Here is a 60,948-nt window from a genome sequence, read left to right on the forward strand (position 1 = left end):
CCTTCCTCTGACTCCACTTCCCTCTCAGCTTATGCTCCTGTTCCTCCAATCAGCTATCTGATTCCAGGGTCTCACTGTTCTCAAGGTCCACACTTCTCTGGAGGGCCATGCTATGGAAAGCGCAGCAGACCACCACATTGACCGAGACCCTTGCAGGAGTGTATTGGAGGGTGCCATCCTACTGGTCCAGGCAGCAGAATCGTATCTTCAGAAGCCCAATGGCCTGCTCAATGATGGTCCTAGTGAGCAGGTTGCATTGGTTGGATCACCTCAGTGCCTCTGTCTTGGGCTCTCGAGAAAGGGGTGAGTAGCCATCTCTTCAAGGAATATCCCTTGTCCCCTAGGATCCATCCATGCACTTTGAGGGTTAGAGTGAAGATCTGTGGCAGCCTGGACTGCCAGAGGATGAAGAAGTCATGGCAGCTGCCAGGAAAGTGAGCGCATGCATGGAGGAAGCTCTTGTTGTGGTCAGAGCAGCTGAACGCTGAGGGAGTGGAAGCCCTTCATGTTGATGAAGCTGACTGAATCAGTCGGTGCCTTGATGGCCACATGGGTACAATCGATGAAGCCCTGCACCTGGGGAATCCAGCGATGGCAGCAAAACCCAACGCCCTCTGTCCCTGTGAGGCCATGTTAGTCGTGAAATGAATGTATTGTCCAGCTCTGGCAACCAGATGCAGTGGTGTGCAACCATATGCAAGATGCCACCAAGGTCCGCAGCTGATCCTTGAAAGGAGCCAATAGCGAAGAATTTCAAGCCACAGTGACTTTGACAGCTACTGGCAGGACATGACGAGAAGTGCTACAAGATGCAAGGCTTTTGGTGACAACCGCTCAGATGTGACCATCTACCCAGAGAGTAACAGTCTCCTCCATGTCCTTCCTGCCCCTCATTCCTCTCCCCTGCTTTCCTGATATCCGGGGCTCTGCCCTTCCTGTGGAAGGTGTTGCTCCTCAGCGCCACTGGACCAAAAACCTGCCCCCATTACCAACTGCTGCCTTCCTTATGGTCAGCTGGCTGCCCAATTACCCTTGGCAGCCTTGCCCTCTACTCCTCTGCCCCTTTGATGCCAGGATGGTGACGACACCATTGCATTGCCTGAGTGCATGCTGCCCACTCTCCCCAGCACCTGTGAGATTTCCCCCCCCCCCCGCCCCCCTCACCCTCACCCTCACCCCTGGCCCCGAGCAGTTCAAACTTTTATGTGCCCTGGGGAGGTCACTGAGGCGGCCATAGTCTGTGCATGCCCGTGATACATTCAACAACCTCCCCCTCCCCCTGTTAACAAGCTCTTAATGAGCTCTCCAAGCACTTCAATTGGCCTTAGCGGGGGATATGATGGTATGAAGATCCCACCCACCCCCAACCCTGGTGAACATAGCCAGCGCCAGGAATGGCATCAGGACCCTGGCACGATTTCAGTACAGTAGTTCCTGGCCCTTTCCATCTTCATTCCCATCCCCAGTGGGACCCAAAAGTTAAGCCCTCTGAGTGAAGGTAGCTCTCCTTATCTCAGTCCTAAATGGCTGACCCCTTATTCTGGGACTATGTCCCCTAGTCCTAGACACCCTAGCCAGGGGGAAACAGCCTCTCAGTCTCTACCCTGTCAAGCCCCCTGAGAATTTTATGCATTTCTCATTCTTGTCACCACTCGAGCAGGGTTGTCCAACATTCAGCCCCCAGGCCAGGATCCGGCCCATCAAAGGTTTCCATCTAGCCCTCGGCTGTAAACAGTACCCAGGGCTGTTCCTCATCCTTACCAGGGCTCCGTGACTGGAAATGAGAAATTCTGCATTGTCAGACTGGCTTTTAAAAAAGATTGCAAGTCAGTTTCACAGCTTACAGATCCTGACATCGGGAACAGCAATTTCTGAACTTCAGACAGATTCAGGTTTTTTAAAAGCCCGCCGGAAAACCCCAATTCTGTCCGAATGTAACCGCATGCGAGGAACTGTCAGCTGTGAAACTGACATGAGATTTCAAAAAAAAACTGATCAATCATCTGCTGATGCCAGAGAGAGAGAGAGGGAAAGAGGGATAGAGAGAGAGAGCGAAAAGGAGATGGGGTGGGGGACAGAGAGAGAGAGAGAGAGAGAGGGAGAGAGAGGGACAGAGAGAGAGGGAGAGAAAGCGATCAACATCTATCTGGATTACTCCGCATTACTGCAACAAGTATGCAGGCAAACATTGACTACTTGTGCAAGCAAAAAAATGCTAGGTAATTCAATCAATCAGTGTCCAATATAGTGACCAGAAAGTAAATCAATAAATTAGTCCTCTCATTTAAAGCTTCTTCAAAAAAATGCAACTTTGTTCTTGTTTTGATTAACGGTTAGATAAATTTTAATGCTTTTATCTTTCTGAAACTGTCTCACCGGCCCCCAATGTAAGATAAAAATTGTAATGTGGCCCTCCCCCCAGGCGAAAAGTTTAGACAACCTTGCGTTAGAGAGAATAGGGCCATTCTATTCAATCTCTCTGCATAAGACAGCCTTCTCATTCCAGGAATCAATCTAGTGAACTTTTGTTGCAAGTATATCCTTCCTTGGGTAAGGTGACCAAAACTACGCAGTACTCCAGGTGTTTTTTTTTATTCATTCATGGGATGTGAGTGTCGCTGGCCAGGCCAGCATTTATTGCCCATCCCTAATTGCCCTTGAGAAGGTGGTGGTGAGCTGCCTTCTTGAACCGCTGCAGTTCATGTGGGATAGGGACACCCACAGTGCTGTTAGGAAGGGAGTTCCAGAATTTTGACCCAGCAACAGTGAAGGAACGGCGCTATAGTTCCAAGTCAGGATGGTGTGTGGCTTGGAGGGGAACTTGCAGGTGGTGATGGTCCCAACCATTTTCTGCCCTTGTCCTTCTAGGTGTAGAGGTCACGGGTTTGGAAGATGCTGTCTAAAGAGCCTTGGTGCATTGCTGCAGTGCATCTTGTAGATGGTACACACTGCTGCCATTGTGTGTCGGTGGTGGAGGGAGTGAATGTTTGTAGATGGGGTGCCAATCAAGCGGGCTGCTTTGTCCTGGATGGTGTCGAGCTTCTTGAGTGTTGTTGGAGCTGCACCCATCCAGGCAAGTGGAGAGTATTCCATCACACTCCTGACTTGTGCCTTGTAGATGGTGGACAGGCTTTGGGGAGACAGGAGGTGAGTTACTCTCTGCAGACTTCCCAGCCTCTGACCTGCTCTGGTAGCCACAGTATTTATATGGCTACTCCAGTTCAGTTTACGGTGGATGATAACCCCCAGGATGTTGATCGTGGTCTCACCAAAGCGCTAGAGAATTGCAGCAAGACTTGTATACTGCAGCCCCCTTATAATAAAAGCTAACATACCATTTGCCATCCTCATTCCTTGCTGTACGTACCTGCATGTTTAACTTTCTGCAATTCATGTCCATGGACACCCAAATTGTTCTGAGTACCAACATTTACTAGTCTCTCAGCTTTTTCAAAAAGCATTTCTGCTTTTCCATTCTTCCTGCTCAAGTGGATAATGTCACACTTCCCCACATTATACTCCATCTGCCAACTTCTTGCCCAATTATTTAATTGATCCCCATCCTTTTTTGCAAATTCCCCATGTCCTCCCTGAAGATTACATTTCCACCTAGTTTTGCATTATCAGTAACCTGGACACATTGCACTTGGTCCTAGCATATAGATTGGAAATGGCTGAGGCCCAAGCACTGATCCTTGTGGCAGGCCACTAGTTACACCCCTCCATTCCAAAAATAACCCATTTATTCCTACTCTGTGTTTTCTAACCAATCCTCAATCCATGCCAATATATTGGATCTGCTTTTGCAATAGTAATGACGGTGAAACTGTCAAGTATCCACTGTCATTACTCCTTTAAAATTGACAGCAACTTCTGAATCCACACATGTGCAGCTAAAGATGGAAATCTGAAAATTATTCACAGTGATTCTACACTTATCAGAGGGTGTACTATTGTGGAATCTCACCAACGCAGAAAGTGCAAATAGACAGCTCACTCAAAACTGGAGAAAATGACCTCTGCCAGACCATGAGACCTAATTAAAACACTGCACTAACAGGAACGGATTCAATCACACACCTTGCAAAGTCCCATTGTGACAGGTGCCTAGTTCCGAATGGAAGGATGACAAATGTGTGAAAAAGGATAGGAAAAGACAAATTGGTCCATCCAGCTCATCCAATCCAGACCTGAGGCAATCTACAAATAACCTCAATTACCTGCCCCTCCTCACCCTCCCACCACTCCACCACTGTCACTCAATCTCTTGGGGCAGTTACTCCTGAAATACGTCACTGATATTGTGTTGGTATTATATTGGTTTTTGGACAGGTGTTGCCATGTATTTGAGAACTAAATTAGAGGGCACTGCAGGGCATTGCTGGGTTTTAACATCACTGCACGATAAAGGCGTTTGCTTTGAATATATAAAAGATGTGAAATATGATCATGCAGAGACTTATTCTCGCCAGTAAGTGGCTGTGTAATTACACAGAACATGGAATAAGGTATATTTCCTCTTTAATCTACTTTTAATCCATTTAATGGGTAACCTAAATATTGTTTTATAAATAGAGACATTTCATGAATCCAACTCTGAGATGTTTCAGCTTCAGAATGATTCAGGACGTAGGTGTGTCCAATTGCATTTGACTAGTAAATTTTATAAAAATGAGTGATAGACACTGCCATTGGGCATGTAATTTGAACACTCGTATTCACAGGGCATCAGAATGTGACTTTAACCTTTTCATGTGTTAGTAAAATGGTAAGACAGAAAAAGTAGATTATACGAGTATTTCTTAATCACTGAGTACATAACTTCTTTGATTGCTGACGATGTTAAGTAAATATACAGGGATGTGGTTTGCATTTCCCATGTATTTGCGCTCAACAACATCTGCAGTGAGGGTACAAATCACATACACAGCCTGAGAGATCACGGAATTTTGAGTGTGAGTGAGTGAGTTGTGCGGCTAAATCTAAAATAAAAACAAGAAATGCTGGAAATAGCAGGTCTGGAGGCATCTGTGGAGAGAGAAGCAGAGTTGACGTTTCAGGTCAGTGACCCTTCTTCAGATCTGACAAATATAAGAAATGTAAAAGATTTTAAGCAAGTAAAGCAGGGGGTGGGGCAAAAGATAACAAAAGAGAAGGTATTGATAGGACAAGGTCACAGAGAATAACTGACCAGAAGGTCATGGAACAAAGGCAAACGGTGTGCTGAAAGACGAAGAGTTAGTACAGAAAGGGTATGAATAGACCGTAAAGCACAAAGCACTCCAAGCATCTCCTCGATTCTTTATGTCCATATACCAATCTTCACTCCGCCCCGCCCTGCAACCCCACTCCTGAATATAACTCCACCCACAAAACTGTTCCTCATCCCCATGGAACAATGAAACTTTCCTGCAATATGCACTGCTTCTAAAGCCATCAGATTTTAAGCATTTTTTAGGTGTTCCCAAAGATTTTTTGAGCATTTTTAAAAGCAAGCATCTTCTCACTGAGACACGCAATTTATTTTCAGCTTCTTTGAATGTATGTTTATGGCATAAGTATATAAAAATTGAAAAACTTCACCAGTGGCAGGTTCCTAAAGATGATGTGCACGAATGGTGGTCGAATGAGTTGAAACTTATAGTGCTCATATTTAAAGAATGTGTCGTGGGTTCAGTGATTTCCTTTGTTTAGTTTAGAGATACAGCACTGAAACAGGCCCTTCGGACCACCGAGTCTGTACCGACCATCAACCACCCATTTATACTAATCCTACACTAATCCCATTTCCCTACCACCTACCTATACTAGGGGCAATTTATAAAGGCCAATTTACCCACCAACCTGCAAGTCTTTTGGCTGTGGGAGGAAACCGGAGCACCCGGAGAAAACCCACACAGACACAGGGAGAACTTGCAAACTCCACACAGGCAGTATCCAGAATTGAACCTGGGTCTCTGGAGCCGTGAGGCTGTGGTGCTAACCACTGCGCCACTGTGCCCTTTCCTTTGGGACGCAGTTGTTTCCGCTTGTTAACACACATTTTACATTGGAATGAGATTTGCAGGAAATCCTATTGTGACTTAATTTCGGCATAATGCGTGAGGACTGTGAAATACATTTCCCTGTGTCTGTCTATGTCTGTCTGTCTATGTCTGTGTGTATGTGTCTGTGTGTGTCTGAGTGTGTTGGGACAACGCTCTAATGTAACCTCTGGCCTTGAGCAATGCCATGAGAGATCCACAGAAACCACCAAGAGCCCTGCATAAATTGTGCTGCTTTCTTTTTATGTGCATATTTTATTTTCTATTTTTCACCCCCCACCCCCACCCCGCCCCCCACTCCCAAACTGCTTTATTGGGCTGGATATTGTGCTGGAGGCAGGGCTGCCAGCGCTGGGCCAAAAAGGCGGGGGGATCTTCACCTCTGCCTTTTTGTATCCCCCTGGAGCAATCCTCCGGTCTTTTTAAATCAGAGTTTCAGAAGCCGGGATCCCAATCCCTTTTAAAGATTCCACCTCCAAGAGCTCAGCAGTATCGGCAGCACCATTGGGAGCAGAGTCGTGCAGTCCACTTGGAGGGGTTCCCAGGGGGTAAAGTTGTTCCTGGTGGGGGTCCTCTGTGGGCCACAAATTGCCCAGGAAGGAGGGACCCCACACCCTAACCCACAGGGAAGGCGCCTCATTTTACAAGGCATCCTCCCCGCATAGCAGAGGCCCTTTCCCTCCTGGACACTGGTGAGATCCCAGTGGTGGTGGGAGGAGGCCCTTAATTGGCTATAAATAGACCACGTAAGGACCTCAATTGGCCTCTGGGCGGGAAGGCCATCATCCACCTAATCACGCCCAGGGAGGATCGCTGGGTGATGGGCGACAGGGAAGCAACGAGCCCTCCGCCTATCACCCGTCATGATACTCTGTGTCTCCCACTGCATCCAACCCCACCTCAGGGGGGGGTCACAAAATCCTGCCCATCATATTCACCTATGCAAATTTAATGTGATGTTATTTTCCTGTAAATTAGCTGCAGGAAAAATGCACCCTAATGACCTCCTCAAATCAAGCAGCTGCTTCCAGGAACGGCTCCGTAGTGATGTTCTAATCTCCTGCAGTTGATGTATTGCAGGACAGATCCCACAGTCCAGCAACTTACACTGGAATTATCCATTGGAACTTTTATATCTGCCTGCTGACCATTGTCTCCTGTACTCTCTGTAAACCCTGTTGGCCATGTCTTAACTCGCACCAATTTCCATTTATCGCCCCTGCTCTTCTACAAAATAATGCCATGGGATCTTTTATATCCACCCAACCAGGCAGATGGGACCTCGATTTAACATCTCAGCCAAAAGGCAGCACCTCTGACAGTGCAGCACTCACCATATACTGCACTGGAATGTCAGTTTTGACTTTTGTGTCCAAGCCCTGCAAACCTGGAATCGCATGATTCAGAGGCAAGAATGCCACCCACTGAGCCACGACTGACACACAGAATCACCAGCAGCCCTTTAAGTACCTCAGGACATTGCGGACGATGGGGAAATAACCTTTGGGAATCAATACCACAATACTAAATGCTCTGTAGCTGTTGCAAAATCAGATCCAATATCAGCTCAACTTCCAAGGGTGGGAACGTTTCAGTTAATGAGCCCATCTCGCAACAGGTCAGCCTGTTCCTGAGGCAGCCAGGGCACAGCTAAACTGCCTTCACGCGGCTTCCTATAATGTTCTGAACCTTCTTAGATTTGACTATTCCAATGCTCTCTTAACTGTCACTGAGTCCCGTTCACCCAACACCCCTGTGCTCGTTGGCCTATATTGGCTTTCTGTTCAGCAATGCCTCAAACTGGCGGCAAAATTGGGTTAGTATTGAAATCAGGTGCTAGAAAAGCAGGGATAATTGACATTATCACCTAACATCTAAAATTAGAAGGAGAAGATGATAGTGGCCGGAATTTTACAATGGGCGGACGGGAGCCGGCCTCCGATGTAAATGTCGGTGACGACCCCGCTTCCGCCCAGCCTGGGGATCCATCCCGTATTTTACGGGAACGGTGGCCACTGCTGGGATTGCAGCCCAGCCAACCTGATGGAACCGAGAGAGTGGGTAAGTTTGGGTTGCCTCACCGGGGGATCGGTCATGCCCTGGTGAGGCTAGGGTAGTTGTTTGGGGGGAGGGGGGGGCGGGCGTCTTGGATCCCGGGGGTGGGTTGGAAGGCGGGGGCAGCCCTCAATCGGGCACCCAGTGCCTGACTGCCATGTGGCAATTAAGTGGCCACTTAAGGGTCTTGATTGGCCTTGGGCGGGCGGGTCGTTTCCCACCCCCTGCCCCCCGCCAGACCCTCGCAAACTTGTTTGGAAGTGGAATCAGGGCAGGTAGGCCTCCCGAAGCCTGCCGCTCAATTTTATGCCTCCCCCACGCCACCTGCTGGGGTGGCATAAAATTCCAGCCAGTAAGTCAGAGAGTGATGCAGTGGAATTGGCTAGAATTCAGTTAAAAATGATAAACCTTGAAGAGGAAAATGAAATAGCAATAAGAAAACTTGAAGCTGAAAAAGAATTAAGAATACTTGAACTCGAAAAAGAGGAAAGTGAGAAAGAGAAGGAATTTAGATTAAGAGAGATGGAACTAAGACAAAGGGGTGGCCTTCACTCCAGGGAAAATGCTGGTCAGGAAGAATCTGAATTCAGCCCAGGGCTCAGCGAAAAGCTGTTTAAATTTATACAAGCTCTTCCTAAATTTGAGGAAAGGGACATAGAGGCATTTTTCATATCTTTTGAAAAAATAGCCAAACAAATGAAATGGCCAAAGGAAAGCTGGACACTGCTTATGCAAAGCAGGTTGATTGGCAGAGCTCATGATGTTTATGCCAAGTTTCCTGAAGAGGCTTCCGCAGATTATGAGATGGCAAAAAAGGCTATTCTTGCTGTGTATGAGTTAGTCCCTGAAGCTTACCGTCAGAAGTTATGGAATTTACGGAGATTGGCTGGGCAGACTTATGTAGAATTTGAGAGGGTAAAGCAAATTAATTTTGACCATTGGTTACGGGCATTAAAGATGGAAACCACCTTTGAAAACCTTAGAGAATTGATTCTCTTGGATGAGTTTAAAAATTCAATTCCTTCAGTAATGAGAACTCATGTCGGTAATCTGAAAGTTTTAAAAGCTAGGCAAGCAGTGGAAATTGCTAATGATTTTGAGCTTGTGAATAAGCCAAACCCTTTTGTCTGTCACCCTCCATAAACCCAAGAAGGATAGAAAGTGGGAGAGTGAAAGGAAGGCAAGTAGCCGGGGACAAGGAGGAACAGCTGGGAATGCCCCAGGATCCCCTCCTCAGGCCAGAAAGGAAGGTGCTGAGGGTAAAAGTGAGATCCGCAAGCCAAAGTGTTATCATTGCCACCAGCTGGGGCATCTTCATTCAGAATGCTAGAAATTGTGAGGTAAACCCAGGGGACTCGTTGGTGTACACAAGGCTAATGCAGAGAAAAGAGCTCTGACTGAGAGCACAGCAGACCAGGCTGTAGATTTAACGGCAGCTGTAAAACCAGATACAAGAACTAAAGTGAGTGTAAAGGTTAAGAATAGAATACCCAAAAGTTATAATGAATTCTTGTTAAAGGTAAAAGTAACTCCATATCCTTTAAGTGAGGCAGGAAAACCTATCATTTTACTCAGGGATACAGGAGGAACCCAAACACTTTTGCTGGGGAAAGGTATAACGTTTCCACCAAACAGCGCCCTGAATGCTAAAGATTTAGTTAATGGAATTGCCAGGGTGTATATACCCGTGCCTTCATATAAAGTACACCGAGAGTGTGACTTAATATCTGGGATGGTAACTGTAGGAGTTGTCCATAGTTTGCCAGTAGAGGGAATTGATCTACTCCTAGGAAATGATTTGGCGGATCAAAAGTATTTGTTTCTCCTATAGTTATGAGGAATCAAGTGAAGTTAAAGAAATGGAACAATTGCAGGAACAACTTCCAGAAATATTTCCTGCGTGTGTAGTAAGCCGAGCAATGGCTAAACAGGTTCCATTGTCGGAGGTAAAAGTGGCACCACAAACAGATAGCCGAGTATCTGAAACCTTATTTGAGGATTTCGATAATCCAAATGAGATGTTTAACAGATCTTCTACAATTGCAGCACAGCAAGCTGATGTAGAGTTATACAGAATAGTACAGTCAGCTCTGACAGAAGCTGAGGCGATAGGAGTTCTGGAAGGCTATTATATGGAAAATTGGGTTTTAAGGAGGAAATGGAGACCGCCTCATAGACCTGCAGACAGTTGTTGCACAGATAGTGGTACCACCTAAATATTGCCGAGAATTATTAAGGTTAGCACATGACATTCTTTTTGCAGGATATAGGGGGATTTTGAAGACTAAGTCACATATAAATCAACATTATTACTGGCCAGGCCTTACAAAGGATGTGAAGCAGTTTCGTAGGGCTCAGGAAAACCTTAAAGTATCCCAAGCCACTATGAAAAAATGGGCAGACAAGAATGCAAAGACCCACAATTTTCAACCAGGGGATGAAGTATTGGTGTTGTTACCGTTACAAGGGGAACCATTAAATGCACGGTTCAGTGGCCCATATAACGTGATCAAAAGAGTGGGTAAAGTAGATTACTTGATTGATACCCCTGATCGCCGGAAGAAGAATCAGTTATGTCATATCAATATGTTAAAGCAATATTATTGCAGGGAGGAGGATAAGCCAGTACAGGTATGTCAGGTAAAGGGGACTGTTGAGAAGGAAAAAGATAGTGAGGATGAGACAGAAAGAGGCCTAGACAATTCTCAGACTGAACCTCCAACTATCTGGTTAGTGAAAACAGAATGGCTAGCAAAATTGGACAACATGCTTTTGTACTTGGATGCAAAACAATGTGAAGACCTAACCAGGCTTTTCACAACATTTAAAAGAGTCTGTAGGAATAATAGGATGTACAACCTTAGCCACACATGACGTGGATATCAGGGAATCTGTTCCTTTGAAGCAACATCCTTACCGTTTAAGTCCGGACAAACAGGCCCAAGTAAAAGCAGAAATCCAATACATGCTGGAAAACAACTTAATTGAACCTAGTCAAAGCAGCTGGAGTTCACCAATAGTCTTTCTGCCTAAACCTGACGGGTCAACTCAACTTTGCATAGACTACAGAAAAGTCAATGCAGTAACGAAGGCAGACTCCTACTCAATTCCTCGTTTAGAAGACTGTATTGACAGAGTGAGCAGTGCTAGGTTTCTTACAAAGATCAACTTGTTAAAGGGATATGGCGAGTTCCTTTGACTCCTCAAGATAAAGAGATATCAGCTTTTGGCACACCAGATGGTCTTTATCAGTGCCAGGTGATGCCATTTGGGCTAAAAGAAATGCCCCAGTCACTGATCAAAGGTTAAAGAATCAGGTGGTAGCCAGTGTTCCCAACTGTGTAGTGTATCTGGATGATGTACTAATATACAGTAACATTTGGCAAGCACATTGAAACCAGCTAAAAGCTCTGTTTAAAAAACTGCAAGCAGTGGACTTAGTGGTAAATCTGGCAAAAAGCGAATTTGGAAAAGCAAGAGTGACTTACCTCGGATACATAGTGGGGCAAGAACAGGTATTGCCAAGAACAACAAAAGTACAAACCTTAGTGGAGTTCCCTATTCCTTAAACTTATCATGAAATCATGAGGCATTTAGGGACATGTGTTTCTACAGGAAATTTGTATGGAATTTTAGTGCTGTAGCTGCTCCATTAACCGATTTGTTACAAAAAAAGTAAACAAAAGTAGTATGGTCAGATGAATGTCAGGCAGCTTTGGAAAGCTAAAGGCAATCTTAACTAATGTTGGCTGCTCCAAATTTTGCTAAACCCTTCAAGATAGTGATTAATGCTAGCGACCTGAGGGTTGGTGCAATCCTATTGCAGGATGACGAATCAGGCACAGAAAAACCAGTAGGGTACTTTTCAAGAAACTAAATCACCACCAAAAGAAAGTATTCCACTGTGGAAAAAGAAACATTAGGACTTTTGCTGGTTCTCAAACATTTTGAAGTATATGTCCACCAGGACTATAAAGAAACACTAATATGCACTGACCATAACCCACTAACATTTATGGAAAAATTTAAAAGTCAAAATGCTAGAATATTTAGATGGAGTTTATTATTATAGCCTTATCATTTGAAGATTGTACATATTTCGGGGACAAACAATATTATCGCCAATGCTTTGTGATGAATTTAACCTTGTTAAGTTACATGAATAACAATGGTACAAAGAAAAGTTCTGTTAATTATCAGTAGAATGAATGGGGGGCATGAGTGTGAAAATATGTTTAGAGTGGTTTTTTCAGTTTCTGTTTTGCATTGTAGTGAAACAGATTCAAGAATGGCCTTTCATTTCACCAAGGGCAGAGGTCTCATGGGAGTTTCTTTCTCCTCTGTTTAAAAACTAAAGGGGACTGTGTACCTTTAAGGCCGAGAGAAGCTTTTATAGTCTCTGGGCACATTGTGTACAAGCAGCAAGCCTGTTTCCTAGGCAACAGCAGGAGAGGTGAGGCCACTTGCTGTATTGTTTCAGTTGACTATGGGTAAAGAGTGGCTAGAACTTGTTTGATCTGGAGATCAGTGAAATGTGCTCTCAGGGAGGAAGGATTTTTGACTCTCTCAGCAGAAAATCGACATTGGTCTATTACCTGTGTTTCGCCTAAAGAGGAAAAGACCCCTGGAAAGAATCAATCTTTGGAAAGGAACAATCTTTGCATTGTTGGGAGGTAGCAAATTCCTTTTTACTTCCAATCTCTAAGAAGTCTCTGCCTCAGGGGTGACATTTGGTTGCCTTTTTGGGTTTCTGGGAGGTCTGGTATTCTCAGTAAAGTTTCTACTGATAGACTACCAATTGAAAAATCCAAATAGACCTGTTGCTATCCTCCTTGGTGAAAGAACTGTGTGACACCTGCTGCTGCTGAAGTACTTTGAACACCTATCCGTTAAAGACTGTCAAATTCACCTGGAGACTTCAAGTGGCATCTGATTATTCGACACTGGGACACCTCACCAAACTGGGAACGTATTTCACCAAGATTTACAACCCAGCTATTTATTTATTCATAAGAAACAGCACTAATTTTAAACATCATTTTGAAACAGGTTAACGATTGGTTTTGAATGTATGTGTGTGTGCATAGGGGTTAAGAGGAATAAGAAGTTATAAAGTCTTTTAGACATAGATTTATCTCAATAGTGTTTAAGATTTAGTTTATCAATAAATAGTTAATTTGCTGTTGTTTAAAGATACCTGGTTTGGTGTATTTTATTCTGGGGCTTAATAAAGTGCTAATATGACTAATTTCTGGTAGGTGGGAAAACTTTAATAATATGCTGTGACCTGTGGAGTAACAATAATCACACTCCCCTCCTTCAAATTTTCTACTGTACTCTTGATTGCGAACAAGTCACATCAGTTTTATTTAAGTTTCCTTCACTTTCTAAACAGATCAGTTAGCAATGATATTGCAGAGAAAACAATTTGTAATCTTCAATTTATATCCATAATCTGTTAAATATCCATAAGCTATGTGAATAATTTTGTAGAGAGTAAATACATACATATATAGACTGTGGTAAGGGGAAAAGATGATTGGGTGCTGTAATGCAATGCTGTCGAATAGGATTTAGATGCTTACCAAACTTGTGGCGATCAGGTCACCATATTCGCCACATGATAGAAAATATATTGCAATATTCATAAAACATATATGCAATCTTTTGAAAATACATTTGAGATTTTAAACAGTCAGCAATCAAGACTGATACACTCACTGCCAGAGAAGCTCCAAAAGGGTTTTGCAATCCAACTGTTCTGCAAAGCAAGTCTGCTGTAAACACGCTCAAAGGGTGGTGACAATCTGTTAACTGAAGTGTTTTGTGCTTGACAATGTGCTCTAGTTTATTTCAAATAAACCAATTTCTTCAAGAGTAAACTGTCTCCATTTTATCAGAGCTGATATATTAGGAGATTCGAATGGGGAGGGGGGGCGGGGGTGGTGTGGAAACAGAATTGACAAATCTCTCCGCATTGGCTTCTGCGTTCTGACTCTTGCCTTGTTTGCACTCTGTCGCCTGCCATTTCTGAACACAGCATCCAGACATTTAATAAACCTTAAGCTCATGGTCAACCTCCTGTAATCTCTCCTTTTGCACCAATAACGCCCTATTCCTTTCAATCGCTTGATTCAACAGATCCAATAAGATGAAGGCTGAACACATTTGGATCTTGCTGCCCTGCCCCCAGCTTGCCAAAAATTGCACATTTTGACCTTTATTGACAGCCATGCAACACTGTCTATCACTCACGTACCTCAACTGTTTTGTGAAAACCACCAAGTAACAGCTAAACAAAACCAAGTTCTTCAGTTAGCACCCCCTGTGTCACTAGATACCCCAAGAAAATTTTGAGTGCATTCAGACTACTGTTCCTCCGAAGGCCAGCCCTGCTTTCACAGTGCTTCCCAGACCGGTCCCACGGAAATAAATGTATAGTCACTAGAGGCACCCAGAGAACAGGAACAGAGAAGGTAACAAACGGCGGAATATTTTTCTTGTGTCATTGAGCAAGTGGCCCTTAAGCTTCCTGGTCACGACAAATTCAAAAACTGAACTATATTCTGATAAATATCATCGCAGTCTGACTGATATGTGACTCATGGTTGATTCTTCCTTGCTCAATTAGGAACAGACAACAAATTGCAGCCTAGTGAGTGACACCCATACTCATACCCACCGCTACAACTTTAACACAACTCAGTATTGTGTGACTCTAAAAATGAACGGCAACAATTCATCACGTCTGTGGCTGATTCACAACATGACAAATGGCGTGCGTGTTGGACAGCAATGCAGTCGTGCATTAGCCCTCAGTCTTTCATCTCTGGAGCCTGAACTCAAATCCATTGCAGAATAATGGGATCACAAGTTTTTCTATGGGTTGTTGTAAGGAAAAAAGTAACAAAGAAAAGTATCCCCCATTTAAGTGTATTGCCAAAATTATGTCATTCTCCCCTCTTTGAGTTGTTTGAAGAACCCTTGAATCTAGGTCTCTGGCTCGGTGGTTTCAAAGAGCTCAATGGGGGTCATTTTCCATTTGGACACCAGGGCAGAAACCTATCGGAGACGGTTTTCCAAACTTTATAAACCCACCCGACTTTCATTCTATTAATCTCAACGGAGCAAAAATCAGGTGGGTTCTAGGTATGCAGCAGCAGAGGAGGCAAGAGGTAGTCCCCTTCCAGAGGAAGACTTTAGCTCCTTGATGTCTGCCACACACAGCAAAGCTCTCAGTGTAAGTTCTTTTGAGGTTACAGCTCATCAGTAAAGTGGACAGCGATCCCAACTGCCAGTACCACCAGCCCTGCTAGAATGGCTAGCCCACGCCGAATGATCAGCTGGGTAGGTGACAAGATGTCACCCACGAGACTCGCTATCAGTACGCTACGGTCCAGCTGATCTGGCTCTTCCTGGCTCTGTGATGATACCAAGGTGCCATCTTCTGTAAGATCTGCAACACAAGAGGTTTACAAGAAACAATTACTTGTAATATTAGGTCTATTGTTAACACAGATTTCACCAGATCAATATTGTAGTTTACTTTAGACTAGTTGGTCATGATCTGTTCAAATTTGATTGAGGTGATCTTGTTCCCAACCAACCTATATCCCTTTGCCAATACCACTAAAAAAATGATTATTTGGTAATTTATTGCATTTTCCATGGCATGACCTTTCTTTGTGCAAACTGTCTGCTGTGCTTGTTCACACATCAATGACGGAAGTTCAAAACTAATTCAACTTATAAGAATTCATTCTCGGGATGTAGGCATCACTGGCAAAGCCAGGATTCATTGCATATCTCTCGTTGCCATTGAGAAGTTGTGGTAAGCCGCCTTCTTGAACTGCTGCAGTCCTTGGGATGTAAGTACACTAACACTGCTGTTAGGAGGGGAGTTCCAGGATTTTGACGCAGTGACAATGAATGAATGGTGATATGTCCAAATGAGAATGGTGTGTGACTTGGAGGTGATGGTGTTGGTGCTGCCCTTGTGTTTCTAGGTGGCAGAGGTCACGGGTTTGAGAGATGCTGCTGAAGAAGTCTTGGCGAGTTGCTGCTGTGTATCCTATAGCTAGTGCAAAGTGCAGCCACAGTGTGACGTTGGTGGAGGGGGTTATATGTTTACACCAGTTTCAGCCATGTAGCAAGGGAAAAGTTTTATTTTATCAGTCCCAGGACAAGTGACATCAACAAAGTGGAGGAAGAGGGGGAGATGGATCCGGCCATTAAGATCACTGTGAGCATTCATGTGGGTGAATAATGGAAATGATACACACAAGGATAAAGTAACAACTTTGACCTGTGCGCTCCTGAAGTCTTTGGCTAGCTTCATATCTAGTGTGATCTATCTGTGACATTACCATCGACAGAGGCATCTGTCTCAGCAACTGTGGTGGGTTCAATTCTCTTCCTCAATCCCACTCTCTCTTGTGCCTGAAGAAAAACATAACTGGAGTTAACGGTTAAATTGTTTCTTTGCACACTCAGCAGTTCAGTGATTACAGCCGCGATATCCTCACAAGTACTCCTTATGCTTAATGTATATTTAACATGGGGACAATTTTAAGCTAACTCACTGGGCAGGAGACCCACGGGATCAGATACAATGCCAGATTTACTCCCCGCTGCATATTGCTGTCCATCGACTTCAAATGGAGGGTAGAATCAGGTGGAATATAAAACCAGCATTATACCTGATCCCATCAGTCTCCCTAGGGGTGGGTTGGGTTATAATTGCCCCTAACACCAGACAAAAGGGACAGACTGTGCCTGATGCACTGGTTTGGGAGGAACACTGGTGGCACATTTCCAACGTTGAACATTACTGCAGGGCTCGAGTCTGTAAGGGTGACACCCATGACCCTGCTCTCCAGCAAATAGGCCATGAACTGGTTCCAATCTCCGGGTACCCCAGCTCAGAAAATTAGAGTTCGCTGTTCCTCCACCTTGAACAGCCGATGGAATCTGTCAACGCTATGCATACGCCAACAGGAATCCTGCACTGAGCCAGTTCCATGTGTTAGCCATCGGCTCATTATACAGAATTACATTATATTGAATGTCCAGCACAGAAACAGGCCATTTGGCCCATCTGGTCCCTGCTGTTTATGCCCTGCAAGAGCTTCCTCCCACCCTTCATCATCTCACTCGATCAGCATAACCTTCTATTCCTTTCTCCCTCAAGTTGATCTGACTTCCCCCTAAAGGCACGGCCTTTATTCACTCCAGCCACTCATTGTGGTAGCGAATTCCACCTCTGAACCGCTCTCTGGGTAAACCCATCTCAGTTAGGGCAACAGCGGAGGTGCTACTTTTTTTTTTATTTCCAAAATATACTTTATTCATAAAAATCTGTAAAAATTACATTGCCAAAGAGTTTCAAACAGCACCAAAAAAATACAAACATTGCAAGGGAGATCAGTTTCCTTCAATACTGTCATGAGTTTCTTCACAACCCTTCCATTTCACAATTGTCATGTCAATTACAGTTTTACATTTACAGCAAATGAAAATATTAACGATACAGTTCGAAGGGGTTTCCCATTGATCCAGCCCCTCAGTCCAGCTTGGTGGGGGGGACCTTACACTGTGGTCTTTCCCCATTGAGCCTTTGCTGCGGCTGCCCCAAGCTTTAGTGCGTCCCTCAGCACGTAGTCCTGGACCTTGGAATGTGCCAGTCTGCAACATTCGGTGGTGGACAACTCTTTGCGCTGGAAGACCAGCAAGTTTCGGGCAGACCAAAGGGCATCATTCACCGAATTGATAGTCCTCCAGCAGCCGTTGATGTTTGTCTCGGTGTGCGTCCCTGGGAACAGCCCGTAGAGCACAGACTCCTGTGTTACAGAGCTGCTTGGGATGAACCTCGACAAAAACCACTGCATCTCTTTCCACACCTGCTTTGCGAAGACACATTCCAGGAGGAGGTGGGCGACCGTCTCTTCCCCACCACAGCCATCGCGGGGGCATTGTGTGGAGGGGGCGAGACTTCAGGTGTGCATGAAGGATCTGACGGGGAGGGCCCTTCTCACCACCAGCCAAGCTACGTCTTGGTGCTTGTTTGAAAGTTCTGGTGATGAGGCATTCCGCCAAATGACTTTGACGGTCTGCTCGGGGAACCATCCGACAGGATCCCCCGTCTCCTTTTCCCGTAGGGTCTTGAGGACATTCCGTGCCTGATGGATCAGTGGTCGAAGGTGTTTTCCCGCAGAAACTGCTCCACGCAGGATAGGTGGTACGGCACGGTCCAACTGCATGGAGCGTTCCGCGGCAATGTGACCAGGCCCATCCTTCGCAACACCGGGGACAGATAGAACCTCAGCACGTAGTGACACTTGGAGTTTGCGTACTGGAGATCTACACACAGCTTGATGCAGCCGCACACGAAGGTGGTCATCAGGATGAGGGCCACGTTGGGTACATTTTTCCCGCCCTTGTCCAGAGATTTGAACATCGTGTCCCTCCGGACCCGGTCCATTTTAGATCCCCAGATGAAGCGGAAAATGGCTCGGGTGACTGCCACAGCGCAGGAGTGGGGTATGGGCCAGACCTGCGCCACGTAGAGCAACAACGTGAGCGCCTCGCACCTGATGACCAGGTTCTTACCCACAATGGAGAGAGATCGCTGCCCCCACATGCCCAACTTTTGTCGTACCTTGGCTACTCGCTCCTCCTATGTTTTGGTGCACGCCCCGGCCCTTCGGAACCATATCCCCAGCATCTTCAGGTAATCTGACCTGACGGTGAAGGGGACAAAGGATCGGTCAGCCCAGTTCCCAAAGAACATGGCCTCGCTCTTGCCGTGGTTAATGTTGGCTCCCGAGGCCAGTTCGAACTGGTCGCAGATGCTCATCAGTCTGCGCACGGACAGCGGATCCAAGCAGAAGACGGCGACGTCATCCATGTACAGGGAGGTTTTAACCTGAGTGCCTCCGCTGCCTGGGCTTGTCACCCCTCTTATGCTCGCATCCTTCCTAATAGACTCCGCAAAGGGTTCAATACAGCAAACAAACAAGACCGGGGACAGAGGGCAGCCCTGTCTGACTCCAGATTTGATCGGGAAACTTTCCGATTCCCACCCGTTGATTGAGACTGCGCTACTGATGTTTGTGTAGAGCAGTTGGATCCAATTGCAGATTCCCTCCCCAAACCCCATTTTGGAAAGCACGTCCATCATGTAGGTGTGTGATATCCTGTCAAAAGCCTTCTCCTGGTCCAGGCTGATGAGGCAGGTGTCCACCCTCCTGTCCCGTACATAGGCGATCGTATCCCTGAGTAGCGCGAGACTATCAGAGATCTTCCTGCCGGGTACAGTACAGGTCTGATCGGGGTGAATCACCAACTCCAGAGCAGACTTGACTCGACTGGCTATGACTTTGGACAGAATCTTGTGGTCAACATTAAGCAGTGAGATGGGCCGCCAATTTCTGATTTCTGCCCTCTCCCCCTTCCGCTTGTAAATGAGGGTGATGATGCCTTTCCTCATGGATTCTGACATGCTGCCGGCCAGGAGCATACTCTCGTATACTTCCAGCAGGTCCGGGCCGACCCAGTCCCACAGGGCCGAGTACAACTCGACCGGTAAGCCGTCGCTTCCGGGAGTTTTACTCGTCTCGAAGGACTTGACGGCCTTTGTCAGCTCGTCCAGAGTTAGCGGCTTGTCCAGTCTCTCCCTCCTGCTGTCATCTAAGACCTCTGTGATAGATGACAGGAAGGACTGGGAGGCTCTGCTGTCTGTGGGCTTCGCGTCATACAGCCCAGCATAAAAAGATTTGCTGATCCTTAGTATGTCGGACTGCGAAGACGTTACCGAGCCATCTTCTTCCTTCAGGCTGCTGATAACAGAGCTCTCTCTGTGTACCTTTTGGAAGAAGTAACGCGAGCACGTCTCATCCTGCTCGATGGAGCGGACTCTGGACCGGAAGATGATCTTGGAGGCCTCCTTGGCAAAGAGCGAGGCCTGCTGGCTCTTCACCTCTTGGAGGTTCTCCTTGACCTCGACCCCCATTGACTGCAACCGGAGTAGATTTTGCATACTTTTCTGGAGTCAGGACATTTCCCTCTGTCTCTCTCTCGCCCTCTGAACACCTTTGTGGATGAAGAACCTCTTGATGTTCTCCTTGATCACTTCCCACCAGTGAACTGGAGACTCAAAGAGGGGTTTCACGGTCCTCCAACCTTTGTAATCCCTTTTGAGTTCCTCAACGTTCTCTGGGGTCAGCAGTGTAGCATTGAGCTTACACGTCCCTCTGCCAACCCGCTGGTCGTCCTGTAAGTGACAGTCGGCCAGTAAGAGGCAGTGGTCAGAGAAGAACACCGGCTTGACGTCGGTGGATCCGACCGTGACAGCACTGGACACAAACAGGAAGTCAATCCTGGAACGGGCAGACCCGTCCGATCTTGACCATGTGTATCTGCGCTGCGCTCCGTCTGCAGGTTTGCTGAAGACGTCGTGCAGTTTGGCATCTTTAATTGTTTCTATTAGGAATCTGGACGTAGCGTCCAGTTTGCTGTCGTCACTGCCGGATCGTCCAGCCGCATCGATGATGCAGTTGAAGTCACCGCCTAGAATGATCGGCCTGGACGTCGCCAGCAGCAGTGGGAGCTGCTGGAAGACGGTCAGCCGCTCGCTGCATTGTATCGGGGCGTACACGTTGATCAACCGGAGCGGAGCGTTGTTGTACATCACGTCTGCTACGAGGAGGCGGCCGCCCACCACCTCCTTAACTTCGGAGATGGTGAAGTCCTCCCCGCAGCAGAATACCCAGGCCGGAGGAACGGCAGTCATTACCCCCCAACCAGATCGATGGCCCGTGGGACCACCATCGCGACCACTGCCTGTAGGTGCTGAGGTGTGGTATTCCACACTCCTGCAGAAACAGTAGGTCAGCTTTGACCTTGGCAAGGTAATCCAAGGTTGAAACACATCGCGTAGTAGATTTAATGCTACGCACATTAATGGAAGCAATCCTTACACCCATTTTTTAAAAGTTATTTGTTGCTTCCCATTCCATTTCTCCTTGCTAGTCCCAGTCCTTCGGGATGTTCCTGCATACCCATCGTGTGCGCGAGCAGTTTCACGTTGGTTGGGCTCAGAAACCCCTCCTGGTTTTTCATGCAGGTGTTTTTCCGCTGGGGTGACATCGGGGGTGTCTTCTAGGCAGCTGCTTCCATCTGTTCCTCCTCGAAAACATCACTGCTCCCGGCTTCCCGGAGCTCAGGTGCGCCAGACGCGTCTTTGCTCCCGGTGTCCCGGAGCTGAGATGTGTTGGCCACGTCGTTATGTGTGGCGCTTTGGGGTTGGGGCACGCCGGGCCCATCACAGCTTCCAGTGCCCGGGGGCTGGGATGCTTTATCATCCATCTCGTTGGAGTTCTGCCGCCTCTTTTGAAGGGGCTGTCGTTCCAGCATTCCCCCGTCCAGTGAAGAGGAGTTGTTGCAGTCTGATTCAGAAGATAGCCTCCTCTTGCCACTGGTTTGGGTGGTGGCCTGTTCCGCTTTGGGATGTTTTTTCTTTGTGGTTTTCCTTTGTACCACTTGCCACTGACCTGTTTGTCCATCTGCTGCCTCCTCCTCCATTGATTCTGTCTGTGGAGGAGGGGTTTCCGGGCGCAGGGTAGGTGCTGGGTCGTTGGTTTCAGCTGCCTCCCCTTCCTTCTCCTTCTCAGGTTGAAGTTCCTCACTGCAGAGAAGGTTGCTGGTCTCCTTTCCAACACCGGACGCCTTCGTCGAACCTTCTCCCGGCCTTTCCTTGGACCTTGCTGCCTGAGCATAACTGAGGCAGCGTTTGGGGCAGGTTTTGTAGAGATGGCCTGCCGCACCGCACAAGTTGCAACACTTAGCCTGCTTACAGTCCTTGGTCTGATGGCCTTCCTCCTTGCAGTTCTTGCAAACAATCGTGCTGCAGTCAGCTGCCATGTGACCAGATTTGCCACAGGTGCGGCAGACTCTGGGCTGCCCAGCGTAGACCAAGAAGCCTCGACTTCCCCCGATAGCGAAGCTGGAGGGAGGGTGGATAATGGCTCCACTGGGATCGACCTTCAATGTCACCTTGACCTGCCGCTTGCTGGTCCAGATCCCAAAGGGGTCCTTGACATCAGTGCTGCTGCCGGCCACCTCGAAGTACCTGGCGAGAAAGGTGAGTACATAGACGACAGGAACATGGGGGTTGTAGAGGTGAATCGTCACCACCCGGTCCCGTTGTGACGGAAGCGTGAAGAGCGGCTCCGCTGTGAGAATCGACAGTGGCGCCAGGTTCCCTTTCTCCTTGAACACCTTCAGGAACTTGATGCATCCCGCCACGTTCCGGAACGTCACGTCGAAGTATCCACTGCTGGGGAAATCCTGCAGGCAGAAGACGTCCGTCGCTTGAAATCCGCAGCAATCGAAGAGAATTTTCTTGATGAAGAAGGTGCGATCGACCGGGGCATCTCCTTCCTTGTCCTTCACGACCACCCGAACGGTGTTCCACACTCCCTGGTCCGAAGCTCGAAGATTGGTTTTAGCCATTTTACTCAAAGCTTCCCCAGGATCAAAAGGCAATGATCATGGTCTCTTCTCAATCAAATAAGCACTGATAAGAACAGATACTACACTTGATCTTAGCCAAAAGGCCGAGAAGCGCTACACCTGGTTTTAACAGCCTTGATTTGAGGGAAGACAAATATTAAACAGCTTTCCTGCCCCTAAACCCTTCCCAGTGACCACTCCTCAAAGTGCATGTGTGTGTGGATATTGGGTGAACACAAGATGTAGCTCAGGGTTAGTAACCCTCCCCTCCACAAAGCCAAATAGTCCATCAATGTGAAGTCTAAATATGTGATGTCATGAAGTTCGACATAGCCAGATCCCCAACCTCTATCATGTTGCCAGAGTAGAACTCTGTATGAATGGCTACAACCATCGGAGATCTCCACACTCCTCCAATTCTGAACTCTTGCGCATCCTCAATTTCCCTCACTCCATCATTGATACCTGAGCCTTCAGGTGCCTAGGCCCTAAACTCTGGAATTCCCTCTCTCCACCTCACGTTGTCAGCCGTGGCTCATTTGGTAGCACTCTTGCCTCTGGGTTCAAGCCCCACCCCCGAGACTTGAGCACAAAAAGCTAGGCTGATACTCCAGTGCAGTTTTGAGGGAGTGCTGCACCATCAGAGATGCTGCCTATCAGATGAGATGTTTAACCAAGGTCCCCATGCCTCCTGGGTAGCATAAAAGATCCCCTGGCACCACTTTGAAGAAGAGCAGGGGAGTTATCCCTGATGTCATGGCCAATTTTTGTCCCCACCCAACATAACTAAAACAGATGATTTGTTCATTATCACATTGCTGTACGCAAAATGGCTGCTGCACTTCCTCCATTACAACAGTGGCAGTACTTCATTGGCTGTAAAGCACTTTGGCACATCCTGAGGTCACGAAAGGCACTGTATAAATACAAGTCTTCTTCTGTCACTCTCCTCCTTTTAGACATTCCTTCAAACCTACGTCTTTGTCCAAGCTGTTTTGCTCACCTGTCCTCATAGCTTCTTCGCTCAGTGTCAAATTGTGTTTGATGATAAGTCCTCTGAAGCACCTTGGGACATTTTACTGCATTATAGGCACTATGTAAATGCAAGTAGTTTTTGTTATGCATCTACCCTCAAGCAGGGATCATTCCTGCACTCAGATTGACCGTGGTGTGGGCAAACGCTTGGTGGCAGGTGGTCTGCGTACCGATGTCACTCCCAGGGAGGACAATGTGCTGAAGTGTGACCCACGGTGGGACTTTATTGACTCCCTTCCCTCCCCTAACCTTGATCAAAACATGGCACATCAAAGCACCACATCACAAGAGCCATTGGATTTAATTAAAGTATAATCTCTTGCCTCCTCTGCAGCTGCGTTCCAGTTCATCCTGAAGATCAATGTCAAAAGGAAAGATGACAGCAGGAAGGTACTGATAGTCAATCCTGACCAAAGACCTGAAAGAAACAGCAAGAAGCCACACTTTCTGGCATGCTAAGTGTGTACGTGCACTACCCTGAAAAGGTGCCCAAATGTACAGAGCAGGAATATCCCAGGCCTGCACTGGACTGCCAGTGAAAAGGGGCGGACACCACAACTGATCTCAGCCTGCTTCATCACAACCGTGTCCGACCATTCACGCCCATGAATTCCCTGTGATTAGCCTTATGCAACTTATTCTGGTGGGTTTCTTTTTATTCATTCATGGGATGTGGGCATCGCTGGCTAGGCCAGCATTTATTGCCCATCCCTAATTGCCCTTCAGAAGGTGGTGGTGAGCTGCCTTCTTGAACGGCTGCAGTCCATATGGGGTAGGTATACCCACAGTGCTGTTAGGCAGGGAGTTCCAGGATTTTGACCCAGCTTGCACCCCAGAGAGGCCCCACACTCCTGACTGGCGCTCCATTAAGGCCCATGGTGTCACAACGTGGTGGGGCTTACAAAGACTCTCCCCTGCTGGAATTCCCACAGACTGCACTATAGGAGCTCTTCTTTAAAAATAAGTTTAAAGTACATTAAGAAAGCATAATTTATTTTTGGTGCGCCAAGAATGCACAGCGAAGAACAGTTGGTCAAACTTATGAGGGAGACGTCTGGAGCTCACATCTTGGTCTACTTCTTAATGCCCTAGTCTTCCACATTTCGTGTAGTAACCATGGGCCCCCCAACCTATTGGGGTAACTGATGAGGAAAAATTAGACATGCTGTTCAAGGGCTCACCGAGAATTCCCAGCTTTGCAGCAAACATCAGCGAAATTCCGATAGGGATCCCAACAAGATAGAATACCACTAGATTAGCAACTGCTCCAATTTTCTGCTTCCCGCTGCCTCTGACAATCCCGCTGGCTACTCCCTGTGGAGAAATAATAGATTAGAGTATGTTTTAGGGGTGAAATATTGCAATTGTAACAAACAGGGGAAAGAAAGCGCTCCAGAGCTCAAAGGAATAAAAGTTATTCATAAGAACCAGGAGCAGGCATAGGCCATTCAGCCCATCGAGTCTGCTCTGCCATCCAATAAGATCACAGCTGACTTTCTACATCAACCTCACTACGGATTTTATATGTTTCAATGAGATCACCACTCATTATACTAAATGCCAGAGAATATAGGCCCACTCTACTCAAAGCCAAGTGGGAGAGCAATAAATGGACCTCCAGTTGGAATCTGGCCCAATGACTTGGCACCTGACTATGTAAGGAATCGTGCGCCTATACCTCTTATCTCCCATCACTCCACAGTACATGAATCTCAGAAGAAATACACGTGTGCAGAGATCAGGTCAGGCATGCTGTGTTGGCCTTCACCGCTACCTATTCGCCAAACTTACACACCATAAAAGCTAGTGTCAGCCTTTTGCTGATTGACTTTTAAGTCAGAGTGTCATGGGTTCAAGCCCCAGTCTAGAGACTTGAGCATCTAATCCAGGATGACGCTTCAGCTCACTGTTAAGGGAGTGCTGCATTGTTGAAGATACCATACTTGGATGAGGGATTCATCATTTGACTGCCCTGTCTGCACAAGTGGGCACAAGAGATCGCATAACACTATTTGCAGAACAGCAGGGGAGTTCTCCTGGAAACCTGGACAACATTTATTCCTGAACCAACAACTCATTTAAAAAAGAAATACAGATTATCAGGTCACTTATCGCATTGCTTTTTGTGGACCCTTGCATGTAGACAAATTGGCTGTCACATTTACCCACAAAACAACACCAACTGTACTTAGAAAGTAATTCATACTGGCTGTAAAGCACTTTGGGATGTGCAGAGAGAAGGAAAGAAACTAATCAGTGCAAGTTCTTTCTTTCTCAGTTTGACTCCTCTACCCAGAGAGCTGTGGATGCTCAGCCGTTGAGTATATTCAGGACAGAGATCTATAGATTTTTGGGTACGTAGGGAATTAAGAGATTTGAGGATAGTGCAGGAAGGTGGAGTTGAGGTGGTTATTAAGCCATGATCTTATTGAATGGCGGAGCAGGCTTGAGAGGCTGAATGGCCTATTGCAGCTCCTATTTCTTATGTTGCGTGTGTTGGCACCCTGTGGATACAATCGGCTACTGGGCACCTTGCTTTGCTTTGCAGTCGTAGGATATTAGAATAATCTTACACTTTTTGTTCCTGACAGGAAGCTGCACCAAAATCCATCTACCAGTTGCTTATATTAACCATTTCACTAAGACAAAGCATGCTCCAGCAGGGATTAACCTTGGTTTTCGTAGGCATGTGTCCAATAGGATTCGAAGTAAGGAGAGATGATTGGAGAGTGAAACTAATAGAGGAAAGGAGATATTCTTAATGACCCTCTGTCAAGCTCACTGCATTATAAAGATATTCTAGTCCGCAAACCCTGGTTTGTAGATCTCACCTGGATCAATACTGGGTACAATGATCCACCTCAACGCTTAAGGCCTTCTTATATAGGAACAGAAGGAGGCCAATCAGCCCCTCCGACCCGTTCTGCCATTCAATTAGATCATGGCTGATCTGTGTCTTAATTGCATCTACCCAACTTGGTTCCCTACCCTTAATACCCTTGCCTAACAAAAAACTATCAATCTCAGTTTTGAAATTTTCAATTGACCCCAAGCCTCAACAGCTTTTTGGGGGACAGTTTTCCAGATTTGCACTCCCCTTTGAAGAAGTGCTTCCTGACACCACCCCTGAATGGTCTAGTTCTAATTTGAAGCTAATGCCCCCTTGTTCTGGATACCGCACACAAAAAGAAAGAGTTTCTCTCTATCTACCCTATCAAATGCTTTAGTTATCTTAAACACCTCAATTAGGTCATCTCTTAATCTTCTATACTCAAGGGAATACAAGCCTGGTCTATGTAACCTCTCCTCATAAGTTAACCCTGTTAGCCTCTAAGCTGCAGTCCAGATTTTTTGGCAATGTCTTTTTGGCTATTTGTTCCCCCTTCCTGTAATCTTCAGTGGTCATACACCTTCCCCAATGACACACTATGGCCAAGCTCCATTGCTGATTTTTGCACAGTGGCGTATGAAAATGGCTGCAAGGGACGATCCTCCTTATTTTACCTCTCTCCTATGAGGTGGGGGTGTCCAGACCCACAGGGCTGTGGTCAGCATCAACACATGGAGGAACTGCAGGGATGAACCCGTGTCCTATATCACTCTGTGGAGCCTAAACACATTCCTACACTCTGGAATTTCCTCCCTCAGCATCTCTGGTCTTGGTCTTGTCACTTCCCTCTCTCCCTCTCTAAGCAGCCTTCTCTTCAATCTTACTTTTCACCTCTGACCCCCTCCAAAACCCCTCAGTTCCTTTTCTCCATCCTGCTGTATGCCCTGTAAAGTGCTTTGAGGTGCCTCTGTGCTCAAGGAGCTCGATAGGTGAGATGTTGTTGTAACATGCAACCTCCAACATCTTGCAACCTGAGACACCACAGATGTAAAACATATGGCTCTACCAACAATTTACTGGTATTAATTGTATATTAATTGTAAGCAGGTGGAGGACATTAACTGCGGATTCACTTGTGCTCTTTTAAATAGGAACAGATTGAAACTGTGGTTGTTGGGTTAGGAGGTGCATGTTCGTAATGTGTATCTCTGCAAATAAATGCTTTAAAAGTGTGTAAAGATTGGCTCCAGTTCTATCCTTCACCACCTGGCTTTCTGGAGAATAACACCTGTAACAATCAGAGCAGGACACACACCTCAGAAGCTTATAAGGAAAATTGCAGCATTGAAAATACTAAGAAAGGGGAGGAAAGAGACATGAAGGGTAATTTTGTGAGGCAAGGCATCCAGGATGAAGACAGCCTAGATGGAAGTGCAGATTGGAGAATCAGTGCTATAACCCTGCGCCATGCAAGGCTCCATGGTGAATTTAATTTTACAGCAGAGTTCTGCAGTTTATGTAACACACATGAGTTACTCACCGAGCCTATGGCATCACTTAGGTGGGCAGGAGCCAGGATTGGTATCGTTTTTGAAACCAGTTCAACAATTTGCCTGTTACAAGAGAGAACATTTTCTATATTAATTGCACCTGCAACATTAGAATGTCTAAAATAAAAGCAAAATACTGCAGATGCTGGAAATCTGAAATAAAAACAAAGTGCTAGAAATACTCAGCAGGTCAGGCAGCATCAGAAGCAGAGTTAACGTTTCAAGTCTGTGACCTTTCATCAGAACTGGCAAAGGTTAGAAAAGAATTAGGTTTTAAGCAAGTGAAGTGGGGGGGAGGGGTGGTTGGTGGGGAAGAGAACAAAAGAGGTGTGTGATAGGGCAGAGGGCAGGAGAATTAAATAACAAAGCTGTCCTGGGACAAAGGCAAAGAGTGTGTTAATGCTTGTGGTGAAAGACAAAGCATTAGTCCAGAGAGAGTGTCAATGGCAGAGGAATGAGCAACTCTGTCCACGTGAGAAACAGGCACATGGTTAAAAATAAAATTAAAACAAAATAGAAAAATATAAAAAAAGGCCAGTCATGCTTTGAAATTGTTGAACTCAGAGTTGAGCCCACAAGGCTGTGGAGTGCTTAATTGAAAGGATTTCCGGTTGCTTGCCATTTCAACACACACCCATGCTCTCATGCCCACATTTCTGTCCTTTGGCCTGCTGCAGTGTTCCAGTGAACATCAACGCAAGCTCGAGGAGCAGCACCTGATCTTTCGATTAGGCACTCTACAGCCTTACGGACTCAACCTTGAGTTCAACAATTTCAGAGCATGACTGGCCTTTTTTCATATTTTTCTTTTTCTTTTATTATTTTATTTTTTGACCACATGCCTGTTTTTTCATGTGGACAGAGTTGCTCATTACTCTGCCATTAACACTCTCTCTGGACTAATGCTTTGTCTTTCACCACAAGCATTAACACACTCTTTGCCTTTGTCTCAGGACAGCTTTGTTATTTAATCTCTCCTGCCCTCTGTCCTATCACACACCTCTTTTGTTCTCTTCTCCACCAAACCACCACCCCCCTTTACTTGCTTAAAACCTAATTATTTTCTAATCTTTGCCAGTTCTGATGAAAGGTTACAGACCAGAAAAGTTAACTCTGCTTCTCTCTCCGCAGATGCTGCCAGACCTGCTGCGTGTTTCCAGCACTTTCTGTTTTTGTTTTATATTAGAAAGTCTGTTTACCCTTCAAGGTTCTCATCCCTGGTTCCCTGTTGGTCTATACTGCAACACAAGAACACAAGAAATAGGGGCAGGAGTAGACCATATGGCCCAGCGAGCCTGCTCCACCAGTCAATACGATCATGGCTGATCGTAGGTTTCAACTCCACTTTCCTGTCCATTCGCCATATCCCTTGGCTCCCTGAGAGACCAAAAATCTGTCTATTCCAACCTTGAATGTATTCAGCAATGCAGCCTCCACAACCCTCTGATTTAGAGAATTCCAAAGATTCACAACCCTTTGAGTGAAGTAATTTCTCCTCATCTCAGTCCTAAATGATCGGCCCCTTATCCTGAGACTGTGCCTCCTTGTTTTAGATTTCCCAACCAGCGGAAACAATTTCTCTAGCCAGCCCCTTCAGAATCCTGTATGTTTCAATGAGATCGTCTCTCAGTCTTCTAAACTCCAGAGAATATAGGCGTTCTGCAAGCTTCTCTCAACCGCACTCTCTAATATTCTCCTGCACACACTCTCCAAACTTCTCCCACTGGTCCACCTTGAGTCCTCCCATTCCTCTGCGTCAGTATTGGTAGCAAAGTCTTCAATCACTAACCCACTGTGCGCCTGAAAATTCTCTCCCTAAATCCTTCTGCCTTGTTGCCTCTCTCCCCACCTTCAAAAGATTCTGCAAAATCTATCTCTTTGGACGTGCTTTCAGTCATTCCTCCCAAACCTTTTCTCCCACTGCCCACTCAGTGTCCAACCCCACCAGAATACACTCTGGGTTGTCTTGTTAGATGAAAGGCCTGTCATACAAGGAATTTGCTGCTGCTGTTATTGGTGCAGAGGTTGCAGAGATGGGTTACAACAAGGCCATGGAAAGATCTGTAAGTGAGGACAAGGATTTTGAAATCAGTGCACTGGAGGGGGTCAGTAAGGAAAGGGGGAGCAGGAACAAATTTGACAGGGGATGCAGGCAGCGATATTCTGTGTAGAGCTGAGAAGGTTGTTAATTATATTAGAGAAGTGGAGATTTGAGGTGGGGAAGATGTGATGACTTTCAGCAGCAATGAGAGAGGATGGGTGCCTAGTCATATCATAGAATCATAGAATGGTTACAACACAGAATGAGGCCATTCAGTCCATCATGTCCATGCCAGTTCTCTGGAAGAGCAACTTACATAGACCCACTCCCCTGCCTTTCCCCACAGCCTGCAAGTTTTTTCTCTTCAGGTGCTTATCCCATTCCCTTTTGAAAGCCTCTGTTGAATCTGCCTCCACCACACTCTGAGGCAGTGCATTCCAGATCCTAACCACTCTCTGATTCGGCCTCCACCACACTCTCAGGGAGTGCATTCCAGATCCTAACCACTCTCTGAATCTGCCTCCACCACACTCTGAGGCAGTGCATTCCAGATCCTAACCACTCTCTGAATCTGCCTCCACCACACTCTCAGGGAGTGCATTCCAGATCCTAACCACTCTCTGATTCGGTCTCCCCCACACTCTCAGACAGTGCATTCCAGATCCTAACCACTCTCTGATTCAGCCTCCACCACACTCTCAGACAGTGCATTCCAGATCCTAACCACTCTCTGATTCGGTCTCCCCCACACTCTCAGACAGTGCATTCCAGATCCTAACCACTCTCTGATTCAGCCTCCCCCACACTCTCAGGGAGTGCATTCCAGATCCTAACCACACTCTGAATCTGCCTCCCCCACACTCTCAGGGAGTGCATTCCAGATCCTAACCACTCTCTGATTCAGCCTCCCCCACACTCTCAGGGAGTGCATTCCAGATCCTAACCACTCTCTGATTCAGCCTCCCCCACACTCTCAGGGAGTGCATTCCAGATCCTAACCACTCTCTGATTCAGCCTCCCCCACACTCTCAGGGAGTGCATTCCAGATCCTAACCACTCTCTGATTCAGCCTCCCCCACACTCTCAGGGAGTGCATTCCAGATCCTAACCACTCTCTGATTCAGCCTCCCCCACACTCTTAGACAGTGCATTCCAGATCCTAACCACTCTCTGATTCAGCCTCCCCCACACTCTCAGGGAGTGCATTCCAGATCCTAACCACTCTCTGATTCAGCCTCCCCCACACTCTCAGACAGTGCATTCCAGATCCTAACCACTCTCTGATTCGGCCTCCCCCACACTCTCAGACAGTGCATTCCAGATCCTAACCACTCTCTGATTCAGCCTCCCCCACACTCTCAGACAGTGCATTCCAGATCCTAACCACTCTCTGATTCAGCCTCCCCCACACTCTCAGGGAGTGCATTCCAGATCCTAACCACTCTCTGATTCAGCCTCCCCCACACACTCAGGGAGTGCATTCCAGATCCTAACCACTCTCTGAATCTGCCTCCACCACACTCTCAGGGAGTGCATTCCAGATCCTAACCACACTCTGAATCTGCCTCCCCCACACTCTCAGACAGTGCATTCCAGATCCTAACCACACTCTGAATCTGCCTCCACCACACTCTCAGACAGTGCATTCCAGATCCTAACCACACTCTGAATCTGCCTCCACCACACTCTCAGACAGTGCATTCCAGATCCTAACCACTCTCTGATTCGGCCTCCCCCACACTCTCAGACAGTGCATTCCAGATCCTAACCACTCTCTGATTCAGCCTCCCCCACACTCTCAGACAGTGCATTCCAGATCCTAACCACTCTCTGAATCTGCCTCCCCCACACTCTCAGGGAGTGCATTCCAGATCCTAACCACTCTCTGAATCTGCCTCCCCCACACTCTCAGACAGTGCATTCCAGATCCTAACCACTCTCTGATTCAGCCTCCCCCACACTCTCAGACAGTGCATTCCAGATCCTAACCACTCTCTGATTCAGCCTCCCCCACACTCTCAGACAGTGCATTCCAGATCCTAACCACACTCTGAATCTGCCTCCCCCACACTCTCAGGGAGTGCATTCCAGATCCTAACCACACTCTGAATCTGCCTCCCCCACACTCTCAGGGAGTGCATTCCAGATCCTAACCACTCTCTGAATCTGCCTCCCCCACACTCTCAGACAGTGCATTCCAGATCCTAACCACTCTCTGATTCGGCCTCCCCCACACTCTCAGACAGTGCATTCCAGATCCTAACCACTCTCTGATTCAGCCTCCCCCACACTCTCAGGGAGTGCATTCCAGATCCTAACCACTCTCTGATTCAGCCTCCCCCACACTCTCAGACAGTGCATTCCAGATCCTAACCACTCTCTGATTCTGCCTCCCCCACACTCTCAGGGAGTGCATTCCAGATCCTAACCACTCTCTGATTCGGCCTCCCCCACACTCTCAGACAGTGCATTCCAGATCCTAACCACTCTCTGATTCAGCCTCCCCCACACTCTCAGACAGTGCATTCCAGATCCTAACCACTCTCTGATTCAGCCTCCCCCACACTCTCAGATAGTGCATTCCAGATCCTAACCACTCTCTGATTCTGCCTCCCCCACACTCTCAGGGAGTGCATTCCAGATCCTAACCACTCTCTGATTCGGCCTCCCCCACACTCTCAGACAGTGCATTCCAGATCCTAACCACACTCTGAATCTGCCTCCACCACACTCTCAGACAGTGCATTCCAGATCCTAACCACTCTCTGATTCAGCCTCCCCCACACTCTCAGACAGTGCATTCCAGATCCTAACCACGTGCTGCATAAAAAAGTTTTTCCTCATGTCACTGTTGCTTCTTTTGCCAATCACCTTAAGTTGGTGTCCTTTGGTTCTCGCCAAATGCTCTTCCGCCAATGGGAACAGTTTCTCTCTATCTACTCTGTCCAGACCCCTCATGATATCGAACACTGCAATCAAATCTCCTCTTAATCTTCTTTTCTCTGAGGAGAACAGCCCCAGCTTCTCCAATCTATCCACATAATTGAAGTTCCTCATCCCTGGAAACATTCTCAGTGGTTGTAGGTACATGAGAATAGGGTTGGTAAATGTGATTGGGACTATTTGTTCACGGTGGGGGTGGGGGGGGGGGGGGGTAAACACCGACATGAACTGGTTGGGCCGAATGGCCTGTTTCATATTGGAACTTGTATGCAGTCAGGTGACATCGTGGCATTGGCTATAGGTGGTCTTCGCTGTTGGGTTTGAAGTTCAGTTCAGGTCAAACAGGATCTCAAAGCTGTTCATTAGACTTCCCTACATTACAAAAGTGACTGCGCTTCAAAAATATTCCATTGGCGATGAAGCTATGTTCCAAGGTCATGACTGACACACCCTCCCTTCTGTCATTACTTGAGGTCAGCCTGAGGAAGGTGTACTAACCGGTCACTGGTGAAGACTTTTGCTATTACATCCTTAAGCCCCAGAAGTAATGTCATGAGGATCAGCGCCACACACCCTGTTAAACATGCAAGAGTTAGGCACAGTACATACATCACCACGCACAACAATACATGAAATGGTAACACTTGCACAAGATGTATTACAGGGCTGGCACAGAATATATTATCCACAGCTAGAGGGGGAGTGTGCACTTCGTAAACAACTGCCGTGCCCAGTGAAAAAATACCCAGCAGATTACTACCAAAGGTAGTGTGAATAACTGCCCACCTGCCCCCATGGTACTGTTGCCTCCAGGGGCAGAAACACAGGCTTGTTAACCTGGACGTTCAGTCTCAGATGTTGGGGCTGACTACAGTCCTACAACACTAGAGGTTTCAGTCAGACAATAGCAATAGCGTAACCCACTAGAGAATTGGGAAGTGGATGGAACCAAAAAAGGGGTGAAAATAAATTGAAACAGGGAAGGGGAAAGGAAATCGAGGCAAATTTAATGGAAATCAATGGAACGAGAGTGAAGAAGGCGGCACAGTGGCGCAGTGGTTAGCACCGCAGCCTCACAGCTCCAGCGACCCGGGTTCAATTCTGGGTACTGCCTGTGTGGAGTTTGCAAGTTCTCCCTGTGTCTGCGTGGGTTTTCTCCGGGTGCTCCGGTTTCTTCCCACAAGCCAAAAGACTTGCAGGTTGGTAGGTAAATTGGCCTTTATAAATTGTCACTAGTATAGGTAGGTGGTAGGGAAAATATAGGGTCAGGTGGGGATGTTTGGTAGGAATATGGGATTAGTGTAGGATTACAATAACTGGGTGGTTGATGGTCGGCACAGACTCGGTGGGCCGAAGGGCCTGTTTCAGTGCTGTATCTCTAAAAAAGAGATATAGAGAGAGGAGGAAGAGAGAGAGTGGGAAGAGAGAGAGGGGGAAGAGAGAGGCGGGAAGAGAGATGGAGGAAGAGAGATGGAGTAAGAGAGATGGAGGAAGAGAGATGAAGGAAGAAAGGGGGGGAAGAGAGAGGGGGTAGAGAGAGAGGAAAAGAGACAGAGGGAAAGAGAGAGGGGGCAAGAGAGGGATGGGAAGAGAGAGAAGTAAGAGAGAGGGAGGGTGAAAGAGAGAGAGGGAGGGATGGGAAAGAGAGAGAGGGTAAAGCGAGAGGGCGAAAGAGAGAAGGGGAAAGAGAGAGAGGAGAGAAAGAGGGCGGGTAGAAAGAGAGAGGGTAGAAGGAGAGAGGGGCTGAAGAGAGGGGGAAAAGAGAGAGAGGGGGAAAGGAGAGAGAGGGGGAAGAGAGATGGAGGAAGAGAGATGGAGGAAGAGAGATGGAGGAAGAGGGGGGGGAAGAGAGAGGGGGGAAGAGACAGAGGAAAAGAGACAGAGGGAAAGAGAGGGATGGGAAGAGAGAGAAGTGAGAGGGAGGGGGAAAGAGAGAGAGAGGGAGGGAGGGAGGGGAAAGAGAGGGAGGGAGGGAGGGGAAAGAGAGAGAGGGTAAAGCGAGAGGCCGAAAGAGAGAAGGGGAAAGAGAGAGGAGAGAAAGAGAGAGGGTAGAAAGAGAGAGGGTAGAAGGAGAGAGGGACTGAAGAGAGATGGGGATCAGAGAGACGGGGAAAGAGAGAGAGGGGGTAAGACAGAGAGGGGGAAAGAGAGAGTAGAGAAAGAGAGAGTAGGGAGAGAGAGAGAGGGAAAAAGACAAAGAGGACAATGAGAGAGAGGGGAAGAGTGAGAGGGCAAAAGAGAGAGAGGGTGAAAGAGAGCGAGGGTGAAAGAGAGAGGGCTAAAGAAAGGGGGGAAGAGAAAGTGAGGCGGAAAGAGAGCAAGGGGGGGGAAGAGAGAGTGGTGGAAGTGGAGACGATCAATGATTTCAAAAGGAAATCAGATGGGCATTTGAGGGAAATAAACTTGCAGGGCTACAGGAATCGAGCGGAGAATGGGACTGACTGGATTGCTCTGCAGAGAGGAGGCATGGACTCAATGGGACGAATAGTCTCCTTCTGTGCCGTTATGACTCTAACAAGAGAGAGAGGAAAAGAGAAAGGGTGGGGGGGGTGGTGAAAGAGAGAATATGGAAAAAGAGAAAGGGGAAGGAGACCGACCCAAGAGGAACAAAAAGAGTCAGAGAGAGACAGGGCCAGATACAGTGACAGAGAAAGACAGACATACACACGCACATGGTGATAGAGTCACGCATCTCATTTATGTTGATTCAGACAACATAAAAAGCTTCTCATTACATGGTGGCAGCTGTGGTGAGAAGACAGAATCCAAGACTGAAGACCACAGGAAAACAGCTTTAAAGACTACCTACAGCTAAAAGAGAGAAAGTTAAAAGAAACACTGGCCCAAACAGTGTAAACAAAACTCACCTCCAGCTGTAGAAGACAGAGCTGAACGACAGGCTGCAGATCAATCACTGTGATTGGGTGAGTCAGTGTGCCGTTGGTACAGGAACACAAGTTTAAAAATAAAGCTTTGTGGTGCTTGCTAAGTTGATTTTTTTTTAACGGCTCAGTAAAAAAAAAAGGGAAAACCCAATCCCTATCTCAGGTTGATCGACTGTTTTCAAAGACTCCCCCAGGCTGATCAGGTCCATGCCATTACAGGACGCGTCTGACAGCAAAAAGCACGGGAATACTCCATTCACTAGACCTATAAAAAGAAACCATTAAATCACTCCAGTGTGAAGAGTTTTCACTCACTCTGCTAGAGCTTAAAAAAAACTCATAAAACCACTCAACTGTGAATTACCTATTGATCTGCAGTATAACAAATGCTAAAAGTGCACTTGAAATGCCTATTGCACAATTGTGGAAACAAACAGACTAGAGTTCTGGAAGCTAGATAAACAAACAAGCACTGCTAAACACCTGCTGCTGTCAATCAAAGCAGCCAAGATAGTTTCTTAAAGGGAAGACAGTACAGAGTCACAGAACCAGGCCTTAAAGCAGGTTTTAAAGCAAAAGAACAGCAGAAAGATGGATACCAATTTTCCCAGCATGAACTGTAAAGCCTTGGATATCCAATGAGTTCCAATTGTTCAAACAGAGAATGCAATTATGCTTTACAGCCCAAGTAATTGTAGAACCAGAAAAACAGGCTATAAAAATAATTATAGTGATTGGAAATGGGGGATTACACAGAATCGATACCTCAGGCATATCTGAAGAGGACCAGAAAGAACTGGCAAAGATATGGAAAGTGCTGGAAGATCAACTCAAATTAAGAGTGAATTTTAGAATTCACCGCCTAGAATTGATGTCCTACAGGCAACAGCCACAGGAATCAGTTTGTCAGTGGATGCTGTAGTTAGGGCAACAAATGCGATTTCTCAGAAGCTGATCTGTCAGATCGAATAATGGAGCTGGTGATTGTATCAACACCCATTCAAACATTTCAGAAAGACCTCTTAGGGAAAAAGAAAGGCCACAGCATTGATGTGCTGCTGGAAGATGGCAGGAAATACAAAGCCATTGTAGCTGGACAAGAGCACCTGCCAACACTACGTGCAGCCAACAGTATTGGCACCATAACCAGGTCGAAAAGGACGAGCAAGCTGTGTGGTAAGTGTGGTTGGTCCCACGCACCACATATTGTTCTGCATTTCGTGACCTGTGCAAGGCATATGGTGCAAAAGGACACAGGCCCACCTTTGCAGGAATTCTGGCTCCAAAGACACAGCCAGAAGTCACGGTCGGACGCAAACAAACACACAACAGTGTGACAGCAGCAAAGAAAATGCCAGAGACCTGCACAAAGGCAAGCCAATACACGAATTCCACAGCAAAACAGACCTGAGACAAAACTCAGAGAGAAGCAATTCTTAGCGAAAAGACAAACAGGCGTTCCACATTGTGAACCTGACACATCAAGTTGATGAAGTCAAACAACTGGAAGCTTTTGCCACTATCAACATCATATGCACAAAGAAAGCTGGCAAACATACACACAAGGTCAAAATTGACACAGGCGCTGGTGTAAATATCCTACCAGTCCAAATCCTCAAAGATATGTACTGGAGTTGCTGGACATCAATGATACAATCGATAACTACCAAGCTATCTGCAAACAATGGGTCACTCATCCTTACTGTGGCACATTAACAATGCAATGCAGATATGGCAAGTCAGCATGGACACCACTAATGTTCTACCTAGTAGGCACGAGTGGACCAGCAGTGGCAGGACTACCAGTGTGTAAGGGCCTCAACATCATAATTATCCACAGGAGCATTGCCAAAGGGAAATCTCCAAGAAGCAGAACCCACTCGCAGACTCTGACCAGCATCAAACGGTGCAGTCTGGAAACCCAGCAACAGCACAACCCAGCACCTTCACTTCTGCTCTCTAGAGAACCGCCAGCACCACAACGAGCCAGAACGGACAGGTATCTCCTGAGATCAAGTACTCTTTCCCCAACAAGTCCTCAAGCTGGAGCCCCAAGCCTTCAGACACAGAGGATGAGGAGAGGCGAAGGATGTGCAATGTCCTGAAGAGGCAGAGGAGGAATGAGCTGAAGCATTGTCTGTTGGATCTTCAAGATGAGGTGCCGGAGCTTTCCAAGAATGACAACGCCTCAAAAGTGGTCATCTTGAGAAAAGCAACAGAGTATGTTAGCAGGCTGAAGGCAGAACAACAGAAACTGAATGCAGAGGGGGAGAAACTTCAGAAAGAACAGCAATAGATGAGACCCAAACTCCCCGAGCAAGAGTTGTCAAACCACTGAGATGAAATATGGCCTTTTGAGCCTCTACATTTGTAAATGTCACAATCTCTATCCATGTGTAAATTAGATTAGATTAGAGATACAGCACTGAAACAGGCCCTTCGGCCCACCGAGTCTGTGCCGAACATCAACCACCCATTTATACTAATCCTACACTAATCCCATATTCCTACCAAACATCCCCACCCTAACCCTATACTTCCCTACCACCTACCTATACTAGTGACAATTTATAATGGCCAATTTACCTACCAACCTGCAAGTCTTTGGCATGTGGGAGGAAACCGGAGCATCCGGAGAAAACCCACGCAGACACAGGGAGAACTTGCAAACTCCACACAGGCAGTACCCGGAATCGAACCCGGGTCCCTGGAGCTGTGAGGCTGCGGTGCTAACCACTGCGCCACTGTGCATTTTGATGTTATCTAATTTTATGTATTTTTACTTCTAGCATACGAGACTTATCTTTGGGAAGAAAGGGGATGTTGTGTGATTGCCGTTAAGAGTAATGTACCGTTAAGATCTTAATATGATAATGAGCAGGACATGGTCATGTGACTACATGCCAGCCTCACTCTGTAACTGTAACATCCTAGAGGCAAGGCCTGTAAATAGATAGCTCTGCACTGTATATACTTGTTAGCGATAAACCTGTTTGAGATCTTCAATCAACTGAACTCCACACAGCTCATTTATGTTGTTTCAGACAACATAAAAAGCTTCTCATCACCAGAAACAGAGACAAAGACATACAGACAGAGAGAAAGAGAGACAGAGAGATAAATGGACAATGAGAGACATAGAGAAAGAGCGAGATAGAGACAGAGACAGAAATATATCCAGGCACAGATAAACCAGAGCAATGGACACAGATATGTACATCTATAGACAGATTACAGACAGGTAAAGACATAGTAACATACAGAAATACATAAATGCAGATAGACAGACAGACACAGAGCCATAGTGACAGACACAGATATGGATAGTGACAGACATACATAGACAAATACACAAGCAGAGAAAACCACTGTGTAAGAGACAGATATGAAGTACAAACCCACATTATCACTCACCAGTACAGACGATAGCTGTCATTGCAGAGATCTTTGCTTGCCTTGGATCCCCTCCTCCGAGGGCCATGCCCACACGGACCCCAGCTGCCATTCCGATCCCAACATGAGTCTGGAAATGGGAAAATGCTCACTTTTTTTTAAAATGGTAATTATGTGTGGGACAGGAGCTCCGTGATATTCCGTAGCCCACAGTGAGGGGAATGTGGAACCCAGTTTCATTCCTCCACAATGAATGGTTAAAAAAAGTTAGCAAAGCATATGGAATCTTGGGCTTCATAAATAGAGGCATTGAATGCAAAAGCAGGGAAGTTATGCTGAACCTTTATAAAGCTCTGTTTAGGTCCCAACTGGAGGTTTGTGTCCAATTCTGGTCACCACATCTTAGGAAGCATGTGAGGGTCCTTGAGAGGGTGCAGAGGAGATTTACCAGAATGATTCCAGGGATGAGGAATTTTAGTTACAAGGTTAGGTTGGAAAAGCTGGAATTATTCTCCTTGGAGCAAAGGAGATTGAGGGGAGATTGGATAGAGGTGTACAAGATTCTGACGGGTTTAGATAAGGTCAACAAAGAAAAGCTGTTCCTATTAACAGATGGTACAAGGACTAGGGGACATAGATTTAAGATTTTGAGCAAGAGATGCGGGGAGAATATGAGGGAGAACTTTTTTACACAGCGAGTGGTAATGACCTGGTCGGGGATCGAGCAGGGGAGTGGGACTAATTGGATTGCTGTACCAACAGCCTGTATGTACTCGATGGGCTGAATGGCCTCCTACTCTGCTGTTAATGAGTCTATGAGTCCATGGGTTGGAATTTACCAGATCTCTGGAGATGGGCTGGGAGGTGGGAAGAGTCATAAAATGATGGAAGAAGGCAACTGGGGGAGGGGCCGGTGTCTTCCCGCTGCCATGGGATAATATCAACGGCGGGAATGGTAATGGTGCAGCTGCCCGCCGACAAGAGGTAATGGCCAATAGGCCAATTAGCAGCTACTTCCTGCCCCCACCGGTATTTTACCGGCATCAGGAGGACTGGGTCCATTTGGGGACACTATGGCAGCGTCCCAGTGGTTCCCTGGGGGGGAGGGGGACCTTCATTTATGGTTGCTCCATGGCTGACAGAGGAGCACCCGGCAGCAATGGCTGTCCCCATGGCACACCACTGCCGCTGGAGAGTTCAGCCCTCCGATCACCGGGAACTGCCTGCCTGGCCCCCAGCACATTAAATAAAAAGGTTTACCTGGCCTTTGAGGGCGCCTCAAGATGGAGGCACCATCTACTTCTTCCTGTAGCCCCAGTGGCACTGCCGAAGCACTGCTCCTCTGATTGGGCCGGCAGCTCTGAGAGGGAATTGGACAGTGATCCCAGCGTCGGCCTTTTAATTGGCTGCCACCAGTAAAATGCCACCCAGTGCTCCACTGTCAGTCCACGCAGTTTCAGGATCTGCCTCTCGATAAAATTCCGGCCTATGAGTCTGCTGCTCACTTTAAACATGATGTGGTGTAGACCTCAGGTAGAGTGGAATGCGTCCTTAGCTGTGGTTAATGTCCCAGAAGGTAGGTGGAGATGTTGGGTATGTACCTCACAGTCAGCAGGACTCTGTGCTCTACGGGCTGTTCCCAGGGACGCACACCGAGATAAACATCAACTGCTGCTGGAGGACTATCAACTCGGTGAAAGACGTTCTTTGGTCTGCCCGAAACTTGCTGGTCTTCCAGTGCAAAGAGTTGTCCACCACCGAGTGTTGCAGACTGGCACATTCCAAGGTCCAGGACTACGTGCTGAGGGACGCACTAAAGCTTGGGGCAGCCGCAGCAAAGGCTCAATGGGGAAAGACCACAGTGTAAGGTCCTCCCGCCATAGTGAACTGAGGGGCTGGAAACGGTGTAAAAATCCTCGGGCTGTATGTACCAGAGAATGTTTTACATGAAATGTAAATATACATTGTAAATATAACCTGCAATGGCAAGTACAGTGAGACACTGTATTGAAAGAAACTGATCTGTAATGTAATCTTTATGTAATGTCAAATTTGAACTGTTAGGCAATGTACTTAAACACATTTTATGAATAAAGTACAGTGTGAGGGGAAATATGTGTTTTTTTAATTCATTCATGGGATGTGGGCATTACTACGAAGGTCAGCATTTATTGTCCATCCTTAATTGCCCTTGTGAAGGTGGTGGTGAGCTGCCTTCTTGAACCGCTGCAGTTCATGTGGGGTAGGGACACCCACAGTGCTGTTAGGAAGGGAGTTCCAAGTTTTTGACCCAGTGACAGTGAAGGAATGGTGATATAGTTCCAAGTCAGGATGGTGTGTGGCTTGGAGGGGAACTTGCAGGTGGTGGTGCTCCCATGCTTCTGCCGCCCTTGCCTTTCTAGGTTGTAGAGGTCATGTGGAGATGGTATGTTGGGATGTGAGTGTAGGTACAGGGACGTCATTGATGCGCATGGGGTGCGGCCGAGTGTGGGCGTGGTGCGGAATGTGTTGGGAGTTCAAGTGTGGATAGGAGGGCATAGCAAATCTGTAGGGTGAAACTTACCATGTACAAAACTGTTAACACCTGGAAAATAACAGATTGAGCCCCAAGTTCAACTTGACTAATTAGACCTGGGAGAGAAAGAAGAAAAACACATCTCTCGTTCAAATGTTCGTCACAATTCAAACTCTGGAACTTTGCATCGAGCACAGACTGAAAGAGGCACTGTGAAATATTTTTTGCAACACTGCGCGTGGCGGTGGAAGTCTAGACTGGATTCAGCCTGTAATTAGTTACCTGCTAGGAATGATCCCATTTCGTAGGCCCATAACTCGATACAAAACATGAACATGCTGGGAATGGCCAATCGCAAGAAAGGGCCCCATTCCTGCAGACAATCCATTGTCCATCCTACACAGACAAAACCAAACAGCAGCATTAAGCAACAAAAGAATTCACAACACCTTCTTCGCCTGCTGTTCAATCCCTCAATTCATACCTTCGTTACCTCCAAACTCAACTATTCCAACGGTCTCCTAGCTAGCCTCCCATCTCCCACCCTCCATAAACTTCAGCTCATGCAAAACTTCTGCCACCTGTATCTTAACGTGCACTAAGTCCCTTTCACCCTGTGCTTGCTGACCTACATTGGCTCCCGGTTCAGCAACACATCAATTTTAAAATCCTTGCCTTCAAATCCCTCCATAGCCTTGTCTGTCTCTGTAAGCTCCTCCATATCGACAACCACAGAATCATAGAATATTACAGCACAGAAGGAGGCCATTCATCCCAGTGAGTCTGCGCCAGCTCTTTCAAAGAGCAATCCAGTTAGTCCCACTTATTCCCCTTACCACCATAATTTTTTTCTCCTTCAAGTATTTATCCAATTCCCTTTTGAAGGCCACTATTGAATTTGTATCCACCGCCCTATCAGGCAGGGCATTCCAAATCCTAACCACTCGTTGCATAAAAAAGTTTTCCTCACAGCACCCCTGGTTTTTTTTACCAATCATCTTGAATCTTTGTCTTCTGGTTATTGACCCTTCAGCCATTGGCAGATTTTGAACATCTCCATCAAATCTCCTCTTAGTCTTCTCTGCTCTAGGGAAAACCACCCCAGCTTCTCCAGTCTCTCCACATTCCTGTAATCCCTTATGATTGCTTTCCAAAAAGACGCACGTTACCTCCCCAGGTTTGGACGTGCAGTTTTCTCCATCTAATATAGGCGAAGAGGATAATGGTCTGACAATATTGCGAAATCACATTGGCCCAAGCAGACCCTCTGAAACAAAAGAGCGAGTGCGTTAAGTGTCGCCAAATCCTCACATGGCGGCACCAGCAAAGCTTCCAGCCAACAGTCGTCACTTTGGGCCAGTAACATGCAGTATGTGCGATCTCCAAGTTCACCTGACCAGACGGCCATCTCAAGAGGCCTCTGTCGCCATGGCGCAGCTTCACTCTAGTGATGACCCGTCAACAGCCGGAAGGGTTGAGTGCTTGTTTGAGAACAATTTTGGCCCTTCAGCTTTCATTCAGAGGATGGACATGAGTAGGTACAGGCCTAATGTCGATGCTTGTGTCCTGGGGTTGTCAGGGCGGTGGTGGGGGGGGGGAGGGGGGGGGGAGGAGGGGGGAGAGGTTGGTGGGGGTGATCAAACAGTTCAGTTGGTTTATGCACCAGTTTCTAATCTCTAGGCACCTGTTTGGCTACTACTCCCAGCAATTTACAATACAAATTGTGCCATCATTTTTTTTATTATTTTAAAAACAACTTTGAATTTTTTTTAATTTCCGAAATATACTTTATTCATAAAAATCTGTAAAAATTACATTCCCAAACAGTTTAAAACAGCATCAAGTCAAAGAATACAGCCAGTGCAAAGGTGATCAGTTTACCTTCAATACAATCATGAGTTGCCTCACAACCCTTCCATTTCATTGTCATGCCATATACATTTTTACATTTACAGCACACACAATTTTCCCGATACAGTTCAAGGGGTTTACCATGGATCCAGCCCCTCAGTTCAGCATGGTGGGGGGGACCTTACACTGTGGTCTTTCCCCATTGAGCCTTTGCTGCGGCTGCCCCAAGCTTTAGTGCGTCCCTCAGCACGTAGTCCCGGACCTTGGAATGTGCCAGTCTGCAACATTCGGTGGTGGACAACTCTTTGCGCTGGAAGACCAGCAAGTTTCGGGAAGACCAAAGGGCGTCTTTCACCGAATTGATAGTCCTCCAGCAGCAGTTGATGTTTGTCTCGGTGTGCGTCCCTGGGAACAGTCCGTAGAGCACAGACTCCTGTGTTACAGAGCTGCTTGGGATGAACCTCGACAAAACCCACTGCATCTCTTTCCACACCTGCTTTGCAAAGACACATTCCAGGAGGAGGTGGGCAACCGTCTCTTCCCCACCACAGCCACCGCGAGGGCATTGTGCGGAGGGGGCGAGACTTCGGGCGTGCATGAAGGATCTGACGGGGAGGGCCCTTCTCACCACCAGCCAAGCTACGTCTTGGTGCTTGTTTGAAAGCTCTGGTGATGAGGCATTCCGCCAAATGACTTTGGCGGTCTGCTCGGGGAACCATCCGACAGGATCCCCCGTCTCCTTTTCCCGTAGGGCCTTGAGGACATTCCGTGCAGACCACTGCCTGATGGACCGGTGGTCAAAGGTGTTTTCCTGCAGAAACTGCATGGAGCGTTCCGCGGCTATGTGACCAGGCCCATCCTTCGCAACACCGGGGACAGATAGAACCTCAGCACGTAGTGACACTTGGAGTTTGCGTACTGGGGATCTACACACAGCTTGATGCAGCCGCACACGAAGGTGGTCATCAGGATGAGGGCGACGTTGGGTACATTTTTCCCGCCTTTGTCCAGAGATTTGAACATCGTGTCCCACCGGACCCGGTCCATTTTAGATCCCCAGATGAAGCGGAAAATGGCTTGGGTAACTGCCACAGCACAGGAGTGGGGTATGGGCCAGACCTGCACCACATACAGCAACAACGTGAGCGCCTCACACCTGATGACCAGGTTCTTACACACAATGGAGAGAGATCGCTGCCCCCACATGCCCAACTTTTGTCATACCTTGGCTACTCGCTCCTCCCAGGTTTTGGTACACGCCCCGGCCCTTCCGAACCATATCCCCAGCACCTTCAGGTAATCTGACCTGACGGTGAAGGGGACAAAGGATCGGTCAGCCCAGTTCCAAAGAACATGGCCTCGCTCTTGCCGTGGTTAACTTTGGCTCCCGAGGCCAGTTTGAACTGGTCGCAGATGCTCATCAGTCTGCGCACGGACAGCGGATCCGAGCAGAAGACGGCGACGTCATCCATGTACAGGGAGGTTTTAACCTGAGTGCCTCCACTGCCTGGGATTGTCACCCCTCTTATGCTCGCATCCTTCCTAATAGACTCAGCAAAGGGTTCAATACAGCAAACAAACAAGACCGGGGAGAGAGGACACCCCTGTTTGACTCCAGATTTGATCGGGAAACTTTCCGATTCCCACCCATTGATTGAGACTGCGCTACTGATGTTTGTGTAGAGCAGTTGGATCCAATTGCATATTCCCTCCCCAAACCCCATTTTGGAGAGCACGTCCATCATGTAGGTGTGTGATATCCTGTCAAAAGCCTTCTCCTGGTCCAGGCTGATGAGGCAGGTGTCCACCCTCCTGTCCCGTACATAGGCGATCATATCCCTGAGTAGCGCGAGACTATCAGAGATCTTCCTGCCGGGTACAGTACAGGTCTGATCAGGGTGAATCACCAACTCCAGAGCAGACTTGACTCGACTGGCTATGACTTTGGACAGAATCTTGTAGTCAACATTAAGCAGTGAGATGGGCCGCCAATTTCTGATTTCTGCCCTCTCCCCCTTCCGCTTGTAAATGAGGGTGATGATGCCTTTCTTCATGGATTCTGACATGCTGCCGGCCAGGAGCATACTCTCGTATACTTCCAGCAGATCCGGGCCGACCCAGTCCCACAGGGCCGAGTACAACTCGACCGGTAAGCCATTGCTTCCGGGAGTTTTACTCGTCTCGAAGGACTCGACGGCCTTTGTCAGCTCGTCCAGAGTTAGCGGCTTGTCCAGTCTCTCCCTCCTGCTGTCATCTAAGACCTCTGTGATAGATGACAGGAAGGACTGGGAGGCTCTGCTGTCTGTGGGCTTCGCGTCATACAGCCCAGCATAAAAGGATTTGCTGATCCTTAGTACGTCGGACTGCGAAGACGTTACCGAGCCATCTTCTTCCTTCAGGCTGCTGATAACAGAGCTCTCTCTCTGTACCTTTTGGAAGAAGTAACGCGAGCACGTCTCATCTTGCTCGATGGAGCGGACTCTGGACCGGAAGATGATCTTGGAGGCCTCCTTGGCAAAGAACGAGGTCTGTTGGCTCTTCACCTCTTGGAGGTCCTCCTTGACCTCGACCCCCATTGACTGCAACCGGAGCAGATTTTGCATACTTTTCCGGAGTCGGGACATTTCCCTCTGTCTCTGTCTCGCCCTCTGAACACCTTTGTGGATGAAGAACCTCTTGATGTTCTCCTTGATCGCTTCCCACCAGTGAACTGGAGACTCAAAGAGGGGTTTCACGGTCCTCTAACCTTTGTAATCCCTTTTGAGTTTCTCAACGTTCTCTGGGGTCAGCAGTGTAGCATTGAGCTTCCACGTTCCACTGCCAACCCGCTGGTCGTCCTGTAAGTGACAGTCGGCCAGTAAGCGGCAGTGGTCGGAGAAGAACACCGGCTTGACGTCGGTGGATCTGACCGTGACAACACGGGACACAAACAGGAAGTCAATCCTGGAACGGGCAGACCCGTCCGATCTTGACCATGTGTATCTGCGCTGCGCTCCGTCTGCAGGTTTGCTGAAGACGTCGTGCAGTTTGGCATCTTTTACTGTTTCTATTCGGAATCTGGACGAAGCGTCCAGTTTGCTGTCGTCACTGCCGGATCGTCCAGCCACATCGATGATGCAGTTGAAGTCACCGCCTAGGATGACCGGCCTGGACATCGCCAGCAGCAGTGGGAGCTGCTGGAAGACGGTCAGCCACTCGCTGCGTTGTACCGGGGCGTACACGTTGATCAACCGGAGCGGAGCATTGTCGTACATCACGTCTGCTACGAGGAGGCGACCGCCCACCACCTCCTTAACTTCGGAGATGGTGAAGTTACCTCCCCGCAGCAGAATACCCAGGCCGGAGGAACAACTTTAAATGGCTGACTAAAGAAATAATTCTCGGAATCTTGCGGAGGATAATTACAGGGTCCAGGTCCATGGCCAGCCACCTCCCACTGTAACATGTATTAGAACTATCTGAAGCTGGAGCAGCTCCTCTTCCCAGCTTAGCTGGTGTTACCAACTCTCCAGGATTGGCCTGGAGTCTCCAGGAATTGAAGATTAAACTCCAGGGCATGGCTACATGCAGAAAAACCAGCCAGTGCTAAAAAAAAACTTGCATCTTTTTCATCTTTTTGTGTTCTTAATGGAGACGGACGAAGAAGGGCTGTTTGACTGACAGTCAATAATCATCCAATTGGGTAACCAAGTGTCTGTTCACTTTCCAATGAGTGAGGGAGGGCGGGGCACCACGATGATGGACATATTTGGCGACCCAATGGCGGGTGGGCAGGGTGTTATGAGGATGGGCTTGTTGAGTGACCAATGGCAGGAAGTTAAGTGATTAAGCTTCCACCAATACGTCCAACCAGAGTCGGCAACTTTCGGCTGAGTGTCGAAGTTCAGGGTGTGCAAGGTAAAGCTGGATCAGACATCAGAAAGTATCTCTTTGCACAAGAGCTGAATCCAGGGAACAGGGTGGGTGTTGGCGTGAGGCTATCAGACGAAACAACTGGATGCTGTGTTGGGAAGGTGATATTCTACAAGGATAGTATTAGATGCACTGAAGGACCTTGTCCATCCAAACCGATCTTGTGACATTATGACATTACGGCAACACTGGCAGTGAATGTTAGCACTTCCTTACTGAACACGCGTGAAAAGCAGCCAGTACTTACGCCACTCCCAGTTTCAGCACAATCAGGAAGCTGTAGTTTATCAACGCACTCAGAATGTTGGCCGCCAGTCCGGTGAATACCTGCGGCATCGTTATACCCTGTAGATGAGGCACAAAGCACAGGGCTGTCTGCGTTCAGGAGAATATAATAAGCATCAGTGATACAGGTTGTTGCAATGTCGCTCTTCCCAATGCAGTTAGTGATCTCCATTCACTTCCCTGCCTCGCTGCTTAATGTCAGGACAGGGACTGTGTACTGTTTCCACTCCCTGTTACTGGCACCCCCATCTCCCACAGTGAGAGCAAGAGAGTGAGAGAATATAAGGAGAGTGAAAAGAGAAAGAAGGGGGCGGGGAGAGAGAGAGAGGACAAAAGGGGAATGAGAGAGTGGGAGAGAAAAAGGGAGATAAGTGAGAGAGGAGGAGAGAGAGGGAGAGGGTGGTGGGGAGGGGAGAGTTAGGGGGGACAGAGGGGATGATAAAGGGGGGAATGAGAGAGAGGGGAAAAGAGTGCAGGGAGTGAGGTGGGGAAGAGAAAAAGAGAATTAAACTCAGCAACTTCACTACAAGAAGTTTCTTGACTTGGTTCATCAGCATTTAATATTATACAGAAATGCACCAAAATTAGAATAAAATAAAAGCAAAATACTGCGGATGCTGGAAATCTGAAATAAAAACAAGAAATGCTGGAATCACTCAGCAGGTCTGGCAGCATCTGTGGAAAGAGAAGCAGAGTTAACGTTTCGGGTCAGTGACCCTTCTTCGGAATAAAAGCTAATATTACTACCCCAACATTCCCATAACTTACTAACGTCTGGATTACGAGTACCTGATTCTGTAGGTATCGGACCTGAAGCTGGTACAGAAAAACTGCCTGTGGGAACAAGTAGTACAGGATGGTTAACAAACAGCTGGAGAGAAAAACACCGCTCACAACTCCCACTGTCATTGCCTGGCCGATAATCAGTGTGTGAGAGAGAGCAAGAAAGAGGTAGAAAGTGAGCAAGTATAAGGAGAGCAAAGAGAAAGGGGGATGAAAGAGAGGGGGAGAGAGAGAGAGAGAGAGAAGTGGAGTAAGAGAGAGAGGGAAGAGAGGGAGCAAGAGAGTGAGAGGGGGAAAGAGAGAGGGAGATAAGGGAGTGAGAAAGGGGGGGAGAGAGAGACAGAAAAAGAGAGGGAGATAAAAGAGCAGGGAGGGAGAAAGAGGGAAGGGGGAGAGAAAAAGACCAGAGATAGAAATGGGGAGTGAGAGAGAGGGGGAGAGGGAGGGGAGCGAGAGGGAGATGAGAGACGGAGAAGGGAGTTCTGAGGGAGGGAGAGAGATGAGAGAAGAGAGAGAGGGCAGTGATCTCTGCCTCCCTCTCTCTTTCTCTCTCCCTCCCTCTTCTCCCTTCTCTCTCTCCCCACTCTGAATCTGAACTCACTCTTTGGGCAGTGGACACTCCCAGCACCAGCTTGGCTGAAAGCCACAGCACTGTAGGCTCAAGTCCCGACACTTCAGTGCGGTACCGAGGGAGTGCTGCACTGTCGGAGGCACTAGGTGAGATACCAAACCCAAATCACAGCCAGCTGGACGGTAAAGACCCTGCACCACTATCTGGAAGAAGAGCTGAAACCCACCCACTCTCAAGGTTAACAATCCTCCCTCACACCTTTAGTACCTTCGACAGGTTGACTGATCATCGTGTTGCCATTTGTGGGAACAAAATCAGAAACCAGAGGACACAGATTTAAGATAATTAGCAAAAAGAGCAGAGGGAAGATGAGGAAAACATTTTTTTTTATAAGCGCAGCAAGTTATCATCTGGAATGCGCTGCCTGAAAGGGCAGTGGAAGCAGATTTATTAATAACTTTAGAAATTGGATATATACTTGAAAAGGAACAGTTTGCAGGGCTCCGGGGAAAGAGCAGGGGGTGTGGGACGAATTGGATAGCTCTTTCAAAGAGCTAGCATAAGCACGATAGGCCAAATGGCTTCCGTCTGTGCTATATTATTCCCTGAAAATGGTTGCCACATTCGCCTACAAAGATTGCTGCTTTTCAAAATCTCTTTGGGACATTCTGAGAGATGTGATGAGAAGTTTTACAAATTCAAAGGCAAGTTCTTTTTTTCCTACAAATCCATTCAAATTGCATAGCGCATCTCTGCCATATGCTGGTAAGGAATTGCACTAAAGGGAAAAATATTCCCAATGATTTTGGCTGGAAAATGAGAAAGGCCATTCAGCCACAGATAGTACAATTTGGATCAAACTCACTTAAATCTCCTGGAGGAAGAGAAGAGAAATCAGCAAAACTTCTCATATTCTGCACTGACCCTTGTCTTCCAGGCACAAGACTTCCATTGTCCCAGCAACAAAACTGAATTCAATCCATTATGGAACATATAGTAGGTAAGGGAAGGGGTTGTTCAACACTCATCGACAATGGATCCTACAATCTGAAATTTGCAAGCAAAATAATTCCTGACAAGTATGTACCAAAACTCCTACAACACTAGGAGAGAGGAATCAATACTCACGGGAAGAGCAGGAATAAATATCTTCACATAAAGCTGACATAACCTGGAACAGAAGTTCAAACATCAATACACGCGCCCAACAGCTGGCTGTTAACAAAATATTCCTGGGAGCCCCCAGAATTTGCGGGAAACTTCTGCCGTTGTAACGGCGCTTCTGTCGCACAGAAGTCCCGGGATACTGCAGCACAAGTGAATTATGCCACATACACTCAGTCCCATAAATTTCCTGGAATTTTTGCTCTGCTCAAAACCGTGGAAAAGTTGCTCATCGTAACCTCACCATGTCTACAAATCAAGTCAATAGCGAAGGGAAATTTCCTAATTTCCTCCATTTTCAACCCACTTACATTGAAAAACAACGATGCAGCTGAATGAGTCATGTGTGCAAAATAATTGATTGGAGTAAAATAAAATTTTTGTTCTTTCCTGGCATATTTAATTTGCAGTTAAAACCCAATGAAACACAAAAACCCCATCGAAACACACCTTTGTCTTTGTGCATTATGTTTAGTGTATACTGGGTGCAAGTTCACAAAGGAGCCCCCTTCATCGATGAAAGGGAAAGTGGGGGGAGAAATACATTCAGGCTTGGTTTGGGGCCCAAAATGGTCAGGAAGCTCACCGGAGCCTGAGGCCTATCTGAAAATAGGACTCCGGCCTCAGCTGAATGATTGTGGTAAGCTGCAGGCACTGTATTATTCCCTGAAAATGGTTGCCACATTCGCCGACATGGATAGCTGCTTTTCAAAATCTCTTTGGGACATTCTGAGAGATATGATGAGAAGTTTTACAAATTCAAAGGCAAGTTCCTTTATTCCTACAAATCCTTTTAAATTGCATAGCGCATCTCTGCCATCTGCTGGTAAGGAATTGCACTGAAGGGAAAAACATTCCCAATGATTTTTGCTGGCAAATGAGAAAGGCCATTCAGCCACAGATAGTACAATCCGGATCAAACTCATTTAAATCTCCTGCAGGAAGATACCAGCCCACTGATTATTCATCTCTCTGGATCAATTTAGGTGGAAGCAGCTTGTCCCTCAAGTGGTCCCATGGGTGGGGGTGAAAACATGAGCTGGCAGCTGGTCATAGTAGCTTTTTAATATTCTTTGTTGGGATGTGGGTAACAATGGCTAGGGCAGCATTTGTTACCCATCCCTAACTGCCCTTGACAATTGAGTGGCTTGCTAGGCTGAGGGCAGTTAAGAGTCATTGCTGTGGGGCTGAAGTCACAAGTAGGCCAGACCAGGTAAGGATGGCAGATTTCCCAGTGAACCAGATAGGTTTTTACAACAATCAATGATAATTATCCTGAGACTAGCTTTCAATTCCATTAATTAAATTTAACCAGCTGCCTTGGTGGGATTTGAACCCATATCCCCATGGTATTAGCCTCCGGATTACTAGTTCAGCAACATTACCACTATGCCACCATCTCTCCACCCTATACAGCCAACAGAGGCACTCCTGCTCCTCCTCCAGGCTCCACATTCAAATGGTTAAGTTAAAAAAGCAAAACAAACATATCTTAACAGCCTCCAACGGTCCCATTAAGGAACATTGGCAAGACAGCGGAAGGAACCAGAAAAAATCTGCGTGGCATTGGCCCAGCACCTTATCAAATTTAACCAGAAATAATCTAATTGGCTGTGAAGGGCTTCGTGGTGAAAAGAGCTGTGAACAGTAAATGCAAGTCCTTCCAACACATCAATGCTCCACAGGTTTTAGAGGATATCAGCCAAAGAACAATGGAAGCTCTCTGATGGCCCAAAGTGATGTAACCAGCACTTTACTCTTTAAACGTAAACACCTTCTATTAAAGATGTTGGTTAGAAGTCGGAAGAGCATCTGACCTGGCCACCTCGGGGTGCTGTTTGGCACCCAACAGGATTTTTTCCGTGTTAATGAAGAGGGCCCAGCACGGGCAGCAGAAGATAATGAGAATAAGGATGCCCCGTTGTAGAATTACTCCGATCCGCTCCAGCTTCTTGCTGCCATAAGTCTGAAATGAGATTCAGGTCGTTCTGTTCAGTGCCAAAATCAGAAATTATTCATAAGAACATAAGAAACAGTAGCAGGAGCAGGCCATTCGGCCCCTCAGCCTGTTCCGCCATTCAATAAAATCATGGTTGATCCTCAACCTCAACTCCACCTTCCTGCCCAATCCCCATATTCCTCAATTCCCTTAGTGTCCAAAAATCTATCGATCTCATTCTTGAATATACTCAATGACTGAGCACCCACAGCTCTCTGGGGTTGAGAATTCCAAAGATTCACAACTCTCTGAGTGTAGAAATTTCTCCTTTCTCAGTCCGAAATGGCCAACCCCTTAACCTGAGACTGTGACCCCCTAGTTCTAGACTCTCCAGCCAGGGGGGAAACAGCCTCTCAGCATCTACCCTGTCAAACCCTCAAGGAATTCTATACGTTTCAATGAGGTCACCTATCATTCTTCTGAACTCCAGAGAATATAGGTCCATTCTCCTCCATCTCTCCTCAAAGGACAACCCTTTCATCCCAGGCAATGAGGAAAAGGCCACTTTGCCTGTCCTTCCACAGACCATTCAACTCAAAAAGTCTACTGCTGATTTCACAACATTCACCCATATTAACACCTGGGCTGCTCCTTTAATGGTCCCTGCGGTGTCAGCCTTGGCTTAGTTGGTAGTGTATGCACCTCTGGGGCAGTAGATTATGCGTTCAAGCCCCATTCTGACACTTAAAGCATGCAATCCAGGCTGACCCTTCAGCACATTACTGAGGGATTGCTGCACTGTCAGAGCTGCTGCCCTTTAGGTGAGATACTAAATCCAGGTCACATTAGGCTACTGGGTGGGACATTGAAGATCACATGGCTGATATTTGAAAAAGACCAGGGAGCTTTCCTGGTGTCCTGGCTAATAGTCCTTCCCCAACACACACCACAGGGACTAAACACAGATAGACAGATAGTTGAATGATGGGGAATGGAGGCCATGATTGTTTGCCCCAGCATGGACCAGATGGGACAAATGGCCTGTCTCTGTGCTGTAAATTCTATGCAATACGTAACGGGAACCACACGTAACAAATGGAAAGCACAATAATTATTGCAGAAACATTTTGAAGGTGTTTATTCGCTATATATTTATTACATTTGAATTCAACATCCCAGCCAAGTGATCAGACGGAAGTGAGAAGCAAACCCTTCACCGAAACCTGCTGCCAGGCGGGAACAGCACACCACCGGGCAGAGGTCACCGGCACCAGGGCATTCACCCACTTTCTCAGACACAGGGGCACTTACGTGGGTCAGTGGTGGGTGAACTTAAATAGAAGGCAGGGAGAAATAACTTTAACATAAAGGCCTGCTACCCGACCTGAACCCAACATGTGTCGGATTCGGGTGGGGTCGGGTCAGGTTGCACTTCCGGCTCCGGCATTCGGGCTCGGGTTGGGTCAGGCCGGATCGGATACGCTCTATCACCACCTCAGGTAAGTGATTTTCATGTTAATTTACTTTTTGGACTTTAAAAGTGGTTTTGTTACAGTTATTTTAAGCTTGTGCAAGTAAGGAACAAAGTGAAAAACGGAAGGTAGGTTAACGGATGGTCGGGTCGGGTCGGGTCGGGTGCAGGAAAAAATGGAAGGACTCGGGCCGGGTCAGGCTCAGGGTTGGATGGGGTTCTGTCGGGCTTGGGTCAGGTCTCATTTGCAGACCCGAGCAGGCCTTTACTTTAACATAGAAGAATGTTTAGGACTCACGTCACCTCATAATAACTGCCCGATCGTTTTTTTTAATTACAAATGAAAATACGATAGCTCAGGTCACTGGAAATTGTGGTCTAGAGTCATGTGACATTCTCTGTGCCATCCCCTTACTGCAGCAAGTGTGTGGGGTTAGAGTTCACAGGTCAGTTTGGGGCGAAGTGGACCCGCTCAATCTCAACCTTTTGGATGGGACAGGCTCTGCTGTTTCCCCTTTACTGCATCAGGACCATTTCTTAAATTGACTGCAGTGTCTGGGACTCAAGCCTTTCCTGACAACTCAGTCCAGAGCCTCTATGTAAAAACAACCTGTTCAATTGGTGCCCCTAACAATCCTGAATTCACACACACGCATCCTGAGAATAGAAACAAAACAGGTCAATGGCTTTGCGAGCAAGGGGAACATTTTCTTGTCTTTCACCACACGTGTCCCATTGAGACAACTCTCAGTGACAGAGGTTTACCTGTGACATCAGAGTGTCGCACGCCATGGATAGGCCAGTTCCCACGGCAACACCCGTCACGCTGATCACCTAAGCCACCATTTTGGAAAGGGAGGGAGACAGGAGAGAAAATTAAAAGAAAAACAAACCATTAAGAATAGTCACAGTAGTCATCCAGCTGCCTCCTCACCCACTTTAGATAACGTTTCCATGTCAGAGTGCACAGTGCCTGCCCTGGTCAGGTCATTGAACTTTGTTGCACCACTGAGGAAGTGTCCCTGTGACAGTGAATTCCGTTTCAGGCCAACAGGAGCCACACTCAGGCAGACATCTGAATATTTTATTTTGCAGATTCTTAAGAATGGGGATGGGTTTTTTGCATGCGTTAGAAACCCAACGAACCAAAAGCAAGACAGATTGAGATCAAGACCTTTCCTGTGTTGCAAAAAGCCAGCATCAAATGCAGGACCCGCCAAAAGTTCAGTGTCTAAACCCCGGCACCATGAACCTGGGTCCTTCAGAGAGGTGAAACGTCAGTGTCGAAACCATTGCTTCGTGAACCCAGACCCTGTGAGAAGCAGCTAGATGTACAGTAGCATAATGGTTATGTGGTTATGTTACTGGACTAGTAAGCTATAGGCCTGGATTAATAAACCAGGAGACCAAATTGCACCACAGCAGCTGGAGAATTTAAATTAAATAAAAGTATGGAATAAAAAAGCTAGTTTCAGTAATGGTGTCAATGATTGTACCACTTGCTTCACTAATGTTCTTTAGGGAAAGAAATTTGCCATCCTTACCCAGTCTGGCCTATATGTAGCTCCACACCAACATTAATGTGGATGGCTCGTAACCGCTGTCCGAAATGGCCTAGCAAACCACTCAGTTGTATTCAAGAAGGCAAGAAAAGCAACTAGGGATGCACAATAAATGTTGCTCTTGCCAACAATGCCCACATCCCATGAATGAATTTTTTAAAATATAAAATACTGCAGATGCAGGAAATCTGAAATAAAAACAGAACATGCTGGAAACACTCAGTAGGTCTGGAGTGAGAAACAGAGTGAACGTTTCAGGTCAATTACCCCCAACCCCATAAGAGGTGAGAGATTAGTGTCAAATCCAAGTCCTTCCAAGAGGCGAAAGTTCAGTGTCGATCAACCAGCTGCTAAATGAAGAGACTTTTATAGGAAAACAGGATTTCTGAGAAAACAAGAATTCATTCTGTCCCATCCACCCACCACCCAAGGGTTAATTGGTTCAATGAATGCCTGGTACCTACCGATGTAGCGAGTGACACAGCACCCAATTCATATTGGCCGAGGTGTCCACTGAACGCAGAGCTGATAAAATTAAGGCTGTAAATCATCACCTGTGACAGAATCTGACAAAGAACTTACATTAAAATGAGTTGGAAGTTCACAAGACTGACGACAAAAGATGGAGACCTTGTAGCCTGTGTTAGCTCACGCATCTATGGAAAAGAAGCCCTTCCATTAGCAGCAGGAGGAGGCCACTCGGCCCCTCGAGCCTGCTCCGACATTCAATAAGATCATGGCTGATCTGCTCGTAATCTCAACTCCACATTCCCACCCCCTTCCTTATTATCTATTATCTTATATAGCTTGATTATCCAACTGTGTCTCAACGTATTCCAAGGCTGTTGCTTCACCATCAGATCTCTGGGCAACAACCATATAATTGGACAGACGCACCATCATTGAACCTTCACACTCTCCTGTTCATTAAACCGTCACTCTCCCCATTCAATGAACTGTCACTCAGCCCACGTTCATTAAACCGGCACCAGTGTTCATTAAACCATCACTCTCCCCCATTCATTAATCCATCACTCTCCCCCATTCATTAATCCATCACTCTCCCCCATTCATTAAACCATCTCTCTCCCCCATTCATTAATCCATCACTCTCCCCCATTCATTAAACCATCACTCTCCCCCATTCAATGAACTGTGGCTCACCAGCGTTCATTAAACCATCACCACCGTTCATTGAACCTTTACTTTCCCCCATTCATTGAACCGTCACTCTCCCCTGTTCAATGAATTGTTACTCGCCCCCATTCATTAAACCATCACTCTTCCCCGTTCATTAAACCGTCACTCTTCCCATTCATTGAACTGTGACTCGCCCCCATTCATTAAACCGTCATTCTCCTGCGTTCATTAAACCGTCACTCTCCTGCATTCATTGAACTGTCACTTGCCCCATTCATTAAACCATCATTCTCCCCGTTCATTAAACCGTCACTCTCCTGCATTCATTGAACTGTCACTCTCCCCCGTTCATTAAACCGTCACTCTCCGCTGTTCAATGAACAGTCACGCTCACACGTTCATTAAACCATCACTCTCTCCCATTCATTAAACCTTCACTCTCCCACATTCATTAAACCTTCACTCTCACACTTTCATTAAACCGTCACACTCCCCCATTCAATGAAGTCTCACTCGCCCACGTTCATTAAACCTTCACTCTCCCACATTCATTAAACCTTCACTCTCACACGTTCATTAAACCTTCACTCTCACACGTTCATTAAACCTTCACTCTCTCCCGTTCATTAAACCGTCACTCTCCCATTCAGTAAACCTTCACTCTTGCACGTTCATTAAACCTTCACTCTCTCCTGTTCATTAAACCGTCACACTCTCCCGTTCATTAAACCTTCACTCTCCCTCATTCATTAAATCTTCACTCTTTCCTATTCATTAAACCGTCACTCTCTCCCATTCAGTAAACCTTCACTCTTGTACGTTCATTAAACCTTCACTCTCTCCTGTTCATTAAACCGTCACACTCTCCCGTTCATTAAACCTTCACTCTCCCTCATTCATTAAATCTTCACTCTTTCCTATTCATTAAACCGTCACTCTCTCCCATTCAGTAAACCATCACTCTTGTACGTTCATTAAACCTTCACTCTCGCATGCTCATTAAACCTTCACTCTCCCCCGTTCATTAAACCTTCACTCTCCCCCGTTCATTAAACTTTAACTCTCCCCCGTTCATTAAACTTTAACTCTCCCCTGTTCATTAAACTTTAACTCTCCCCCGTTCATTAAAACTTCACTCTCCTCCATTTCATTAAACCTTCACTCTCTTCCGTTCATTAAACCCTCACTCTCTCCCGTTCATTAAACCGTCACTCTCTCCCATTCATTAAACCGTCACTCTCTCCTGTTCATTAAACCTTCACTCTCTCCCGTTCATTAAATCGTCACTCCCTCCCATTCGTTAAACCTTCACTCTCTCCTGTTCATTAAACCATCACTCCCTCCCATTCATTAAACCTTCACTCTCTCCCGTTCATTAAACCGTCACTCTCCTGCGTTCATTAAACTTCAACTCTCCCCCGTTCATTAAAACTTCACTCTCACCCGTTCATTAAACTTTAACTCTCCCCGTTCATTGAACCGTCACTCTTCCGCATTCATTAAACCTTCACTCTTCCCAGTTCATTGAACTGTCATTCTCCGCCGTTCATTGACCAACTCCTCCATTTTCCCTAGCTCTGTAACCTACTCCAGCCCTACAACTCTCCGAGAACTCTGCGTTCCTCCAACCCCGGCCTCATGCCCATCCTCCACTTCTTTCACCATACCATTAGCAGCCTCGCCTTTAGCCGTTTAGTCCCTAAGTTCTGGAATTTCTTTTCCAAACCTCTCCACCTCTCTCTCCTCTTTTAAGACCCTTCTTAAAACCTGCCTCTTTGATCAAGCATTTCATCACCTGACCTAATATTTCCTTCTTTGGCTTGGTGTTCACTTTTGTCCTGTTACGCACCTGTGAAATGTCTTAGGATGTTAAAGGTGCCATATAAATGCAAGTTGTTGTAAACAAGGAAGAAGTGAAGAAATTTATAAAACAGGGAAGACAAAGATTGAGTACTGATGTCACTCAAAGTAGTTCATAGGGTGGCCTTGTGGTGAACAATACCTCACAGGTAAATAGATTTTGATTGACTATCTAACCATGTGAGCAGCTGCAAGTTTCAGGAGATGGAAAACCTGCATTTATATAGCACCTTTCACGTCCTCAGGTTGTCCCAAAGTACTTTACAGCCAATTAAATATTTTTGGATTGTAGTCCCTGTTGTAATGTAGGAAACAGCAGTCATTAACGACCAGATAATTAGTTTGGGTCAGTAACTTTCTATCTTTATAAAGTTAAAATTTCCCCACGTGACAACTTCAAAGTCATTCATCATACTTGAGCCCCCTGAGACATTGCTGAGGGCAGCAATGTAATTGCAGGGCATTCTTCTGGCAGTCAGAGCAAAGCCCCCTGAGACAGGCGAGGACAAATATCGGTCTTAAAAACATTTCACTTACCAGAGGCCCGGCCAGAAGAAACAGCTGTTTGACTTCCTCCCGGACAACAGCTGGAATGCAGTGGAAAAGGATCCCACAACTAAACTTGATCCGCGTGACGTTCCCATCTGCTGATCCCTGTTCCTGGTCACCCATTTCAGTCTGAAAAAGCTCTGCCCAACGCGACAGAGGGTCAAAGCTAACACCAGCTCCTCGCAGCACCACAATCTGGTCTTTGGCTGGTGGTGAAGGGGGAGAGGGAGGAGGGGAGGCGAGAGGAAGGGAGGAGGAGAGAGGCAGGAGGAGAGAGAGGAAAGAGTGGCTGGAGGAGGATGTGGATAGCTGGGAGGAGGGATGTGGTCTGTTGCTGAAGGAGATGCAAAAAGAAAAAAAAGGTGCAGTTGGAAATCTGAAAGAAGATTCTAGAAGGGGCTACACCTGAAAAAACAGATTTGTCGCTTCTCTTTCAGATACTGATTGACAATCCAGCGTTTTCCAAGGTGGGTGGTTGGTCCCAGCACCTCACTATTGTCCTCTGGGTCAAACACGGAGCTAGTTACTGAACCAGACAGACAGCTTCCAAGGCCTAGCTCGACAGGGAAGGCTAGAAAGATTGGAACACTGACAGAAAGACTCGAGTCTGAGAGGAGATGCACTCCGGTAATTCAATCAGATTTAATTTTTTCTGCACATTAGAGGAAGCAGACACTAAGATCCTCTGATTCTAACAAATGGTTGTAGAGCGACAGCACGAGAGAGAGGAATTCAGTGCCTTCAACTAAACTAATTCCTGGGATGAGAGGGCTGTCCTATGAGGAGAGATGGGGGAGAATGAGTCTACCTTCTCAGAAGTTTAGATGAGAGGTGATCTGATTGAATCGTGTAAAATCATTAGTGGGTTTGACAGGGTAGATGCTCAGAGTTTGTTTTCCCCCTGGCTGCAGTGTCTAGAACTAGCGGGGGGGGAGTCACAGTCTGAGGATAAGGGGTCAATCCTTCACTCAGAGGGTTGTGAATCTTTGGAATTCTCTACTGCAGAAAGCTGTGGATGCTCAGACATTGAGTATATTCACAACTGAGATTGACTGAGTTTTGGACAATCTGGGATTCGAGGGATATGGGGATCAGGTGGGAAAGTGGTGTTCAGGTAGAAGATCAGCCTTGATGTTAATGAATGACGGGGCTGGCTCAAGAGGCCGAATGGCCTACTCTTGCTCCTATTTCTTTCGTTCGAGTTTTAAGCCATTTATGCATGAGCCTAGGCTTGAACAGTGGCAGCAGTGGATCAGGAGGAGTTACAATCTCCACTCGACACTGTCCTGGGATCCCATCTACAGCAATCAGGAGTCAGAACCAAAATTCCCTTCACTTTATCACAGATTCCGAGCTCAAACTAAAAGAAACATATTCTTTCAATAGGAATGAAATACAACAAGGGGAGGAGCGTATGAGGGAAGGGATCAGAAACTCAGGCAGAGAAACATCGCTTTCAGAACACAGGAGGTTTGCAGCCTTTTTGCGTTACACTGAAATTTAAAAAAAAATAAAATTCAGGTACGCAAAGGAGCTCAACCGCACTTTTGCACAACTTTGAACAAATGTGGCTTACTTTTGCTGAATTATGCCCTGTATTTTAAGTTGAGAATCTTTAAAGGAAACTATTAGTTTATAGTGAAGTGGGGGAGGTGGGCTTAATCCATGGTGAAGGGGACAGACTATTAAGTCTAACTGCCTTTTCCTGTTAACAATTCTTGTGTCCTGACTCAGCTCAGTCTGACACTGCAGTTCACTGTTAGGGGAGCTATGCGTGAAATGGGTCAATTTGCCTGAAGCCAACATCCAATAATGCCATCAATTGTTCGCTTTTTGAGAAGGGCTTTATTGTGTAATCGCTGTCGCCCAGTCATGTGCTGCCCTGCTGAGGACATGGTGACAAACAAGCTTACTATTTAAATAGTGACACGGCCCAGCAGTCACACTGAGACGCACCTAGTCCCCTAAAGAGGTTTCCCAGGAGCTGCCCCCAGTGGCTGAGTGGATAAGTCCACCACCTGGTGTGGCCCTGAGCACAGGCAGACAGAAGGTTCACAGT

The 60,948-nt window shown here is 46.9% G+C and overlaps 1 protein-coding gene and 1 pseudogene across 4 annotated transcripts; both read right to left on the reverse strand.

The window, feature by feature from the left end:
- Nucleotides 1-12,160: 12,160 nt before the first annotated feature.
- Nucleotides 12,161-59,345, reverse strand: LOC137346793 (multidrug and toxin extrusion protein 2-like). Of its 4 annotated transcripts, XM_068010654.1 has the most exons (17): nucleotides 58,878-59,345; nucleotides 55,805-55,906; nucleotides 54,544-54,612; nucleotides 52,186-52,334; nucleotides 50,333-50,375; nucleotides 48,640-48,684; nucleotides 47,813-47,910; nucleotides 42,972-43,069; nucleotides 42,085-42,198; nucleotides 41,851-41,918; nucleotides 39,309-39,417; nucleotides 33,508-33,583; nucleotides 28,016-28,088; nucleotides 24,827-24,959; nucleotides 23,969-24,063; nucleotides 16,466-16,538; nucleotides 12,161-15,555 (listed from the first exon to the last, which is right to left on the reverse strand). In XM_068010654.1, the coding sequence occupies exons 1-17, from the start codon at nucleotides 59,010-59,012 to the stop codon at nucleotides 15,356-15,358; spliced, it is 1,680 nt and encodes a 559-aa protein (XP_067866755.1). In that variant the 5' UTR covers nucleotides 59,013-59,345; the 3' UTR covers nucleotides 12,161-15,355. The 4 variants fall into 4 exon arrangements, with proteins under 4 accessions (XP_067866755.1, XP_067866757.1, XP_067866756.1 ...); XM_068010656.1 differs by lacking the exon at nucleotides 54,544-54,612; XM_068010655.1 differs by lacking the exon at nucleotides 48,640-48,684.
- On the reverse strand, nucleotides 22,618-22,726 carry LOC137346896 (U2 spliceosomal RNA; annotated as a pseudogene).
- Nucleotides 59,346-60,948: the final 1,603 nt, after the last annotated feature.

This window comes from Heterodontus francisci, chromosome 30, assembly GCF_036365525.1.
Source record: "Heterodontus francisci isolate sHetFra1 chromosome 30, sHetFra1.hap1, whole genome shotgun sequence".
In the NCBI taxonomy this organism is placed as follows: domain Eukaryota; kingdom Metazoa; phylum Chordata; class Chondrichthyes; order Heterodontiformes; family Heterodontidae; genus Heterodontus; species Heterodontus francisci.

Excerpts from the sequence above, each read along its gene's own strand:
- LOC137346793 (XM_068010654.1), bottom strand. The coding sequence starts at position 59,012 with ATGGGTGACCAGGAACAGGGATCAGCAGATGGGAACGTCACGCGGATC. Across the intron at positions 55,907-58,877 it reads TTCTTCTGGCCGGGCCTCTG|ATTCTGTCACAGGTGATGAT; the intron begins GTAAGTGAAATG and ends GTTCTTTGTCAG. Across the intron at positions 48,685-50,332 it reads TATTTATTCCTGCTCTTCCC|GCAGTTTTTCTGTACCAGCT; the intron begins GTGAGTATTGAT and ends TTGTTCCCACAG.